Consider the following 63,908-nt stretch of genomic DNA (forward strand, 5'->3'; position numbering starts at 1 on the left):
AGCAGGCTCTATGTTGACCTATATTTATGTGGTAACAAAAAAAGATTGGGAATGAGGTTACCTACACTTGCCATTGTGAGACGATGAGAAGACACTGAACTCTAGGAAAAACAACACTTATGGTAACGAGAAAGGATAATGAAGCCAAAGTTGTAAAGGTAGACTCAGCGGTATGACATAGATGCAGAAAGTAAACAGCATAGTGGGTCAATTCCCACAACAACTAAGCGTGAAAATCAAATCTGCTGTTTTGGTCCAGTACCTACTACGCTCTAATGGCATGACGCAAAGCTGTGTGCATGTGCATATACTGTGTGAGCTCATCTCCCCCCTCTCAATATCTGCTGCTCATGGCAACGTCATTTCGCTGAGTCTACCTTTAAGTCTGTTTAAAGATGAAGGGGGCACTGGCATACCCCTGCAAAGCCGGGGGGGTCCCACACGCCTGTTATCAAGGTCTACTTTTTATTTGAATCATTTTGACAGTAGCCCTCCAAAGAGAACTCCGACCTTGCGGGGTTTCAGAGAAACTGTGTTACGCCAGTGGGTAAGTGAATGAGACATTTCAATTGCTTGATCTTTTCTTTGCCCCTGTAGCCGTGGAGATCCCTTTGTCATTTAGTGCTGGTAGTCAGTTCTGTGTATTGTCATGCGCTCACTTGTTTTTATTTAACTAGGCAAGTCAGTTAAGAAAAATTCTTAATTACAATGGAAGGCCTACCCCGGACCAATTTGTGCCACCCTATGGGACTCCCAAGTACGGCCGGATGTGATACAGCCTGGATTCAAACCAGGGACTGTAGTGACGCCTCTTGCACAGATGCTGTGCCACTCGGGAGCCCGGCCATTGTTAATGTTCTCCTCTAGACTAGAACATCCTCATGTATCCTATATGTGCATACTTGATAGGTTTGTCATTGAACTGATTTAGAACTTACACACTTTAAGAAAATGTACTTTGTGTCAATTTGTCTGTCTGCCAAATGCAATTGTCTTTAATAATGTTGCATGAGCATAAACGGGCGAATCTCTTTGGAAATGTATAACTTGATCACTCAGATGACCTATTTAAGAATATATTGGACATAGTGTAACAATTAGAGTTAAACTGACAGACTAGGCCCCGGCTTTCTGTGGTACTGTAGATTGAGTGCAACATTGCTGCAATTAAACACTTGATATATGAAAACAGAATGGATGCACAATGCTACGGAAGAATACTGTTCTTATCACAAAGATGATGGCTAGAAGGTCACAAGCAATGGTAAATTGGGGTAACTCATTTCAATGTATTGAAGAGGGGGGGGCATCAACATAGGAATAGTAGTGAACTTTCTGGCTCTGTCGCAAATGACACCCCATTTAGTGCATGTCTATTGCCCAGGATCCGTACGGTTCTGGTCAAATGTAGTGCACTACATATGGTATAGGATGCCTTCTCTGTGTAGTGGAATCCCAGCCCACTGTGGATTTGACATTCTGATGAAGGCAAAGCAAGAGGGATACTTGAGATGCGGGACGTTGTCGCTACCTCGCTCGCCAACCAAAGTGCACGAATAGAGGAGTAAACTGAAGGCAGAATATTCAGGCACTCTCAGAAATAATAAATAATAAACTCGTTCTGAAATCTACTTCCATTGTCCTCCAAGAGCGGCTGGACCCCTTGTTTCACAGTAAGGGAAGAATTCCTTCATATGTTATAGGATCTTGTACCTATTGACGAACACATACCAGGCAGTCGTTACCTAAGGATGTCATTGTTCTACCCTGAACCTAGACTGCGTAGTTACAAACAAGCTTTTATTTAAAGGTATATAAAAAAATACAGCAGAAAAAGTCCAGGCAAACTAAGGTGGTTACAGAAATGGAAGATTTCCTGTTATCTTTCCTACTTTAATTGAGGCCAGTCAGTGTGATGCCCTCATGGAGGTTGCATGTCACAATTATATACATTAAAAAACAAGCACAAAAGTACATTTCTCAGGACGGTGGACGCACTGTCAAGAGTAAGTAAGAATAATGGGTCGAGACTCGATTCTCCACCCTTCTTCCGAAGTGTGCACTTCCAAACTTGCTCGCATGGATTTTTACAACGGTGGAAACTCCCTTCGGCCAAAGCGTACACACCGCTCCTATGCTTTTAAAACATGATGTGGAGTGTGCAAGTGCACACTTTGGGTAGTATCCTTAACCATCACACCTCAACAGACATCACTCCCTCTGCTCCATCTTGACTTTAGGAGGCTTCAAGAATGACCGGGGTTTCTTCTCTTTTTTAGCTTTGCCTTTGCCTGCCTGGAAACTCCTCCAACTATCCACTCGGCCATCCCTTGTTTCCTTGTGACAAAAAATGTAAGGTATAGTCAGCGATACATGAAGGAAACACTGACTATCTGCAGTTTACCCTGCTACTGGTGGTGGTAACGCCATATCCCTGAATCTCAGTTAAACAACTGAAGAGCCAGCAGCAACTTTTTAAAAACCTTTTTAACTAGGCAAGTCAGTTAAGAACAAATTCTTATTTTACAATGACGACCTACCCCAGCCAAACCCTCCCCTAACCCGGACGACGCTGGGCCAATTGTGCGCCGCCCTATGGGACTCCCGATCACGGCCGGTTGTGATACAGCTCAGGATCAAACCAGGGTCCGAGGCAGTGCCTTAGACCGCTGCGCCACAGGTACTCCGTCCCTCCTCATCCCAGCTTATTTTGGGCGATGTTGATCGTTTACTGCTTAAAATGTAATTCTCACTCAAATGTAATTACAACCTTTTTTCAACATACCTCAAAGTTCTTCTGCCATTCCCTCTCTCGCTTAGCTTTCTCTGCCGTCTCAATCTCTTCCTCTCGTGCCCTTTTCCTGAGGAGAAAAATAACACGAAACACTGAATGGTATTCCCTCCTTATGGCCACCAAAAGAAGACCAAAGACATTCTGAGGGCCATGTATTCCTATAATTCAAGTATTAAACAATACACACCTTTCATGCAATTACACTGAGCGTTCTGCACTGATGTGTTCTGTATTTCACCAACAATATATACCTCCAAAATGATTCATGTACAATATTCAGCTGACTGAAATGGCCCTGTTACCGTTCATGCATGTCCTTGGCTTCCCTCTCCTTCCTCTTGATTTCAAGCTCTGCAAACAACTTCATAGTCTGCTTGTACACCGCCTGTCTGAACTGAGGGTCAGATCAAGAGAAGAGTGGTGTCCTTAGTAAAATAACAACAAGCCCAATATCAAAACAGCCTTACATCTGTTACAAGTTAAAACCACTTGTCAATACCATTTCCGGGTCATCCTCCTCCACGAATTGAGGCTTCCCATCCTTCTTCAGCTGTTTCTTCTTCTCTTTCATCTGTTGCAATAAAAGATGCCACAGCACAACATTTTGACTGCAATACATGAACTTAAACTGTAATAGTAGCATCACTACTATTAATACAGTTGTACAGTAAACATATGTCCCAAATGCACCCGATTCCCTTTATAGTGCACTACTTTTGACCACTGCCAGTGGTCAAAAGTCGTGCACTATAAAGGGAATAGGGTGCCATTTGGGAAGCTCACTATGAGACGTATGAACAGAGGGAACAGCGGTCAGTTACTTACATTATGCTCAACATATTCCTTTCCTGCTTGGATTACATCAACTGCCCTCTTCTTCTGTTCTGGTTCCAGCAGGTTTTTGTATGCCTTGTCCACAGCTACAGTGGGATTGGGGGTTGATAAGAACTCTTTGAATGTATTCGGCTAACTGACGTAGTAGACATATTGTGCCTGCAATCATATTTCTACCTTCAAAGGCTAGTTGTGCTCTGCCTGGATCATCCTGGTTCTTGTCTGGATGGACCAAGATGGACAACTGAAATGGAAAGCGAGTACATATTACTTGTTTGATATTACTGCACTGTCGGAGCTAGAAACACGAGCATTTCGCTACACCCGCAATAACATCTGCTAAGCACGTGTATGTGACCAATATCATTTAATTTACTTTGAGACAAAAGGTTAATTAATTCAGCCCTTCCTGTTAATTAGTGTGCTTGTGGTGTTTCAGGACAAACACTTTTGGATTCTTATCCACCTCTAAAAAACTATAAATCGGCAGCTATATCGATAATCTGTGACTTTTGCCTCCCTAAAATCAATATCGGACACAAAACTCCCATATCGGTCAGTCTTTACTTCGGACATCATTGCACGCACGAGGGGGGAAAAAACAATGATTTTGCATTCACTTCTTTGTTGTTGCAATATCTATCGCAAACGGACGTGGCTGTTTCACCACTAAGGTTTTCAGTTTTAAGATATGATGGGAAATCTAAACTATAAAATAGACAGTATGTACTATGTAAATCATTTTACAGTTATTTAAAGTAGATACATTGACCAGTACAAATAAATAAAAGCAGCAGTGATGGTAGTGAGTGAAATTGTGTGTGTCAGAGTGCATGTATGGAATGTGTGTAAAGAGTCAGTGCAAATAGTCTCTTAATAGGGTGCAGGTGGACACCTAAGGTTAGCTGTTCGACAGTGGTATGGCCTGGAAGCTGTCAAGGAATCTGTTGGTCCAAGATTGGATACTCCGGTACCTTCTGTCAGAGATGTAGTATACCTTACCGCTCGGAATCTCTTCTTCAACTCCTCATCTGTTGCCTCTGGATCGATTTGTAACACCTGCAATTGAAATATAGGCATTTCGCTAGAAGTTGACACTGCATAGCCTAAGCAACACAGATGAGGCTGTCAGTAAAATACCAATTTACATCAAACGATCCAAACCTCTTGACAAAGTCGCTGGTGTTGTAGAAAGAATGTTACACCATGCCTTTTCCTTTGAGAAACACACTCTTGCACTTTACCATCTTGCCCAGACAATGGTCACACAACGTTAACGCCATTTAACTTTGACACCATTGCAGCACATTCAGCAAGTATATCAAACGGGTTGAAACCGGCAACGATGCGTCGGTCAGCACAACACCTAAGCCATTATGCCAAGAGGCCTGAACCTCGTGATGAGGTCGCTGGTGTTGTACTAAGGACCCTTCAATGCAGTTCTACATATCAATCTTGTCACAATAATAATAGATCAACTACAGTTGCATGTGACAGGAACTAGCCACTTACCTCAAAGGGGTTTAAATTGAAGTAGGACGACCCAGGTCTGAGCAGCCTGTCTATTTGCTGCTTCGAGGTTAGCACAGAGTCTCTTTTCTCTATCTGCTTTACCTGTTGGACAAAGTAATGTCATATTAGGTAAGGTCACAGAAGTTCACGCACGATCATTTACATAATCTTGATCCCTCTCACTGGCCAGCTGGCGTTGCATTATCTGTCAGGCCTCATGAGTCCACTTGGGGAAGGTTGGATAGATGGAACTGAGCATGTTTATATTCATTCCAGAGCACTAGCCAGCAGATCCGACCTGCTTTCTTACAGCTGCACTAGGGTCTGACAGGCTTCCTGTGTAGAATAATGCTGTGTTTACATGGTATGAGGTATACGGCACACCGGATGTCATTGTTTTCAATGAGAGCACAAAGGTAAATGCCATCAGCCACTACGGTAGATGGGACTTGCCACTAGAGTTAAAATATTTTGCCGTCCTCCATAATGTTGCTTTTCTTCCAGATGTGGATTTGCACTTTTTGTTTAGCAACGCATACCTTCACGCTGGCTTGCTTTGGCCCTCAGTCTTTCTTACTGTCTTGTCCCACTATGCCGACTGGTATGACAGCTTTTGCAAACCTTGTCTAAACCCAGCATAAAACACCACGGATCGAGATTAACACCTCAATCCCACCGACAGCGTCATTGCGTTTTGGTACACCAGAAGAACATTCATTTCTAATGTAATGCTGCATTTGCCTTGCAACATTGCGTTGCAGAGGCAGTACGTTCTACGTTTTCCAAGCCATATTTGGCCCTGGCTCTGCAGTGCCTTAATCTACACAGGAATCCTGTAAAACCCAAGTACAGCTGTAAACAAGCGGGTCGGATCTGCTGAATAGCTAGAACGCGTATTGTAATAAAGCCTTCTGACGAATACGCTGGGGGTGTATCCATAAGTGAAATACCGAAACTAATACTTGAAAGACTACAGATCAAATACAACCATTCACCACTTTAATAAAGGAAACAATTTCTCTACACTTACAAAACAAAATAGCGGTTTACCAAACGATATGCTTATTAGGATCACTGAGAATTGTTCTGGCGAATCAACACCACAGCTGTTAGTGTTAGCAATTGCTAGCTAGCACATATACACACACCGTGTTATGCGAGGAAACGTTAGCTAGCTAGCGTCAGCTACTGAGCTAGCTAACGTTAGCCTCTCGAGCTTTTTAGCCAGCAGGTGCTCAAAGGCCTCATACATACAAATCCAGAGCATTAATGGTCGGAATTTGTTAACACCTTAAATAGCATATATTTCCTAAATGTATCCTACCTCTGTGTAGAAATGATTGAACAAATCATCCGGACCACTCTGGGCAGGGGGCTCTCCTCCAGCAGCCGCCATCTCGGCTTCATTCATCTGACGTCACAATATCCACGATCACGTGACTAAATGCAGTTTTTTGCGCGCATATGCACATACCTACTCATTCAAGGGTTTTTCTTTATTTGTTTACTATTTTCTACATTGTCTTCACTATTATTCTACGTCAATGACCCACCACACCTCCAGGCTGTGGAAGGGCTATTTGACCAAGGAGTGATGGGAGTGCTGCATCAGATGACCTGGCCTCCACCCGACCTCAACCCAATTGAGATGGTTTGGGATAAATTGGACCGCAGAGTGAAGGAAAAGCAGTGCTCAGCATATGTGGGAACCCCTTCAAGACTGGTAGAAAAGCATTCCAGGTGAAGCTGGTTGAAAGAATGCCAAGAGTGTGCAAAACTGTCAAGGTAAAGGGTGGCTACTTTGAAGAATCTCAAATATAACATATATTTAGATTTGTGTAACACTTTTTGGGTTCCTACATGATTCCATGTGTTATTTCATAGTTGCGATGTCTTCACTATTATTCTACAATGTAGAAAATAGTAAAAATAAAGAAAAACCCTTGAATGAGTAGGTGTGTCCAAACTTTTAACTGGTACTGTATATAAACATAGGGACCTTAAATAAACATTGCGGGCCGTTTCCCAGACATATTAAACCTAGTCCTGGACTAAAAAAAGGTTTTAATAGGGAATCGCCATTGTGAAAGCTTTTTAGTTCTGGATTTACCTTAATCTGTGCACGGGAAACCAGCCCTACATGTCAATAAAATATATAATACATAAAAATTTGTGATCGCTAATAGTACAGGTCAGGTTTCATGTTCCAAACCATTCAATAAACTGCATAAAACATAGCTAGTTGATGTAAAAGCTTCACTGTAAAACGGAAAATACTTCGAATTTAAAAAAAAGTCGAGGAATATATATTTTGGTGCTGAAAACAATTTGGGTGTTCAAAAATATACCACCACATTCCCCACGATTACCATTCACTACCGATGCACAGAAAAAGCAGTTTCCTATCGGATATATCTAAGTATCTGCCCGTTCATGGGAAGGGAGCGCTCGTCAGATTCGGAGCCCGTGAATCTTCCTCCACGCTACACTCCATGGACAACATCGTCTAGGTTGGTGAATCCTGTACAGGGCAGTCAACAGCTGCATGATCACCTACTGAATGAAGCCTTGTTGAAAAGGCCTTGTCCACAGGTTGACATAAAAATTACTATCTCAATCATTGTTGCAAGTTCTTTTCATTTTTCTTCAATATTAATTATGCTGATGTGTATTGTCTACTACTGATACTGTATGGAGAAATATCTTATTTACTCTACCAGTCAAATTATGAAACCTATTTGTCAGTCACCTGGTTTTGATTCATCTTGATGAAGGCTGATGAAGAGGATAAGCAAGACCACAACCAGAGCAAAGGTGACACTGGGCCACTCATGAAGTGTCCAGAACATGGCATCACAGCAAGCTCCATGGACAGATGGGTCCCGAAACTACATTCCAACTTCGGATCACACCATATCCGATAGTGTCCTCTTCAATTGATGAGGTAGGTGTATGCTCATGAGAAACCAGTTTGTAAATGCAGACTTAAGATGAAATGACACAACCTCAACCCCTATTGTAATGTAATGCTAGATAAGTGATTCACAATTGAGTCATTGAGCAGTCATTGAGCATTAAGTTGCTCTTATACAGAGCAACTTACAGCAGCGAGTGCATACATTTTGTACTGGTCCCCCATGGGAATCGAACTTACAACCCTGGCGTCGCAAGCACCATGCTCTACCAACACAGCCACACAATAACACAGGGTCCTGTGTTATTAAGGAATACATGTTCAATCGAAACGGGCACTGTCACTTTTTGCCAAGTCATATCCCACCTTTCACATACATCAACACCAGTCTTGAAATCCCAAAGTTTAACAAGAGTCAAGTTACTTCAACAAAAATAAAATATGTCTGCCTATATGGTCAAAGCAAAACATGGTCCAACTTTCCTCATATTTAATTGTCTCTGCTGGGGCTCCGGCTGGTGTCCAGCAGGCTGTCTTCAGGGTGTCCAGCAGGCTGTCTTCAGGGTGTCCAGCAGGCTGTCTTCAGGGTGTCCAGCAGGCTGTCTTCAGGGTGTCCAGCAGGCTGTCTTCAGGGTGTCCAGCAGGCTGTCTTCAGGGTGTCCAGCAGGCTGTCTTCAAGGTGTCCAGCAGGCTGTCTTCAGGGTGTCCAGCAGGCTGTCCAGCAGGCTGTCCAGCAGGCTGTCCAGCAGGCTGTCTTCAGGGTGTCCAGCAGGCTGTCTTCAGGGTGTCCAGCAGGCTGTCTTCAGGGTGTCCAGCAGGCTGTCTTCAGGGTGTCCAGCAGGCTGTCTTCAGGGTGTCCAGCAGGCTGTCTTCAGGGTGTCCAGCAGGCTGTCTTCAGGGTGTCCAGCAGGCTGTCTTCAGGGTGTCCAGCAGGCTGTCTTCAGGGTGTCCAGCAGGCTGTCTTCAGGGTGTCCAGCAGGCTGTCTTCAGGGTGTCCAGCAGGCTGTCTTCAGGGTGTCCAGCAGGCTGTCTTCAGGGTGTCCAGCAGGCTGTCTTCAGGGTGTCCAGCAGGCTGTCAGGTGGAGGAGCCACAGCGACAGTGGGTGGTGACAGTGCCAGCCTCGGGTGGCTCTCTTGGCCTACTCCAGGGTCTCCAGGCGCTGGATGGCCTCCCTCACCCGTGCAGCCAGGCTCTCCTTAAGGTCCCGGCCTTGATGTAGCTGCTTAGACAGGGAGTCTGCCTCCAACCACTCCTGCATAGGGATGTGGACACATCAAAATCACCAGAACAAATCGACAGAATAATCAGTGCAACTGTCCATAAAAATAAATATTCTATATTGAAGAAATTAAATATTATTTTCACCTTCCATTCTATGACACAGACCAGCATCAGAGACAAGAGGTATGGGGACAGGAAGATCAACGTAGTAGAGTAGCCCTGGAGTCTTTTCATCAGCCTGGGCTCGCAAATATACCAAGAGTTCATCAGGGGAGGTGTCTATGCCCACTGTGGCTCAGGCTGAAAGTTTGTGGAAAATAACAGAGGTCTTCTAAGGGGGAGAGCTGTAAAAGGGCCATCTCAACCAATATCAGACATTCCTGTGAAACAAAGCACAAGTTTGGCAACACCTCAATGGAATCTTTAAAAATATATATATGAAATGCTAGGTTATCAATGGAATCCTACTGGAATATTATAGGCAAACATCAGTGAATGATTGACATCACATCTCAGAGCATCTTCAATGGATTTACTTATAAAATAATGTAATAAATTAAGGGCTCCGATTTCAAATGTTATAGATGAACAATACACAATAGAATTGGAACAAATGACACCTTACCCATAAGTCTACTCCATTTGTATAAGCCCAACCTAACTGGTCCACAGGTAGGACAGGGTGAGGGCTAGCTTGAAGGCAGCTCCCTTACAGTCTGGTGACAGAAGCAACATAGAAAACACACAACTCTTATTAAATAGCATCATTTTAATATACCTTTGATTGAGACCCACAAAAATGATCAATTTAAAATGTAGAACCTACATCATTCACAGTAGTATATTATTAGCAACAATAACAACAAGCGTGCCATGACTTTAGCTGGAAAATGCCCCCCTTTGATTTTAGCCGAGGTTTTAGGTGAGGAGAAACAGTACTCTAAACTTGCTCACCAGGGCCTTTTGTAAGGAACACAGTTCAGGGTGAATACGTTCCTCACTCAAGCGATGCAGCTCTCGCTTCACCACCTGGGCAAGTTTGAATAAAAGGACAAAACAAAAGACAAATAAAAATAATCATGGGACCAAAGGCATTTGCTATTAGCATTTTGCTAAGACAGCAGGGCTTGAAAGGTCATCGCTACAGCAGCAGCACTGAGATTACTTCTGATATATTGCAGTTTTTTTTTTTTTTACTGTGTAATTGTGCCTCATGGTGTTTGAGAGGTGAGTTGCAACTGATCCAATGCCTTCAGGGAAGGGGAATGCATTTAAATGATTAGTTGTGCTGGTCTTGATGTTGAGTCCAATGTAAAAGATTGCAGATTTTTTTTACCTCATCGGTATACAAATGTACAACTATTATGTTAATTTCACTTGTATATCTTTTAACTTTCATCAGATCATAAGAGGGTGGGATATCCTGGAAAAGAAAGTGTTAATCTTTTTTTTTTTTCAGTCATTCAAACATTTGTGCTCTGCCATTCATTCTTTTGGTATGACAATTTCATTGTCTCTTGATTTATTCTTGGAGCAAAAAGCAGACAAAATCTGTGAAATTTGAGGTAGGATTAGAAGTAGACTCATATACTGAATGACACCATTGAATTTGAAGTTATCTGACAATTGAATGATGCTCAACTGAGTTTTATTGAAATGGAACAAAGGTAAAAGTTATAAATACAAACATCAGAGAACAAACTGCTATGACTTTTAAGGTAAGCCAAACCAAATTCTAACGGGCAAGTTTAAAGAAAACATAGGAAGTTATATAATAATATCAGTTTTAAAAAACACAATTGATCTACCTCTAGAAATGCTAGACATACACTTTCAACGTTACAAAACTTTTAAATTCTCTCCTTCCTGTTGTTTTTCTCCATCACGGCATTTTTTTAATTTTTATATGAAGCTCTGGCCACAAGCAACTATTTACAAGCAAGTCCCTATGCTACTGTTAGAAAACAGAAATAAGGGAAACACAGGTAGGGGAGAGAGGGGCTTGGACACAAACCTTCCTGCAAGGCAATATCATGATTTTAACAGCCTCTCAGACTTTTGAAAAATAATGTCCACATTTAAAATGCTCATTGTTGGCTTTAAAAGAAACAAACACAATGTTGGAAGGTAAAAGTGATGTGCGTTTTAAGACATACGTCCCATGTAACCGTAAGAAATGATTCAGCAAAATGGTTACATTCACATCTTCAGGCCAAAATGCTATTCCAGCCAATCATGTTGTGCCAATTCTGGGGGTCTGTCCATTTCTTCTCTGAGTGAAATATTTTTTCCCGTGAGGGATAAAAAAAAAGAAGAAAAAATGTGTTGCCAAACTTCTTACGTTTTTTTTCTGTCTTTTTATTTTATTTTGCCAAATAGTGATTTTGACGCATCTACTTCCACTGCTGCCCATAAGAATCCTGTGAAAACTCCAGGGTGTCATTACTGTAACCATAGTTACCGGAATAGTCGGCCCCTTGCTGCAGGGGCTGCTGGGCGATGGGCTGAGACCCCCAGTTCTGCTGGTTGGTCTGCCGGCGTTTGGAGTCAGGCTGGTTGAAGACGTCCGCCTTCCTCTTCCCTCCCACATTGCCCCCGCGGTTCCCCCTGGCTCCTCGGGTACCACGGCCCCTCTGTGGCTGGAAGGGTCCCCCCCGGCCCCCTCTGCCACCCCTGGGCCCTCCGACCGGTGGGCCCCTCTGGGCATAGCCCCCTCGGCTTCGTGTGGGTGGTGCTCCGCGGGCCCTGGGTGGGGGCGGACCTCCCCTGCTTGGCCGGCTGCCACGGCCCCTCATGCTGTACACGTCGTCGTAACCGTAGTAGGGGTCCTCGTAACCCCCACGGTAGTCGTGATAGTCATAGTAGTCATCGTAGTAGTCCTCGTAGCTGTAGTAGTCTGGGGGATAGGCGGCATAGCCCCCGCGGCCACCACGGCCCCTGCCCCTACCTGGTGGAGGCATGCGTGGCGGTGGGTAGTAGTAATAGTCATCATACCTGCAGAATACAGGTACAACATATCAGCTTCAATGTAATCCCACGATGGGAGATCTACTCACTTCGATAACAGAAATTAGTCAAGCACAGTCTCTCTCCGTGGCCTCACCCTGGGCTTCTGGTGGTCTGGCGATGAGCCTGCCGCTCTTTCCTCTTCTTGTCTGGGGGCTTGGCCAGGACTATCTCAATCTCCTCTCCCCCAAGCTCCTTCCCATTCATTTCTGCCATTGCCTGAGAAAAGCAGCAAAAATGTTAACACATACGAAGCAAGGTTAAAAAAAACACACAAAAACAGGAGTATATTTTTCCCGAGAGTAACCCACCTTCACAGCTGCGTCCCTGTCCTCAAAGTGGACAAAGGCATAGTCTTTGAGCTTCTTCACCCGCTCCAACTTTCCAAACGCAGAGAAGGTCTTCTCCAGTAGCTCTTCTGTGACCGGGGTGGCCAGCTTCCTGACAAACAGGACTTTCACCTGATGACACACAAACATTACAATTCGACTCCATATTGATCTCAGTTTATGCAGAAATAGGTTATTGTAAGATAAGAAAAATGAAAGTGCGTGATTGTGAGAGAGAGCGAGCAAGCCAGGACTCACCTTAGCCATGACATCCGGATCGGGCTCAGCGACTGGATCGGCCCACTCAACAGTGACCGGGTTCCCCCACACCTTCACCTTGCCACTCATGAGGCGGCGGCGGGCCTGGGCTGCTGACTTGTGGTCCTCGTACTCCAGGAAACAGAAGCCACGATTCTTCTTCTTGTCGTCAGGCTGGTGGTAGAGAATCACTTCCTGAAGCCCCTCTGGAAGAAGAGCGAGAGACCTGCGTCACATGACTGATATCTGACTAATGATAAACCACAGAACTTAAAACAACGTAAACCTAAATTGGGGTGTCTACACTTTCACTGACCTGTGACTTTGCCGAAGTCCTCCAATATGCTCTCTCTGGTCTTGTTCTTTGGGATTGATCCAACAAACAGGCGGTTGTTTGCTACAGATATGCACACTCCAAGGTACTTCCCAGACCGGATTTCATAGTTATCACACTGAAAACAAGAGGAAAGATTGCTTTGCAGGGTTGATATGGAAGCTGGAGAAGGTCCCATGACTGGTCCAAAATGAAATGTATCACATCTTGCGCTGGTTTCCCCAGACACAGATTAAGCCTAGCCCTAGACCACACAAAAAAAAAAAAAACACATTCAATGGAGATTCTCTATTGAAAGTGATTTTTAGTCCAGGTCTAGGCTTCATCTGTGTCCGGGAAACCAGCCACTTGGTTCTTTGAAGATGAAGACTGGACTGAATGCAGGGACTTACAAGTTTCACAGCCTCAGCTGCTGCATCCTTGCCGCAGAAGGTGATGAAGGCGTAGCCCCGGTTCTGACCCGACAGGGGGTCCATCATTAGCCTCAGGTCCCAGATAGGGCCCGCCTTTTCAAACAGTGGCACCAGCTCGTCTTCATACAGATCTCTAGGGATCTTTCCCACAAACACCTGAATTCAGAAAACAGAGCCTAGATCAGTCAGGGTTCCACAATGTGATCGGATGAGCTCCTTTGATACATTAGCAGGGGAAGACTGCTGTAGTGTTGCTGTAAACTTCTCTGTTGACATCCTTGGGGCCACAGTCTTTCAAACGCCTCTCTTCTCTACATCCGTCAAAGGCTTTGCCACGATGACCCTTTCAAATAATGTTACATCTCCGGCAGCTTTACCTCAGTTCCAATCCCAGGCTGTGCTCCTTGGAACACTTCCTCTGGTGGAGGCCCGCCGTATTTCCTCTGTCCCGTAGTTACGTCCAGGGTGTATCCTGTCCGCTCCAGCAGAGCCTGGGGAACACGTAGACTTCAGCATAACCACTACACCACATGAGCGGGAACACACACACACACACACACACACACTAAAGCCCCCAAAAATCCCATGACGGAAACTTCCCACTGGGCACAAACTGGTTAAAGCAACGTTGTTTCAAAGTAATTTGTCAACAGTGACGTGGAAAAATACACGTTTGAGGGCGACATTTTAAAACCACAGGATTGTCACCATGGTTAACAATTTTCAACATAGAGAGCCTATGTATGAAGTGTTGAATCTGCATCTTTCAAACATGTCAGATCTTCAACGTTATATCCACTATAAGAAAAAAACAATATGCTGGGAAGCACCTCATATGGGAAAGTTGGTCTCTCTACAGGTATCCCATTGGGTCTCCCATGAAGGGTGTTAACCAAGCCCATCCATTTTTAGCTTTGATATTTGTCACCGACTATCAATGTGCTATCGTGAGACTGATTGACCGATCCCGCAAAACGGTGCAATATGCAGTTCGCCTAATTTCAGCTTGTGACAAAACCAGCAAATGTGGAGAATCATCTAAACCGCTATGAAATATATATTCAATAACCAAAACGATTGTATTATCAGCTGGTGTACAAAACCGAAAGTAAGACACGCAAAAACGAAATAGAGCAGATCTACTGCCTCATTTCAATGAGAATGACAGATCTTTAACTCACATGGGTCGGGTCTCCCAAAATGTTCCATATATTCATTACTGCTATCAAAGTCATTTCCAAAAGGGTAGGTTTAACAGAGCAAATGAAATGGAACCATGCTTTATAAGTCATATCATCAAATGATACTATTTAGGGGTATATAGCATTTGCGAAGTCAAAAGTTCAATTCAATCCAGAGTTCGAAAAAAAAAAAAAACACTACGTTCAAAAGTTTGGGGTCACTTAGAAATGTCCTTGTTTTCCATGAAAACATTCATGAAATTAGTTGCAAAATGAATAAGAAATATAGTCAAGACATTGACAAGGTTATAAATAATATTTTTTTTATTGAAATAATTGTGTACTTCAAACTTTGCTTTCATCAAAGAATCCTCCATTTGCAGCAATTACAGACTTGCAGGCCTTTGGCATTCTAGTTGTCAATTTGAGGTAATCTGAAGAGATTTCACCCCATCCCATGCTGAAGCACCTCCCACAAGTTGGATTGGCTTGATGGGCACTGCTTAGGTACCATACGGTCAAGGTGCTCCCACCATTCAATAGGGTTGAGATCGGGTGACTGTGCTGGCCACTCCGTTATAGACAGAATACCAGCTGACTGCTTTATCCCTAAATAGTTCATGCATAGTTTGGAGCTGCGCTTTGGATCGTTGTCCTGTTGTAGGAGGAAATTGGCTCCAATTAAGCGCCGTCCACAGGGTATGGCATGGTTTTGCAAAATGGAGTGATTTCCTTTTTCTATGATCCCTTGTACCCTGTACAAATCTCCCACTTTTCCACCGCAAAAGCACCCCCAAACCACCACATTGCCTCCACCATGACTGACAGATGGCGTCAAGCACTCATCCAGCATCTTCATTTTTTTCTGCGTCTCACGAATGTTCTTCTTTGTGATCCGAACACCTCAAACTGAGATGTCAGTCCATAAGCGTCCCAGCTCGCCAACAGCCAGTGAAATTGCATGGCGCCAAATTCAAACAGCAGAAATCTCATAATAAAAATTCCTCAAACATACAAGTATTGTACACCATTTTAAAGATAAACTTCTTGTTAATCCAGCCACAGTGTCTGATTTCAAAAAGGCTTTACGGCTAAAGCACACCTTGCGATTATGTTAGGTCAGCGCCTAGCCACAGAAAACCATACAGCCATTTTCCAAAGACGACAGAAATAGCGTTAAAATGAATCACTAATTGATGATCTTCATTGGATCGCACTCCCAGGACTCCATGTTAGACAATAAATGTGTGTTTTGTTCGATAAAGTTCATCTTTATGTCCAAATACCTCCTTTTTGTTCGCGCGTTTAGTCCAGTAATCCAAATGCACAAAGCGCGCTCAAAGTCCAGACGAAAAGTCAAAAAAGTTCCATTATAGTTCGTAGAAACATGTCAAACGATGTATATAATCAATCTTTAGGATGTTTTTATCATAAATCTTCAATAATATTCCAACCGGACAATTCCTTTGTCATTAGAAAGGAAAGGGACTCGCGCTCACGACCGCACGCGATAAACAACAAGGCTTTCAGCCTGACCACTGGTTGAAACAGCTCTTATTCCCTCCCCTTTCACAGTAGAAGCCTGAAACAACTTTCTAAAGACTGTTGACATCTAGTGGATGCCTTAGGAAGTGCAATCTTACCCCATAGACATAGTATATTGGATAAGCAATCACTTAAATACAAACCTCAGATTTCCCACTTCCTGGTTGGATTTTTCTCAGGTTTTTGCCTGCCATATGAGTTCTGTTATACTCACAGACATTATTTTAACAGTTTTGGAAACTTTAGAGTGTTTTCTAATTATTTGCATATTCTAGCTTCTGGGCCTGAGTAGCAGGCAGTTTACTCTGGGCACCTTATTCATCCAAGCTACTCAATACTGCCCCCCGTTCCCAAAGAAGTTAATGAAGCTAACAGTTGAGGACTTGTGAAGGGTCTGTTTCTCAAACTAGACACTCTAATGTACTTGTCCTCTTACTCAGTTGTGCACTGGGGCCTCCCACTCTTTCTATTCTGGTTAGAGACAGTTTGCGCTGTTCTGTGAAGGGAGTAGTACACAGTTTTGTATGAGCTCTTCAGTTTCTTGGCAATTTATCACATGGAATAGCCTTCATTTCTCAGAACAAGAATAGACTGACGAGTTTCAGAACAAAGTTGTGTGTTTCTGGCCATTTTGAGCCTGTAAGAAAACCCACAAATGCTGATGCTCCAGATATTCACCTAGCCTAAAGGAGGACAGTTTTATTGCTTCTTTAAAATCAGGACAACAGTTTTCAGCTGTGCTAACATAATTGCAAAAGGATTGTCTAATGATCAATTAGCCTTTTAAAATGATAAACTTGGATCTGTACGTCTATGTAGATATTCCATTAAAAAATTCAATTTTCAGCTACAACAGTCAATTACAACATTAACAATGTTTACACTGTATTTCTGATCAATTTGATGTTATTTTAAAAATGGACAAAAAAAGTGCTTCTCTTTCAAAAACAAGAACATTTCTAAGTGACCCCAAACATTTGAACGGTAGTGTATAGGCCTATGGTTCCAATCTTTGGTTGATTTCAAATGTAATCTTTCAGTTAATAACTAATATATTGTATTCACCTCTCTATCACAACAAAAACACCTAAGTTAAAGAAAAGGAATAAATCTAACTTTAAAATGCACTCTAAAGTCACATTTTATTTAGTCCCATTCTTTAATTTAGATTTTTTTTATTTTTATGAAGGAGACATGAATCCAACACAACAATTGTAAATTTTTATGACAAATGAATTAAAGCCAGACAGTCAGCGGCACAAAAGATATATCTTCTTCAAATGTTGATATTTGGTTGAGTCGACAACCAAACACTAACTTTTGCAATACAGTAAATAGCCTATTAACTCAAGAAGTTAAATTACATGTTGGATTCACGTCATTTGATTAGCAGTCTTATGGCTTAGGGGTAGAAGCTGTTAAGAAGCCTTTTGAACCTAGACTTGGCGCTACAGTACCGCTTTCCGTGTGGTGGCAGTAGGGTTGCAAAGGGTCGGAAACTTTCCGAAAATTTGCCGTGGGAAGTTAACTTCTTGCGACTACAGGGGGTGCTGTTTTCTCATTAGCATAATTGCATTACAGACTAAACGGCTTCCTACTAAATTCTTGCTCGTACAATATGCATATTATTACTATTATTGGATAGAAAACACTCTATAGTTTCTATAGGCGTTGGAATTTTGTCTCTGAGTGGAACAGAACTCATTCTACAGCAATTTCCCTGACATGGAGTCAGATTTCACACATTTTGGCCCCTGATCTGGAGTCAGTTTAAAGGCGACTGTGAACGCTATCAGGATACGGACACTGCTTACGTCTTCCCCTGGATGCCTTTACGTAATGACGATTTGAATGGTATCGATTGCGCAATCACAGCCATTATAAATGAAAAAATCCTGTAGGTAGGAACTCTTTTCCAGCTGCACCGGATGCGCGTTGGACACCGCGCTGCTCTGTTTCCAAACATTAGTGTAGGCAGTAATATTTCTCCTGTCATGGTTTTACCCGTTATAGGTGTTAACAGCATCATAAGGTAGTTAATTTGAACCGTTGTATAGCAATTTATATCCTTTTAGTGCGATTTTGAGGCATTGCTTTGTTGTGCACTTTGACGCACTGGGCACATTTCGGGGTCCCGGTCGTACGTTAGTGGGCATTTCGACGGACAAGCGGACATCTTTCGACCAAAAGAAGATTAGACCCAAGAAAGGATTCTTTGCACAAGATTCTGATGGAAGAACAGCTCAAAGTAGGAACAATTTATTATGACAAATCGTGTTTCTGTCGAAAAATGTTAATGGCTTATGACGCCATCTTTTTAGACGTAGCTTCGCTTGGCGCAAACTGTATTGAAAAGTAAGGATAATTAAAAAAAATGTAAATCAGCGATTGTATTAAGAATTAAATTGTCTATCAATCGCTGTCCACCCTATATTTTTTAGTCACGTTTATGAGTATTTATGTATACGACTAGATCACTGTCTAATATGGCGCACGACATTGTCTGACCAGCTGGGCAACTTTTGTCATTGTCTAACCATGATTTTGGTGGCTAAATATGCACATTTTCGAACAAACTGTATATGGATTGTATAATATGATGTTACAGGAGTGTCATCGGAAGAATTCTGAGAAGGTTAGTGAAAAAATTAATATCTTTTGGCGATGATATGATATCGCTCTCTTTGGCTAGAATCAGTGCTCGGGTAACGTTTGCGTATGTGGTATGCTAATATAACGATTTATTGTGTTTTCGCCGTAAAACACTTAGAAAATCTGAAATGTTGTCTGAATTCACAAGATCTGTGTCTGTCCATTGCTATGTGCTGTGTATTTTTAAGAAATGTTTTATGATGAGTAAATTGGTAATACAAGTTGCTGTCTAGTAATTCTAGGAGCTTTGGTGAGATTTGTGATGCTGGCTGCAATGGCAAACTATGATTTATACCTGAAATATGCACATTTTTCTAACAAAACCTATCCTATACCATAAATATGTTATCAGACTGTCATCTGATGAGTTTTTTTCTTGGTTAGTGGCTATCAATATCTTAGTTTAGCCGAATTGGTGATAGCTACTGATGTTGAGAGAAAATGGTGGACAAGAAAAATTGTGATTTTTGCTAACGCGTTTAGCTAATAGATTTACATAGTGTCTTCCCTGTAAAACATTTTAAAAATCTGAAATGGTGGCTTTATTCACAGGATCTGTATCTTTCATTAGGTGTCTTGGACTTGTGATTTAATGATATTTAGATGCTACTATTTAAATTGTGACGCTATGCTAGCGATGCTAATCAGTGTGGGGGGGGTGGGGGGTGACCCCGGATCCGGGGTAGATACTCGTGAAAGGTTAAGCCCGGGAATTTTGCTTAAATTCATTAAAATAAAAAGTTTGCTTAGAACAGTGAACGTTTTTTTTTGTGGGATACACAAAGCAATTCCAGGTCTTGTGGCATATTTTCGTCAATTCAACGGAATTGCAACCCTCTGCATTCACAGTGCATTCTTCCATCACATGTGCAGCTGATTCTCAAGATTCTTGCACACTAATGAGATGCTATTGAGCCCGCACTACTATACTGAGCCAAGGACTAAATGCTTTCTGGTAAGTTTTGATTACATTACTGGGTGGTTTGAGTATATTTTATATGATATGATTTTTCGTAAACTAGCAAATAGTAGCCTAAAGCAAAGTGTGTTTAAATCATTTCAAACTTGTTAACAATTTCTGCTAGTTGGTTTTTGCTACCATGTGGGTTTAGCTTGCTTGAGCCTGCTAACTGAGGAGTGTTAATTCACCTGTTTCCATACATTTTTCATTTAAAAAGATTTATTGTGCAAAGGAGTTGTTTAATCTAACTGCTTAACTATTTATCTGTACATGGAATTGTAGTTATTTTTTTCTTCTCATTCTTTTCAGGAAAATTCCACAGGCAATATCTGATGTGTGGAGACATTTCTCTGCAGCTAATGTAGAAGGAAAAGCTGTGTACATTTGCAAATACTGTGCCAAATCATATGTGAAGAATGTAACAAAGATGCAGAATCATCTGGCCAAATGCATAAAGTTCCCTCAGCGCTCACAACAAGAAACTTCGGACAAAAGTCCCTCTACTTCTATTCGAGGTGAAAATGATTAATCAGACACCTTATCGATAGCAACAGCTCATGTACCTCCTGGAATCAGAAGTTTTTTTTTACTCAAATGGAGGAACGTAGTCAGAGAAATGCTGATGAATGTCTTGCTCGAGCTGTGTATGCAACTGGTTCACCTCTGACGCTCACAAGCAATGTGTATTGGAGGAGATTTCTGAATGTTCTTCGCCCAGCATACACCCCTCCAACCAGACATGCCTTTTCTACTCATTTGCTGGATGACGAGTTCAGAGTTCAAGTGAAGGTCAAGCAAATCATAGAGAAAGCAGACTATCTCTGATGGATGGTTGAATGTTCGTGGGCAAGGAATAATTAACTACATCTCCACCACTCAACCAGTATTCTACAAGAGCACAGACAAGGGACAACAGACACACCGGTCTCTCCATTGCAGATGGGCTGAAGGCAGTCATCCATGACCTTGGACCACAGCTGCCCAGCAACACCTGTTGGGGTGGTGTTGTCATCATGTTTGACAGTCTCCTGCAGGGGAAGGAGTCTCTCCAAGAAATGGCCATATCACAGTCTGCCGATATGGACAGCCCCATCAAGACGATCCTCCTGGATGATGTATTTTGGGAGAGAGTGGTAAGCTGCCCGAAACCTATAGCAGTAGCCATCCTGTCTGATATTCAGACTCTGCTTGCAGATATAAGAGAAGAAATCCATACTGCCTTGCCCACTTTACTGTTGTTCCAAGCAGAGGAAACTGCAGTTCTGATATACATCAAAAAGCGTGAAGACTTCTGCATCGCGAAGACACGCCGCAGCGTACATGTTGGACCAAGTATTCTGGCAAGAGCATCTTGTCTGGTGCAGAGAACAACAAGGCCTATGGTGTCATCACTACCATGTCTCGCCACCTTGGCCTGGATGAGGGCAAGGTTCCTGGCAGTCTGGCGAAGTACACTTCCAAACAAGGGCTTTGGGATGGAGATGCAATATGGCAGTCGTGCCAACATCTCATCAGCCACCCGGTGGAAAGGACTTTGTCGATCTGAGGCTCTTTTCCCTGTTGCCTCCATCATCCTCCAAATCCCACCAACATCAGCCACCACAGAGAGCAATTGGTCCTTGTTTGGGAACACACACCAAAGCACGCAACAGGCTGACCAATACAAAGATTTTAAAAAATTGGTGGCTATCCTGGCAAATTTTTGGCTTTTTGAGCCTAACAACAGTGAAGATGTGACAGTGAAGATGAGGCCTCAGTCTGATGTTCAAGAGGTGGACATTGAGGATGTCCAGGGTGAAGACATGGAAGCCTGAGAGGAAGGCAACCAAAGCTTTAGTTTCTAGAAACTATACATTTTTGGGAGATGCGATGGATCATTGGGGATCATTTAATATTCCCTTTTGTTGTTCAGTGAAATCATCCCATGTGAAGAGGCAACTCATTTAATTAAAGTTCAATTCATAACATTTTATTTTTATTTCTAGTGGAAGGATTTAATAATTTGCAATTATGTCTACTTATGATAAGGTAAAAGGTTTATGTTTGTCTCCATATGATACGGTAAATATATCTACATTTATATGGCATTCATTCCCATATATTCCAGTGAATTACCATATATTCCCACAGAAAGTTTCCACCTCTGAACATTTCCCAAAATGTGCAACCCTATGCAGCAGAGAACAGCCTATGACTAGGGTGGCTGGAGTCTGACAGTTAGGGCCTTCCTCTGACACCGCCTGGTATAGAGGTCCTTATGGCAGTAATACTGGGCCGTACACACTACCCTCTATAGCGCCTTGCGGTCGAAGGCCAAGCAGTTGCCATACCAGGTGGTAATGGAACCAGTCAGGATGCTCTCGATGGTGCAGCTGTAGAACCTTGAGGATCTGAGGACCCATGCCAAATCTTTTCAGTCTCCCGAGGGGGAATAGGCGTTGTTATGCCCTCTTCACGATTGTCTTGGTGGGTTTGGACCATGATAGTTTGTTGGTGATATGAACACCAAGAAACTTGAAGATATCAACCTGCTCCACTTACAGCCCTGTTGATGAGAATGGGTGCGTTCTCGGCCTTCCTTTTCCTGTAGTCCACGATGTTACCTACCCTTACCACCTGGGGGCGGCCCGTCAGGAAGTCCAGGATCCAGTTGCAGAGGGAGGTGTTTAGTCTCAGGGTCCTTAGTGTAGTGATGCGCTTTGAGAGTACTATGGTGTTGAATGCTGAGCTATAGTCAATGAACAGCATTCTCACATTGGTGTTCCGTTTGTCCAGGTGGGAAAGGGCAGTGTTGAGAGCAATCAAGATTGCATCATCAGTGGATCTGTTGAGGCAGTATGCAAATTGGAGTGGGTCTAGGGTTTCTGGGATGATGGTGTTGATGTGGGCCATGACCTGACTTTCAAAGCCCCCGAGGCGCATATTGAAGATGTTAGAATGGTTCACATCTATTTTCTCAGCCAACAAGATGAGTAACGAACAGCAAAAGCACTAGCCTGTCACTCTACTAAACCCGATAGTACAAAAGTTTACCTATTCTATTGGTCAGCTTGTCATTCTGTGCGAGAAATAAATATTCCAAAACAGACAGGGACAGTTGTGAAACGACAGATTTCAAATTAATACAACCACTGTATATCAAAAAACCTTTTAAAAGCAACGATGCTGATGCAACAGATCAGAACATTTAGCCTAAATGTATTGATAAACTACTAGGCTATTTCTTCACAATATGAGCACAGTAATGCACACATAGCAGTAGGCTACAGTGGTTCCTCCTTTAAAAGTTTCGAGCTTACGCAGCAGGACTTAAGAGGTCATTTGTGGTTTAGTATGGTACCCTGCGTCACCACTTCATTGCTCCAGACCACCACATGGGGGAGTTAGAGCACTGATTATGCTTTTGGGTCCTACTGTGTCTCTGACAATGAATGGGCGACATAAACCTAAATAGAAACTGATAATTGTGCACGACTTCAGTATTACTTACTAAAACTGTTATTACACTTAGGTTCTTATTACTTTATTAGGATTATTTTGCTCTTACTGTAGTACTGTAGCCCACTCCCGATCGGTCATGTTGTACAGTGCCTGAGTGGCGCAATGGTCTAAGGCAGTGTATGCTGTGTTGCTACAGATGCTGGTTCAATATCCCTGCCGCCTTCGACTGGGAGACCCATGAGATGACTGTAGGTTTTTGGTTTTTCTCCCTCTAAAAACAGAAAAAAAATCTAAATAACAAACGGGCTTTATTTACAAATTAGTAACAAATGTCTCACCCCATGTTCAAGAATGGCCTTTTTCCTCACTCATTTTACATTTGAAAACAAAATCTCCTAAATATAATTTTTTAAACATTATTATTATAAATTTAGAATTATATAAAAGCCTGTTGGATATTCTCACATGTATATTATTTACCCTGTTATTAGCAGGACAATATAAAACGTCCTCTCACTGTCAACTGCGTTTATTTTCAGCAAACTTAACATAAGTAAATATTTGTATGACCATAACAAGATTCAACAACTGAGACAAACTGAACAAGTTCCACAGACATGTGACTAACAGAAATGGAATAATGTGTCCATGAACAAGGGGGGGGGGGGGGGGGGTTCAAAATCAAAAGTAACAGCCAGTATCTGGTGTGGCCACCAGCTGCATTAAGTACTGCAGTGCATCTCCTCATGGACTGCACCAGATTTGCCAGTTCTTGCTGTGAGATGTTACCCCACTCTTCCACCAAGGCACCTGCAAGTTCCCAGACATTTCTGGGGGGAATGGCCCTAACCCTCACCCTCCGATCAAACAGGTTCCAGACGTGCTCAATGGGATTGAGATACGGGCTCGTCGCTGACCATGGCAGAACACTGACATTCCTGTCTTGCAGGAAATCACACACAGAACGAGCAGTATGGCTGTTGGCATTGTCATGCTGGTGGGTCATGTCAGGATGAGCCTGCAGGAAGGGTACCACATGAGGGAGGAGGTCTTCCCTGTAACACACAGCATTGAGATTGCTTGCAATGACAACAAGCTCAGTCCGATGATGCTTTGTCACACCGCCCCAGACCACGACAGACCCTCCACTTCCAAATCGATCCCGCTCCAGAGTACAGGCCACGGTGTAACGCTTATTCCTTCAACGATAAACGTGAATCCGACCCTCGCCCCTGGTGAGACAAAAAAAAGACTCGTCAGCGAAGAGCACTTTTTGCCAGTCCTGTCTGGTCCAGCGACGGTGGGTTTGTGCCCACGGGTGACGTTGTTGCCGGTGATGTCTGGTGAGGACCTGCCTTAAAACAGGCGTACAAGCCCTCAGTCCAGCCTCGCTCAGCCTATTGCGGACAGTCTGAGCACTGATGGAGGGATTGTGCGTTCCTGGTGTAACTCGGGCAGTTATTGTTGCCATCCTGTACCTGTCCCGCAAGTGTGATGTTTGGATGTACCGATCCAGTGCAGGTGTTGTTACACGTGGTCTGCCACTGCGAGGACGATCAGCTGTCCTTCCTGTTTCCCTGTAGCGCTGTCTTGGGCGTCTCACAGTACGGACATTGCAATTTATTGCCCTGGACACATCTGCAGTCCTCATGCCTCCTTGCAGCATGCCTAAGGCACATTCATACAAATGAGCAGGGAACCTGGGCATCTTTCTTTTGGTGTTTTCCAGAGTCAGTAGAAAGGCCTCTTTAGTGTCCTACGTCTTCATAACTGTGACCTTAACCTGTTGAGGATGGGGGCGCTGTTGTGACTACTTATGCTAATCGTGTAATTTTTGAAACGGCTTCCCACAAAGTTCTTGATCGTACAATATGCATATTATTATTATTATTGGATAGAAAACAGTCTATAGTTTCTATAGGAGTTGAAATTGTCTCTAAGTGGAACAGAGCCCATTCTACAGCAATTTCCCTGACATGGAGTCAGATTTCAGAAATTTTGGCCACTGTTCTGGAGTCAGTTAAAAGGGCACTGTTATTGCTATGACTATACGGACACTGCTTACGTCTTCCCCTGGATGCCTTTACGTGATGACGATTTGAATGGGGTCGATTGCGCGTTCACAGGCACTATAAATTAAAAAACCCTGTAGCTAGCAAGTCTTTTCTTGGTGCGTAACGCGCGTGGAGGACACCGACCCGCTCCTGTTCCAAGCATTAGTGTTGGGAGTAATCTTTCTCCGGTCATGTTAAGACTCGTTATAGGAGTTAAAAACATCATAAGGTAGTTAATTTAAAGCGTTTTATAGCAATTTATATCCGTTTAGTGCGATTTTGGGACATTTATTTCTGAAACGCTCTGAATTGCTGGGCACGCTTCCAGTTCATCCCGAACGCAGTTGGCATTTCCACATGGCAAGAGGACAGCTTTCCACCAAAAGACGATTGGACCCAAGAAAGGATCCTTTGCCCAAGATACTGATGGAAGAACAGCTCAAAGTAGGACATTTTTATTATGATAAATCGTGTTTCTGTCGAAAAATATTAGTGGCTTAGGACGCCATGTTTTTTGACGTAGCTTCGCTTGGCGCAAACTGTATTGAAAAGTAAGGATAATTTAAAAAATGTAATTCCGCGATTGTATTAAGAATTAAATTGTCTATCAATCCCTGTCCACCCTATATTTTTTTAGTCACGTTTATGAGTATTTATGTATAAGAGTAGATCACTGTCTAAGTGGCGCACGGACATTTTCTCACCAGCTGGTCTACATTTCACATTGTCTAACCATGATTTTGGTGGCTAAATAAACATTTTCGATCAAACTCTATATGGATTGTGTAATATGATGTTACAGGAGTGTCATCTGAAGAATTCTGAGAAGGTTAGTGAAAAAATTAATATCTTTTGGCGATGTTGACTTTATCGCTCACTTTGGCTAGAATCAATGCTGGGCTGCTATGTGCTATGTGCTATGCTAATATAACGATTTATTGTGTTTTCGCTGTAAGACAATTAGAAAATCTGAAATATTGTCTGTATTCACAGGATCTGTGTCTTTCGATTCGTGTATGCTGTGTATTTTTACGAAATGTTTGATGATTAGTAAGTAGGTAAACACGTTGCTCAATGTAGTTCTTCTAGTCCATTTGTGACGGTGGGTGCAATTGTAACCTATGCCATCTACCTGAAATATGCACTTTTTTCTAACAAAACCTATCCCATACCATAAATATGTTATCAGACTGTCATCTAATGAGTTTTTTTGTTGGTTAGGGGCTATAAATATCTTAGTTTAGCCGAATTGGTGATAGCTACTGGTGTTGGTGGACAAATAAAAGATGGTGGATTATGCTAATGTGTTTTTAGGTAATAGATGTACATCTTTACATATTGTGTCTTCCCTGTAAAACATTTTAAAAATCGGACATGTTGACTGGATTCACAAGATCTGTGTCTTTCATTAGCTGTATTGGACTTTAATGTGTGAAAGTTAAATATTTTAAAAAAATATTTTTTTATAATTTCGCGGCACTGGTTTTTCAGTGGGGGTGGGGGGGGGAGTGCCGCTAGCGGCACTCTCATCCTAGACAGGTTAATTGTCTACCGTCTGTAAGTGTCTTAACAACCGTTCCACAGGTGCATGTTCATTCATTGTTTATGGTTCATTGAACAAGCATGGGAAACAGTGTTTAAACCCTTTACAATGAAGATCTGTGAAGTTATTTGGATTTTTACAAATTATCTTTGAACGACAGGGTCCTGAAAAAGGAACGTTGCTTTTTTTGCTGAGATTATATTATCAGATGTGCCATTAGCAATAAACATTATCAACTGTAGCCCAACTGATGTGGCATAGTGGCTATAAATAGATAGGCTGAAGCATGGGGTTTGTCAATCTGCATTTACCCCATTGGACCACATCCCAGGGATTTTTCTGTATAGAAAATGTTTCTGTGTAAACTTAAACGACTAAAACCAGATAAAGTACGTAGAAAATATGAAGGACTTATATACACACACTTTTTTATAAATGGTGTGGACACCCCTTCAAATGAGTGGATTCGGTTATTTCAGCCACACATGTTGCTGACAGATGTATAAAAATTGAGCACAGCTATGCAATCTCAATCGACCAACTATTTGGCAGTAGAATGGCCTTACTGAAGAGCTCCATGCCTTTCAACATGGCACAGTCATAGCATGCCACCTTTCCAACAAGTGTTTTAGTTTCTGCCCTGCTAGAGCTTCCCCAGTCAACTTTAAGTGTCGTTATTGTGAAGTGGAAACATAGGAGCAACAACAACTCACTACCGAGTTCCAAACTGACTCTGGAAGCAACATCGGCACAAGAACGTTCATCTGGAGCTTCACGAATGGGTTTCTATGGCCGAGCAGCCGCACACAAGCCTAAGATCACCATGCACAATCCCAAGCGTCGGCTGGAGTGATTTAAAGCTCGCCGCCATTGGAGCAGTGGAAATGCGTTCGCTGGAGTGATTAATCCCGCTTCACCATCTGGCAATCTGACGGACGAATCTGGGTTTGGCGGATGCCAGGAAAACTACCTGCCCGAATGCATAGTGCCAACTGTAAAGTTAGGTGGAGGAGGAATAATGGTCTGGGGCTGTTTTTCATGGTTCGGGCTAGGCCCCTTAGTTTCAGTGAAGGGAAATCTTAACGCTACAGCATAAATTAACATTTTAGACGATTCTATGCTTCCAACTTTGAGGTAACAGTTTGGGAAAGGCCCTTTCCTGTTTCAGCATGACAATGCCCCCATGCACAAAGTGAGGTCCATACAGAAATGGTTTGTCGAGATCAGTGTGGAAGAACTTGACTGGCCTGCACAGAGCCCTGACCTCAACCCCATCAAACACCTTTTGGATGAGATGGAATGCCGACTGCGTGCCTGGCCTAATCGCCCAACATCAGTGCCCGACCTCACTAATGCTTGTGGCTGAATGGAAGCAAGTCCCCACAGCAATGCTCCAACATAGTGGAAAGCCTTCCCAGAAGAGTGGAGGCTGTTTTAGCAGCAAAGGGGGGACCAACACCGTATTAATGCTCATGATTTTGGAATAAGACGTTTGACGAGTAGGCGTCCATATACTTTTGGCCATGTTCTGTATTAAGATTATGTTTGAGAAGTAATAAATCACCCAAATAAAAGCTACAGTCAGGGACAATGAAAGATTTAAAAAAATATATGGCATTCAGGAGTATTTGTCATGGCATGGGTCCCCATTTATTTTGTTGTTTGAGTCACTCAGATAGGGAAAGGGGATATATATATTCAGTTGCACAACTGAGTGCCTTCAACCGAAATGTTTCTTCCACATCTTACCCAAGCCCTCTAAATCAGAGAGGTGCGGAGGGCTGCCTTAATCAACGTCATCAGTTTCCATATGTAGAATTGCAGGAAATTATCTTTAAAATGTCAACTTTTTCCACTTAACCCCATGGCAAAATGTGTTAATTAAATTGTGAAAAATTAGCTCTAGAACAGCTCAATTGTATCACTGTGGTCAACAGGAGGGCCTCAAATTATAATTATTTACAATTGTTATTCACAAAGAGAAATATTTTGGGGTTTCTATTACAAAGTATGTCATTGCCCTTTTAAGACACCATTGCCGCCTTTAGGCGCAGCAGATCTCTTAAACTATGTTTTAAACTCCGGTTGTAACTGCATTTTTCTTCACGACGGCACGCGCAATTGTACGAGTAAAGAAATAAACGTGGTTGCAATGGAAAGCTGGGATCCCCTCTTTCTTAACAAAGGCCAAAGTGGCTTTCAAAAGTGCTCTCCCCCTCCCAATTGCTGTAAAAAAAAAAAAAAGTGCATCGTCTGCTTGTAGGAATACATGTTTAACCCTCCCTATGGGCCTCACTTCAATATGCCTCAAGAGAAATATTTCTCCCGCATTGAACACACAACAAGCAGACTAGGTAAACAGGTCAACTATTCTACTACGGGGTTCTCAGATTTTGCTTTAATAATGGCAAAAATAGTAGAGCAGAGCTGGGTTTCACAAACGCATTGTAGCACTAAGGTCATCTTTCGTCCATCCGTTTTGGGAAACCCAGCACTGAAAAGTTACATCATGAGTGATAAAGTATAGGCTTTGAATTGCTTTGCCAGCAGCTACAGTAGACTACACACCGCTGTTTGAGTTGAGCGCCACGGTGGTGCGCATTATAAAACTATTTAATTCCCTTTATTTGAGCATCAGCAAACAATCATGCATGTCAGTTCAACACACAGTGTAACAGAGAAAATAAAATATTTGAAAATACATTTTGGATTTTTCTCTCTCTGTAGAACAGACATGCTTCTTTTGGCCTATTAGGTTAATTACCCATTACCAAACTAGCCCACCTAGAGATTTTTATTGTGGGTCTACACCGATGTCAAAAATGACCTCTCCAGAATCCATATGATGGAAATCCATCGCAGTGACAGAGAACTTTAACCCCTGCACACACAGAACAGGTTTTATCTAAGCAACTGAATCAACGTTCAAAAATAATCATTTTACCTTGATCTTGGACTCATCAGGCCCCTTGGTGGATTCTTGTACTTTATTTCCTTGCTTTTCCCTCTGTCTGTAAGTCTTCATGACTCCACAAAGGAAAGCACTTTTGTTCTGGAAAGCAAACCACGGCACAGTGGATTCATGTACTGGAGTTATGAGCAGAGGAAAATGTATAGACCCCTCCATGTCAACTTCTTAAGACTAATGATTCATCATCCAAACTGACTTGCATATATTCTATTTCATTCCACTTCCTCTGTAACTCACCTGCACATGGGACAGGTCACTTTCTTTGAACTGCAACAGTACAGACAGCGCTCCCTCTTCATTGAACTCCCGCAGAGCATCGATGGCCCTCTCGTCCAGGTCAGCATACGCCACCAACCCTGGTGGTACAAGACAGATTCCTACCATTACAACCTGGCCTATCTCCACTTCATGGAACCTCGAGCAACATCACGCTTCTATGGAAAATGGATTAGACTCAGCTATTGTTTGACAGATTCCCCACCGGTTGAGAATACGTTGTCGAGACTCTCTGCCACTTTCTGCGGCAGTCCGGCATCGATTAGTGTCTGGTAGTTCTCTGTGTGCTCGGATTCGGCAGTGACTTCCATAGGCTCCTCTTCCTCCCTCACCTGGGCAGAACTACCATTCACCTCGGCGGCAGCCATTCTTTTGAGAGAAAATAGACAAGACAAAAACTGGATTTCAGTTAGAATGTTCCACATTAGAACATATATTTGTTTCAGCTGCTTTTACAGATCAAGACATTAACAACTTGTATGGAACATAAACTTGAACTTTTCTAACATACATGGTTTACATTTGGTCCTGCTGCAATAGTAACTTCTAGTATTCTAAATAGTTCAGCTAGCTCACATTGGCAAAGATATTATAAATCCATTAGAAAAGTAAAACTATTCATTTTAATGCAGGCAACCATGAGGTCTGAAAGATCAAATACCCGGGGACAAGTGAACAGTAAGTTTATATCGCAGGCAAGCTAGCTAGTGAACGCCAACAGCCAGTCAACAAAAACAGTGATTAAACTAGCTAGGTGGTTTAACAAGCAGTTTTTTGTTGTTGTTGAAGCTAGCTTGGCTGGTGGTGTATTTTTTTGGCTAGTACCGTCCCGCCCCCTTCCAATAGCTAGCTAGCTAGTTATTCGCTACATAGCTAGACAAATGCGACTGAATTCACAATTTTGAATATTTACAAACACAAAAATAAACGTTTAGCGTTAGAAATACCAACATAAAGAAACATAAAACCCTGTATCAAAGTTCATAAACTTAGCCGAGCAAATAGCTAACGTTAGCTAGCAGGGTTGGCTAAAGGCCTTGTTAGCTTGCTGGACACCTTTCAGAATTCAAACAAATCCCGCCAAGAGGTGAAACACGAATAATTCGCAAACGCTTACCTATCTTCTCCAGGAAAATAACAGTATCGAAAAAATATATTTTGCAACAATCAACCAAAATAGTTATCCAATATGAATAGTATGGTTGAATCTACCCACGAGACAGTTTGAGACTGTCCAGTCGCTCGCAAAACACCAGCACCACTCTGCGACGAAGTGGTACGCATCAACCTAACTATAGCCCCTTACAATCGTAACCAATCGAAGTGGTTAGTCAGGTATTGACAAGACTTTCAACCAATAAAAAGCCTCAAATTCTTAATGACAACATATTCGGATTTCGACCTGCACAATGTTGTGATTGAATTACAGCATAAACGTACTGAACGGAATGAGTGAAAACAAATTTAGTTACGAAAGCTTGGCAATGGACATCAGATTTTATATGGACGAGATGTGATCATTGTAATCAGTGTTAGAACTGGTGTTGATTTGATTGGACTGCATGTCACAGCTGAATGTGTGGAGTTCAAAACTCAGACTTTCAAAAATATGGCACAACTGAAATGAAATACTCAGCTGTCATAATAAATGTGCCTGACTTCAAGATAAACATTCTACAGTGGTATTGAAAGTAATAACAAAAAAACTCTCCCAGTTGGAGAACAACTTGAGTGTTTTATTATTGTTTTGAATGTAACTTATACAATTGCCTACAAACACCAAATCAGGCAAATAGGTGATATTTGGCATAATGTAAGCAGTGCGACTGAAGACTGAGCTCAGTCATCATGTTTCAGTTTCTTGATTTTGCCCTTGTGACGGTCAATCTCACGCTGCAAACGCTCAATCTCTTTCTTGCTGTGGTCAATCTCCTCTTCATGGTGCTTCCGTAGGGCAGACAACTGCTCCTTCTCCTTCTGACTGGGGAGCAAGAGGGAGAGACAAGTTTGGTTGATTTCTCTAATGAAGCAAAAATGAAACCAGAGGTGTATTCATTATGCCCATTATGTTGCAAAATGTTTTGCGACAAACAATTTACTCAAAACGGAAACAGTTTTGCAACGAGAACAATAGTTTATATTGGACAAATTCTGGTAGGCCCCTCCCAGTTTCGTTCCGTTTGACGGTTTCCGTTGCAAGACGACATGAATACACCCCTGGGTTGCGTTCATGTGGGCTTAACATGAGGCATATGCGAGAAAGGGATTCTTCTTTACTAGACTAGACATTGTCCACTGGAGTTAAAAGGCAAGAGCTATGCATACCTTAATCTAAAATGGATAGCCTGGTTCATAAGCGTAGTAGTAATAAGTCTGGTCATTCAGGTTACAAAAATAATCCACTTACCGAAAATAACGCTCCTCCTCTGCAGCCTGCCTCTTTCCAAAGGCACCACCTGCCTCCCTCACCGAGCCTCCTCCACCGCCTCCCTTTCCTGCTCCTTTGCCCAGCTCACCCAGCTAGAGAGAGGGAGAGATATATATCATAAATCACAGGCGGAATCTGAACTTGGGTCTCCCACGGAAAGAAAAAAAACATGTCACTATCTGACGTAAGGTCTATACCTGACCACATCTCATACCTGAATATATATTATGGAAAGAGAGCATTGGGTAACAACATAGCATTTATTAGACATCATCCATGGTTGGACTACGCCTTCATGGTGGTCCTACCGTCCTAGACATTCCAAATCCCCTGTATTATTTCCTGACAAAACATATACAACACTGCCACCTACTGAGTTACTTATTACAGTTCAAGATAGCTGTCTTGGCTGGTCTACAAGTTAACCAAAACAATGAAACATGATCAAACGTTTGTAATATAAAATGGATCAATAGAAGACAAACAGTACAAGGATTCTTTCGAGGAAAATCGCTATCAGTCTCGTTAGGCTACTTACTAGCTATGGGAGCTGCAACTAAATTAACCAGCAAGCTATACAAAACAACGCCACTGTCAGTGCGTCATCACATTTACCTGGTCGGATGTCATCCTGAATTGGGTGGCAAAGAAGCCCCGAAAATTGGATTTTAATAGTAGCCTCGCCATTACAATTTCTCAACTACGCAGATGAACAGCCCTACTGCAGCAGAAAGTACTTTCACATGCGGAAATGTGCAATTTCACTGTGTGGGAGTGGCTGGGAAAACGATTTGCTTCCATCTAGCGACAGTGTGGGGAATATTTGTTTAAATCTTTTAGTGATAATTTTTTTATTAAACAGTAACATGCAGAACAGCCAAAGGGATTCCACTAATAAACAAGAGAACAAAAAAACAAATCCACATTATATCAATTCAAATAAAGACGCGTAGCGAACATTTGTTTTTGACATTTTCAAATCAAAACAACGTTTATTTGTCACGTGCGCCGAAATGCTTACTTACAGGCTCTAACCAATAGTGCAAAAAAGGTAGTAGGTGAACAATGAGTAAGTAAAGAAATAAAAACAACAGTAAAAAGACAGTGAAAAATAACAGTAGCGAGGCTATAAAAGTAGCGAGGCTACATACCGACACCGGTTAGTCAGGCTGATTGAGGTAGTATGTACATGTAGATATGGTTAAAGTGACTATGCATATATGATGAACAGAGAGTAGCAGTAGCGTAAAAGAGGTGGTTGGCACACAATGCAGATAGCCCGGTTAGCAAATGTGCGGGAGCACTGGTTGTTCGGACAAATTGAGGTAGCATGTACATGAATGTATAGTTAAAGTTGTGTTGTTGTGCGTTAATAACATTTAGACTACGTTACCCAGCAGGCTATGCGGTTGGGCAGGTGGTTGAAGAATGCCTTGCATGGCTAAACAAGGAGTTTTCTTGCTGGAGTATATGTTCATTAAAAGTAGTTAAACTTACGCCCCGGTTTGTCATTATACAAGGAACAAACATAACAAAAGTGACTGTGTATATATGATAAACGGAGTGTAGCAGCAGCGTAAAGAGGGGTTGTGGGGTAGCCATTTGATTACCTGTTCAGGAGTCTTGGCTTGGGGGTAAAAAATGTTGAGAAGCCAGCCAGACATTTTGTTTTGCATACGTTTTAATGACTAAATAGTTTGCCAAATAGATAAATTAAGGGGCTTTTTCTTCAAATTTTGATTTGTGTATGAACATTTTCCTCATGAGCAAACGTCAGCATAAAAGAGTAACACAGTGTGAGTCTTAATACCTGTAGCGACCCTGGGTTTATAAGCGCGGAAATCGACTCTGCCACACGAGCATGCTTTTGCGGGACAGTCGATAGCGCGCCGCACCTCGGGCCAGAAGGTCAAGGATTCGAGACATGCTCCCTGCTGTTTCATTACATACCCATAAAACCTAACGGTCAAACAGGGAAATGGTTGAAATCGTTTTTCACATAGGGGATTTTAGAAACCCATAAAATAAGGGCTCTGTTTCCTGTAGGCTTACCCTGGCGTGATGTTTTGATAACTGTAAATCTCTAGTGACTTTTATCAATATATTTGCCTGTATTTACCCCCCCCCCAACAAAAAAAATGGAATGCTAATTAGTTGCTATCATAAAGAACTACAAAATGCCATGATCTGGATGAGGGTGCCAAATCGAGGCAAATGTAGCTAAATGTAGTAATTAATAAATTGGCAAAATGTCTTTAAATGGACAATTCTGTGAACTGTCTTGTGAATTTTTTCAGTTGTCGCAGGTAGCCTAGTGGTAAGAGCGTTGGACTAATAACCGAAAGGTTGCAAGATCGAATCCCCAAGCTGACAAGGTAAAAATCTGTCGTTCTGCCTCTGAACAAGGCAGTTATTAACCCACTGTTCCTAGGCCACCATTGAAAATGAGAATTTGTTCTTAACTGACTTGACTGGAGCCATTCCCTGTTTGACTGCTGGGTATTATGACACCTCTACTGTAGAGCCCTCTATATGCCACTTCTTATGCTCTGATTCTGAGAATAATTAAGACTTCCATTCTATCGGTCACAGTGTTTTCAGCACTGCAATGTAGTCAATGTCCGTCTTGCATTAATCATATTATTGCCCCTGTAACAGTGAACATTAGGCTGTGTGTAGGGTTGCTAAAACTTTCAAGCATGAGTCTTTGTGTCTGACTGTATACAAATAAGGTTTGAGACTATTGTTTACATGTGCTTTCTTATTGTCCCCAGGGTTCATGCCAGGATTTTTTCGAGACGTGATATTGAGGAACATTCAACATGAGGCCTATGTTTTTCATCTGCACTGGCTTGGGAGAAAAAAAACAGACATTTCAGTGTGAGTCCTATTTGATTGATTTTCTCTCTACTAAGTGCGAAGTAATTACATGTATTTTAAATATGTATTTTGTATGTTTTATTACACTGGGCTGAACTACACTATAATCTATTTTGTAACCAGATACTTTCAAAAGCTGTAATATGTATTTTCAAAATACAAAATATTTTTGGGTACATTTGAAGAGGATTTGAAACTTAACAAAGCCCTAAAAAGGCATAGCACCTCAAAGTACAAAAAGTACTTTGCTTTGTGTTTTTTGTGTGTTTTGTGTGTTTTCTGTTAAATGTCTGCTCAGTCCACATGCTCCATATATGTAATGTATACAATAACTATGTATTCATACTATGACTCTCCCATCCCATGGAACGCCCACCGCCCTCATATGTTTTATCTGGTTCGTCAATGTAGACAGAGCAGACAAGGTTGACTTTGTAGTAAGGACCAACAAAATCAAATGTACAGTCGTGGCCAAAAGTTTTGACAATGACACAAATATAAATGTTCACAAAGTTTGCTGCTTCAGTATCTTTAGATATTTTTGTCAGATGTTACTATGGAATACTGAATATAATTACAGGCATTTCATAAGTGTCAAAGGCTTTTATTGACAATGACATGAAGTTGATGCAGAGTCAATATTTGCAGTGTTGACCCTTCTTTTTCAAGACCTCTGCAATCCGCCCTGGCATGCATGCTGTCAATTAACTTCTGGACCACATCCTGACTGATTGCAGCCCATTGTTGCATAATCAATGCTGGATTTTGTCATAATTTGTGGGGTTTTGTTTGTCCACCCGCCTCTTGAAGATTGACCACAAGTTCTCAATGGGATTAAGGTCTGGGGAGTTTCCTGCCCATGGACCCAAAATATCAATGTAATGTTCCCTGAGCCACTTAGTTATCACTTTTGCCTTATGGCAAGGTGCTCCATCATGCTGGAAAAGGCATTGTTTGTCACCAAACTGTTCCTGGATGGTTGGGAGAAGTTCCTCTCGGAGGATGTGTTGGTAACATTCTTTATTCATGGTTGTGTTCTTAGGCAGAATTGTGAGTGAGCCCACTCCCTTGGCTGAGAAGCAACCCCACACATGGTCTCAGGATGCTTTACTGTTGGCATGACGCAGGACTGATGGTAGCGCTCACCTTGTCTTCTCCGGACACGCTTTTTTCCGGATGCACCAAACAATCGGAAAGGAGATTCATCAGAGAAAATGACTTTACCCCAGTCCTCCTACCTTTTGCAGAATATCAGTCTGTCCCTGATGTTTTTCCTGGAGAGAAGTGGCTTCTTGGCTGCCCTTCTTGACACCAGACCATCCTCCAAAAGTATTCGCCTCGCTGTGCGTGCAGATGCACTCACACCTGCCTTTCCTGAGCAAGCTCTGTACTGGTGGTGCCCCGATCCCGCAGCTGAATCAACTTTAGGAGACGGTCCTGGCGCTTGCTGGACTTTCTTGGGCGCTGTGAAGCCTTCTTCACAACAATTGAACCGCTCTCCTTGAAGTTCTTGATGATCTGATAAATGGTTGATTTAGGTGCAATCTTACTGGCAGCAATATCCTTGCCTGTGAAGCCCTTTTTGTGCAAAGCAAAGATGACGGCATGTGTTTCCTTGCAGGTAACCATGGATGACAGAGGAAGAACAATGATTCCAAGCACCACCCTCCTTTTGAAGCTTCCAGTCTGTTATTCAAACTCAATCAGCATGACAGAGTGATCTCCAGCCTTGTCCTCGTCAACACTCACACCTGTGTTAACGAGAGAATCACTGACATGATGTCAGCTGGTCCTTTTGTGGCAGGGCTGAAATGCAGTGGAAATGTTTTTCTGGGATTCAGTTCCTTTGCATGGCAAAGAGGAACTTTGCAGTTCATTGCAATTCATCTGATCACTCTTCATAACATTCTGGAGTTTATGCAAATTGCCATCATACAAACTGAGGCAGCAGACTTTGTGAAAATGTATATTTGTGTCATTCTCAACTTTTGGCCACGACGGTATTACATGGAATGTGCACAGGCTCCATGATGGAAAAAAGCATATGGTTCTTGAACACTTAAAGAGATTGTCAGCAGATGTGGTTTTCCTGCAAGAGTTACTTTTCAAAAAAGGAGAAATGTATTATTTAAAGAGGAGCTGGGTTGTAGAGGCCTATGCTGCCACCAACTGTAGTAACAGCAGAGGTGTAGGCATCCTAATAAATAAGAATACACCCTTTTCCAGCACACGGACCAAGAAGGCCGTTTTCTAATGTTGAATTGTTGAATACATGGCAAAAAAATACACATTGATTTCATGGTATGTCCCACCAGGGGAAAATCTGATGATTTTTCCATAGAATTCAAGCAATATTAGATCAAATCCAGACAGGAACTATTATTTTTAGCATGCGACCTAAATCATACTGTCACATTCTGACCATAGTTCTTTTGTGTTTTCTTTGTTTTAGTGTTGGTCAGGACGTGAGCTGAGTGGGCATTCTATGTTGTGTGTCTAATTTTCACGTTTCTATGTTTGGCCTGATATGGTTCTCAATCAGAGGCAGGTGTTAGTCATTGTCTCTGATTGGGAACAATATTTAGGTAGCCTGTTTTGTGTTGGGTTTTGGTGGTTGGTGTTCTTCTGTCTTTGTGTTTATTGCACCAGATAGGACTGTTTCGGTTTGTTATTTTGTATTTGTGTAGTGTTCACGTTTTGTGTCTTTTATTAAACATGTTGAACACGAACTACGCTGCGTCTTGGTCCGATCCCTGCTACACCTCCTCTTCAGACGAAGAGGAGGAAGGCTGCCGTTACAGTCTTTGAGATACATTTTCAGTCATATCCAAAACCAGGAGTATCAAATTCCATTCCTTGAATCCTGCTGTGTCTGCATGTATGTATTACAATTATACACTTCAACAGTGTTTACCAATCTTGGTCCTGGGACATCAATGGTTACCCATTGTAACTGATAGACTAGAAACAGGATTTAACTAGTTAAAGGCTGATTTGTAATTCATATATACAGAAATAGAATTTCAAAAACAGTACACTTGTCACGTTTCTGACCTTATTTCCCTTGTTTTGTCTTTATTTAGTATGGTCAGGGCGTGAGTTGGGGTGGGCAGTCTATGTTATTTGTTTGTATGTTTAGGTTTGTTCGTTTGGCCAAATATGGTTCTCAATCAGAGGCAGGTGTTTGTCATTGTCTCTGATTGGGAACCATATTAAGGTAGGCTGTTTTCACAGTTTGTTTGTGGGTGATTGTTGCTGTGTCTGTGTTTGTTCGCCACACGGTACTGTTTCGTTCGTTTGTTCCTGTTCGTGCGTTCATGTTTTATATGTTCTCAAGTTCAGGTCTGTTCACGTCGTTTATTGTTTTGTAGTTTGTTCTAGTGTTTTTTCGTCTTCGTTTAATAAACGATAGTATGTATTCAAACCACGCTGCGCTTTGGTCCGATCCTTGCTCCTCCTCAGACGAGGAGGAAGACGAACGTTACAACACTACACTTCCTATACATCATGTAAATATTCTAAAACCGGTTCATCTCAATATCTAATGCCCTTCATCTGCATTGATCTGATAAACAGGATATGTGTAGTATTTCATCAAATGAGAGACTTAATTTCAACCAGAAGAGAACGTGAAACGCTTTATTGAAAGAAGTTCATTATACAAGTGTTATAAATATTATAATTGTAATATTATAAATACAAGTTCAATCTGTACTACAATGCACATCTTTTGTGCATTATAAAAACAGAGGTGGTGAGAGGGGTGGAAAATACAGAAAGTGGAAAAAGTAAGAACATAGGAGCAGGGAAGGCAGCATATGCCCAATGATCCATAGTGCAACCCAAATATTCTCTCTGTTCATCACAATTACATAATAGTGTGTCTAGTCGGCCCGAAGGTTATCTTAAAAGCGGGTGAGGTGGCGATAATGGGACTGGGGGTTGGCATCCTCTCACATCAAAACATATCTGCAGATGAGAGACAGATGGAGAGAGAGAGCATGTTTAAGCCTTCTGTTTTTATTCTAACTTTGTCAGTCATCATAATAATCAGGAGGTGAAATGCAAAACTGACCTTGGATTATTAACTCTGGGACTACTGCATCTCTATCTGTATTTCAATGTAAAGCATCTCTTTAATAATACTTCCTGTTGAACTGACCAAGTGCCCTCTATGTAGCCAGTTCAGATGCGGGAAGGGTTCACCGACACAGCTGATATAACCTAGTCCTAGAGGATTTAGGGAGAAGAGGAGAAAGGGATGAAGTGAAGGAGAGAGACTGTTATTGAGAAAATAAGGTAGTTAAAGTGACAGTGTTCTACAGGAATCTGTGTGTGCGGCCTCACCTGGTGTCTACACCACACTAACGGTGAATGTACACTAGATAGCGGTAAATTGCCGCGTGGTGCTTAGGCCGCCCATTGTGACTTGCTTGTGGGCGTGCTGGCAGCATATGGCAGAATGTTCGATCGTGCGTCAAGAATTCAGTATAGCAAGTTTTTATGAAGGTCTGGTTATTAAATGGGTACATAGTTCAATAGTAATATCCTCTAAAACTCTCTGGTGACAAACAAGCTTTGCTGCCCTGTTTCCAATTGTCCACATGGCTCGGTGAAACTATTCAAGTAAGTAAATACATTTCGAAAATGTAAAAAGAACGGTGTTTTATTAGCTAATTAGCTACAGTGCAGGCTAACTCAAATGAGCTGCTAAATGAGCTAGCTAGTTGGCTAACTTCACATACTGTATAGATAGCTAGCTAAGTGAATGAAATATCACCATCTACCTAACTTAATGTTAGCTAGGTATCTTGATGTATTTGTCACTGTAAAAAACAGACTCCAAATGCATTTGTAGGTAGCTAGCTAACAGCCATGGAGGAGGGTGAAAGGATAGCATCCCCAACTTTCAGTGAGAGTAGGCTATTCTGGATAGGGCAGGTACTTTTGTGTAGTTCCTGTCCCTAGAAGTGAGGATGGAGATAATAGAAACATAATATTCAGTGCGGTGTAATTTGACTATAATGAAGTCTGTTTCTTGTGAGATTTTCTGTCCTCAGATAAAGAAAGCTATGAAAGCCAGTCTACATATGAAGAGGTCCCAATGAAGAGCAATGGTTCTCAGTCCTGGTCCTGGGGACTCAAAGAGGTGCACATATTTGTTTTTGCCTTAGAACTGCACAGCTGATTCAAATGCTCAACTCATCAAGTTTCAAGTGGTATTTATGTATTTATTTGTGATGCTATCCTTGATATGATCCTGTTATTGTCATGCTACACATGCACATATGTGTGTCCATGCATCTTTCAATCCAATGTTATCATGATTTATTATCAGGGATATTATACTTTAGTAATCCACAATGACCTGGTGATGTAAAAGTCAAATAATTACATTATCTTCCATATTCCTACAGATACCTTGTAACTGAAGATTCCTTCAAAACGATTGCCTACAGTTACCGTGTAGGGCACTGCAAGGTTGGGTGACCAGGGTCATCTGGGACTGCCTCCTGGAGGAATTCAGGTGTGTGAAGGCTACCTGTGTCCTGCATAACTTCATGGGGATGGACACGAGGACCAGGAGGGGATCTGCAGCTCGCCACCATGTCCCAGAGGAGAAGTCTGCTGCTCTGCAGGATGTTTCAAGGATGGGGTCCAACAACACAGACAGAGAGGCAATCCGTGTGCAGGAGATCTTCACCTCCTACTTCTTCAAAGAGGGTGCTGTTCCCTGGCAACACCATAGACTACACTATGCACAACCAAAGGCTCTTTTAAGAGCCATTCACATTGCAATAAGAGTATTCTTCCATTTACTTAGATATGTCAACTGCAGTTATTCAATTCCCAGTTTCTCCCCCTTTGATTTCTACTTCTCAGGTGAGGGTGCTGTTTAGGGAAGGGTGTGATGTCTGTACAATAACAAAACAGGCTATTTTAAATCACCAATATTAAAACATTTTTGAACAATTAGACACCCTATAACCCACACCTACACACATGTATCAATGTGATTGATGGATTGTGTTGTGCAGTAAGCAGGCTCAGGTGTATAACTGTGGCTCCTTCCACCTTCAAAGAATAGGCAAGAGGGCCAACCATGGAGAATAATAAGACATTTAATTATTTCTATAACTACGCTATATTGTTTGTCCTCGTGTGTCCGTTCATGTTTTTCAGCATAAAGTACCACTTGTTATTCCCACTCGCCATCACTCACCGCTGTCATGAAATGGACTCATGATAGCACACAAGTTCTGACTGAGCTCAATTGTCATGAAATGCATATGCATATTCTCTCTCTTTCATACAAACTCAGAACGAGGAGCGCTCACAATGTGTTTTGTGCGGGGAAGTGCTTAGTAATGAGTCTCTCATAATGAACAAATTAATAAAATGACACGTCCGGACCAAACATCCACAGCATGATGGTAAACCCAGGGAGTTCTTTCAGAACAGGTCAGAATGCTTCAGGAAACAGTACTTCGACAGTGGAAAAGTAAGTCAAGGCATTGTTGTCATTTTATAATAGGTGATGGTAAGCAGAAATAAGGGAGTACTAACTTACTCTCATAGTAGTAGATGTGAGTTTCTCTTTCAAACAATCCCCTGGTCTTGTACACAGCTAATGGCTAACATTCGCCAAAGCAAGCTAGCCACTGATAGTGCAACCCAGTAACAGTACAGATGAAGATGAAAAATGATCAGAACTACTGTACATCTTACTGTAGAAATTATTGTTGAAAACTAGCCTAGGTTGGAACTGTTGCTGTTAAAATACAATAATAAGAATAAAAATTAACTGGATTAAACTGATTGAAGCAATATGCTTTTTGAAGCAAACAGACTCACACAGTTCTGGGTTGTTCATCTACAGCAGGAAGTGGTCTCGTGCCTGACTGAGAAAGCAGTAGATGTTCTAGTCCAGTTTGGCATCACGTACCTATGTGTGTCAGGGTTCTCAACTCTGACATATTTAAAAAACAAGTACAGAAACAGTTTCAAGGCTGAGCACGACCTGTGTTGCTCTGTCAAAAACAGAGCCCAGAATAGACATGCTCTCATTAGGACTGTGTGTGTTTTCTGGTCTACATCTGTGTGATGTGATCAATCAGTTTATTTGTTTTAGGCATAAGGGCAAGGAAATGTACTGATATTTATGTATAGTTGCATATTTTCTTGAGCTTGGGTCCCAGGAAAACACAGAGTTTCTCATTTGGGTCCCAGGCTGAAAAAGTTTAAGAACACCTGCCTTACAGAATCAGCCCATTGTATTAATCCCCAACATGATACCATTCTAAATAGCTTTAAAACTCTACTACACTATACAAAAAAATAAATACATATTAAACACAGGGTAGATGACTCTTCTTCAAAGACACATTGTGCTGAGACCACATTTTTTAAGTCGATACCGGCAAATGTATTTTTTTATTGTAAAGAAGGATAAATTAGAGTATATGAGTAATTGCAATATTTTAATGATACACTTAAATTATTCATACAAATGAAATGTATTAAAACATTACGCATTTTTGTGGAACATTTAGAATAATAATGTATTATTATTTTCATAATTTTCATCATCATACTTGATTATAATAATATGATGTAGCCTATATGTAATTGTATAGCCTATGAATAAAGTAAAATTAACTTAATCTAGGCCTATCAGCTCAACATTTTCAATACTACACTCTAATGGACATTTTGTAGAATGAAAACAGAAAGACCTTAGCCTCAATGTAACAGTCCTGACCTGTTTTATGTTGTTTTTTATGTGTTTATGGTCAGGGCATGTGTTTTGGGTGGGCAGTCTATGTTATCTGTTTCTATGTTGGTTTCGGTGTGCCTGGTATGGCTCTTGATTAGAGGCAGGTGGTTTGCATTTTCCTCTAATCAAGAGTCATATTTAGGTAGGGCATTATCACTGTGTGTTTGTGGGTGATTGTCTCCTGTGATGTCTTCGTGTCGTTATCGATGTTTTTTCACATATGGAGCTGTTTGGCTGTTCGTTTTGTTTCGATGTCGTCTGTTGCCTGTTCGTGAGTTTACGTTCCAGTTATGTAAGTTTATGTTCAGGTTTTCGTTCTACGTCGTTTTGTTATTTTGTAGTTTGAAAGTGTTTTGTTTAGTTTTCGTGTTGCCATCTGCATCATTGTAATTTATAATAAAGATGGCATATTTCCCAGACTCCGCATTTTGGTCAGAAGATCCTTCTCTCCTCACCTCATCTGAGGATGAGGAGAGCGACAGCTCTTACACTCAACAATTTCAATGACTGTTTTATTGCCACCAGAATAAAATACAGCAAAATATACTTGTGTAGTCATCATATACCTGTATGGTTAAGAATATAGCTAGATAGGATGTTTAATGTTGGTGAGGTAATATACACTGCTCAAAAAAATAAAGGGAACACTAAAATAACACATCCTAGATCTGAATGAATGAAATATTCTTATTAAATACTTTTTTCTTTACATAGTTGAATGTGCTGACAACAAAATCACACAAAAATGATCAATGTAAATCAAATCTATCAACCCATGGAGGTCTGGATTTGGAGTCACACTCAAAATTAAAGTGGAAAACCACACTACAGGCTGATCCAACTTTGATGTAATGTCCTTAAAACAAGTCAAAATGAGGCTCAGTAGTGTGTGGCCTCCACGTGCCTGTATGACCTCCCTACAACGCCTGGGCATGCTCCTGATGAGGTGGCGGATGGTCTCCTGAGGGATCTCCTCCCAGACCTGGACTAAAGCATCCGCCAACTCCTGGACAGTCTGTGTTGCAACGTGGCGTCGGTGGATGGAGCGAGACATGATGTCCCACATGTGCTCATTTGGATTCAGGTCTGGGGAACAGGCGGGCCAGTCCATTGCATCAATGCCTTCCTTTAGCAGGAACTGCTGACACACTCCAGCCACATGAGGTCTAGCATTGTCTTGCATTAGGAGGAACCCAGGGCCAACCGCACCAGCATATGGTCTCACAAGGGGTCTGAGGATCTCATCTCGGTACCTAATGGCAGTCAGGCTACCTCTGGCAAGCACATGGAGGGCTGTGCGGCCCCCCAAAGAAATGCCACCCCACACCATGACTGACCCACCGCCAAACCGGTCATGCTGGAGGATGTTGCAGGCAGCAGAACGTTCTCCACGGCGTCTCCAGACTCTGTCACGTCTGTCACATGTGCTCATGTGCTCAGTGTGAACCTGCTTTCATCTGTGAAGAGCACAGTGGCGAATTTGCCAATCTTGGTGTTCTCTGGCAATTGCCAAACGTCCTGCACGGTTTTGGGATGTAAGCACAACCCCCACCTGTGGACGTCGGGCCCTCATACCACCCTCACGGAGTCTGTTTCTGACCGTTTGAGCAGACACATGCACATTTGTGGCCTCCTGGAGGTCATTCTGCAAAATGACCTCCAGCAGGCCACAAATGTGCATATTGTGTTGTTTAAGTGTTCCCTTTATTTTTTTGAGCAGTGTACTTAAGTATTCAGACCCTTTGCTATGAGATTCGAAATTTAACTCAGGTGTATCCTGTTTCCATTGATCATCCTTGAGATGTTTCTACAACTTGATTGGAAAAAGGATGCACCTGAGTTACATTTCGAGTCTCATAGCAAAGGGGTCTGAGTACTTATGTAAATAATACTTATGTATTTAATCCATTTTAGAATGAGGCTGTAGCGTAACAAAATGTGGGGAAAAGTCAAGGGGTCTGAATACTTTCTATGAGACTCGAAATGTAGCTGTTTCCATTGATCATCCTTGATGTTTCTACAACTTGATTGGAGACACAATTGTGTCGAGCTCTATGGACAATTCCTTCGACCTCATGGCTTGGTTTTTGCTCACAGGTGTGTGCCTTTCCAAATCAACTGAATTTACCACAGGTTGACTCCAATAAAGTTGTAGAAACATCTCAAGGATGATCAATAGAAACAGGATGCAGCTGAGCTCAATTTTGAGTCTTTTTATTCATTTTATTTTATTTCACCTTTATTTAACCAGGTAGGTAAGTTGAGAACAAGTTCTCATTTACAACTGCGACCTGACCAAGATAAAGCAAAGCAGTGCGACAAAAACAACAACACAGAGTTACACATAAACAAACGTACTGTCAATAACACAATAGAAACATCTATGTACAGTGTGTGCAAATGTAGAAGTGTAGGCAGGAAAGGCAATAAATAGGCCTTAGAGGCGAAATAACTACAATTTAGCATTAACACTGGAGTGATAGATGTGCAGATGATGATGTGAAGTCGCTCTGGATAAGAGCGTCTGCTAAATGACTTAAATGTAAATGTAAATGTGCAAGTAGAGATACTGGGGTACAAAAGAGCAAGAGGATAAGTAACAATATGGGGATGAGGTGTGCTATTTATAGATTGGCTGTGTACAGGTACAGTGATCGGTAAACTGCTCTGACAGCTGATGCTTAAAACTAGAGAGGGAGATAAGTCTCCAACTTCAGTGATTTTTGCAATTCGTTCCAGTCATTGGCAGCAGAGAACTGGAAGGAACGGCGGCCAAAGGAAGTGTTGGCTTTGGGGATGACCAGTGAAATATACCTGCTGGAGCGTGTGCTACGGGTGGGTGTTGCTATGGTGATCAGTGAGCTGAGATAAGGCGGGGCTTTACCTAGCAAAGACTTATAGATAGGTTTGGCGACGAATATGCAGCGAGGGCCAGCCAACGAGAGCATACAGGTCTGAGTGGTGGGTAGTATTTGGGGCTTTGGTGACAAAACGGATGGCACTGTGATAAACTAAATCCAGTTTGCTGAGTAGAGTGTTGGAGGCTATTTTGTAAATGACATCGCCGAAGTCAAGGATCGGTAGCATAGTCAGTTTTACGAGGGTATGTTTGGCAGCATGAGGGAAGGAGGCTTTGTTTGCGAAATAGGAAGCTGATTCTAGATTTAATTTTGGATTGGAGATGCTTAATGTGAGTCTGGAAGGAGAGTTTACAGTCTACCCAGACACCTAGGTATTTGTAGTTGTCCACATATTCTAAGTCAGAACTGTCCAGAGTAGTGATGCTAGTTGGGCGGGAGGGTGCGGGCAGCAATCGGTTAAAGAGCATGCGCTTAATTTTACTAGCATTTAAAAGCAGTTGGAGGCCACGGAAGGAGTGTTGTATGGCATTGAAGCTCGTTTGGAGGTTTGTTAGCACAGTGTCCAAAGAAGGGCCAGATGTATACACAATGGTGTCGTCTGCGTAGAGGTGGATCAGAGAATCACCAGTAGCATCATTGATATTTTCAACAGGCCCTCCGATTTGACACACGGAACTCTATCTGAGAAGTAGTTGGTGAACCAGGCGAGACAGTCATTTGAGAAGCCAAGGCTATTGAGTCTGCCGATAAGAATGCGGTGATTGACAGAGTCGAAAGCCTTGGCCAGGTCGATGAAGACGGCTGCACAGTACTGTCTTTTATAGATGGCGGTTATGATATTGTTTTGGACCTTGAGCGTGGCTCAGGTGCACCCATGACCAGCTCGGTAACCAGACTGCATAGTGGAGAAGGTATGGTGGGATTCGAAATGGTCGGTGATCTGTTTGTTAACTTGGCTTTTGAAGATTTTAGAAAGGCAGGGCAGGATGGATATAGGTCTATAACAGTTTGGGTCAAGGGTGTCTCCCCCTTTAAAGAGGGGGATGACCGTGGCAGCTTTCCAATCTTTGGGGATCTCAGATGATACAAAAGAGAGGTTGAATAGGCTAGTAATAGGGGTTGCAAAAATTACGGCAGATAATTTTTGAAAGAGAGGGTCCAGATTGTCTAGCTCAGCTGATTTGTAGGAATCCAGATTTTGCAGCTCTTTCAGAACATCAGCTGTCTGGATTTGGGTGAAGGAGAAGGGGGGGAGGCTTGGGCAAGTTGCTGCAGGTGGTGCTGAATTGTTGGATTAGTTACTGATTAGATTAGGTGCCTCTTCCAAAAGTTTTGTCTCTTTGCGAAAATTAGCAAAGAAAAATAGTAACGCAATAGAAAAATACATGGCTCTGGATAAGAACATCTGCTAAATCAGGGTTTCCACCTGGTTAGCCAGGTGGAAAGCATGGCCAGCCGTAGAAAAATTCTTATTGAAATTAGCGATTATCGTAGATTTATTGGTGGTGACAGTTTTTCCTAGCCTTGGTGCAGTGGGCAGCTGGGAAGAGATGCTCTTATTCTCCATGTGTCACGTTCCTGACCTATTTCTGTTAGTTTGTTATATGTGTTAGTTGGTCAGGACGTGAGGTTGGGTGGGCATTCTATGTTTTCTGTTTCTATGTTGGTTTATGGGTTGCCTGGTATGGCTCTTAATTAGAGGCAGGTGTTTGGCGTTCCTCTAATTAAGAGTCATATTTAGGTAGGTGTTTTCACAGTGTTCGTTGTGGGTGATTGTCTCCTGTGTTTGTGTATGTCGTTGCGCCACACGGGACTGTTTTCGGTTTTGTTTGTTCATCGTTCATTTGTGTCGCCTATTTTCTCTATTCGTGCGTTCTTCATGTTTTATGTAAGTTCGTCGTCTAGGTCTGTCTACACCGTTTATTTGTTTTTGTTAGTGTATTAGTCGAGTTCGTGTTTTTTCTTTAATAAATCATGTCGACAAACTCCGCTGCGCCTTGGTTCAATCCATGTTCCTCCTCTTCTGATGAAGAGGAAGAGGAAAACCGTTACACCATGGTGTTTACAGTGTCTCAAAACCTTTTGGAATTAGTGCTACTTTTTCTGTTTGAAAAAGCTAGCCTTAGCTTTCCTAACTGACTGAGTATGTATATATAGATCTCATAGCAAAGGGTCTGTCACGATCGTGTGGCGGATTAACGGACCAAAATGCAGCAGTTGGAAAATAAGCCATCTTCTTTTATTATAACCCGAAGATGAACACGACACAAAAACACTTTAACAAAACAACAAAACAACAAAACGACCGTGAAGCTACAAACGTTGTGCACAAACATACAGGCTACTAACGTTCTTCAAGGGGGGGGTTATGTCACGCCCTGGCCTTATTATTCTTTGTTTTCTTTATTATTTTAGTTAGGTCAGGGTGTGACATGGGGAATGTTTATGTTTTGTTGGTTTTGGGTGTTTATTTGGTAAAGGGGTTATGGGGTGTAGTAGATGGTTTTGTGTTGAGTGTATATGTCTAGCGTTGTCTATGTTGGTTAGTTATCTAGGAGAGTCTATGGTTACCTGAATGAGTTCCCAATTAGAGACAGCTGATTTCGGTTGTCTCTGATTGGGAGCCTTATTTAGGGTAGCCATAGGCTCTCATTGGTTGTGGGTAATTGTCTATGTAAGAACGTTTGTAGCCAGTGTGTGTAAGTGCACAACGTTTGTAGCTTCACGGTCGTTTTGTTGTTTTGTTAAAGTGTTTTTGTGTCGTGTTCATCTTCGTGTTATAATAAAAGAAGATGGCTTATTTTCCAACTGCTGCATTTTGGTCCGTTAATCCGCCACACGATCGTGACAGGGTCAGAATACTTATATAAATAAGGTATCTCAGTTTTAATTTAATTTTCATTTGCAGATGTAGATTGTGTAGATTGATGAAGAAAAAAACGATTGCGCCTTGACAATTTGACAATAAGGCTGTAACATAACAAAATGTGGAAAAAAGTCAAGGGATCTGAATACTTTCTGAGAGCACTGTATGTCATCACACAGGCAGACTGCCACAGCGAAGGAGGTTTACATGGTGCATCAAGTATAATATTATGAGTGTAGCTTAATTCTCTGTGCTCTGGAGAGATCTCAGGTAGTTGGTCAGAAGGTTCTGGAGGTCCTTGGAAAGTTTTGTCTCTGTAGCACCTGGAGAGCGATGGAAAGAGAGAGAGCTCTCACCCCTGACATCCCTCTGGCCCAGGGCTTCCTGTCTAGTATCATGCAATGTAAGGAAACACCCCCCTGAAATGGACAAAAATGAATGGGATGTTATTGGCACCGTACAAAACATATACACGGTGTACAATACCATTCAATTGGACGTCGTTTCATTCAAAACTGATTGCAAATGCCATATGGCAAATGCCAAGTGTAACACTGCAAAAATCCAATAGATGGCGAGTGCGCACCACCGTAAATTTTCATATTGCAAATGTAACACAAGTCAAGACCCAAGAGTAAAATGTTGAAAATGTGAACATTTTTCAAAAACTTATCACCCCCTTAAAAAAGTGCCTTCTGGGACGTTTTTCCAAATTCTTTCGTTTTTTTTTTGTCAATTACACATGTATAAGAACTGTATGAACATACTTTTGTCAAATTTTATTATCATAATAAAATAAAATAAATGTATTACTTGTCCATAAGGCATATATTTTGTCCATTTGCAATATGATTTCATAGGAAGTCAAAAGTCGAAAATGTGAAGAAAAAAAATCAAAAAAGTGCATTCTGGACCGTTTTTTGAAATTCTTTAGATTTTTTTGTCAATTACACATGTATTAGAACTGTATGAACATACTTTTGTCATATTTGATTATCATAATTTTTTTTTTTTTTTTTTTTACTTGCCCCTAAGGCATATGTTTTGTCCATTTGCAATATGATTTCAAAGTCAAAAGTAAAAAATGCCCAAAATAAAAATTGGATGGGTACCTGTGGGGGATGCCCCCTACCCAACCGTAGACCCCTTGCTCCCCCCTAAAGGCATTAAAAAATGTTTTTAAAATGTGCTTCTGGTAACACATTCCAATCACCAGGTGCACGGCTGTCCATTTGCAGGTGCACGGCTGTCCATAAGTCTTTACGTTAAGAACTGACTGATTTACACAAGGTTGAATGCACTATTTCTCTCAAACTGCAGGTTGGGTATGGCAAAATGCCATCGAAGACAGGTTCATAAGACATTCATAACCCACATAGGCTTCAGGTTGAATTTAGGGGAGCAGGCAATGTATTCCTATGGGGAGAGAAGTCATTGAAAACTGTTTGATGTGGCCTCCCGGGTGGCGCAGTGGTCTAGGGCACTGCATCGCAGTGCTAGCTGCGCCACCAGAGTCTCTGGGTTCGCGCCCAGGCTCTGTCATGACCGGGAGGTCCGTGGGGCGACGCACAATTGGCATCATAGCGTCGTCCGGGTTAGGGAGGGCCTGGCCGGTAGGGATATCCTTGTCTCATCGCGCTCCAGCGACTCCTGTGGCGGGCCGGCACAGTGCGCGCTAACCGAGGGGGCCAGGTGCATGGTGTTTCCTCCGACACATTGGTGCGGCTGGCTTCCGGGTTGGAGGCGCGCTGTGTTAAGAAGCAGTGCGGCTTGGTTGGGTTGTGCTTCGGGGGACGCATGGCTTTCGACCTTCGTCTCTCCCGAGCCCGTACGGGAGTTGTAGCGATGAGACAAGATAGTAATTACGGGATTGGATACCACGAAAATTGGGGAGAAAAGGGGATAAAAAAAAAATTAAAAAGAAAAGAAAACTGTTTGATGTAAACACCTTCTTTTCACTGTTAAGGGTTAATGCCACATGGTCATGGTTAGGCTTGCACAGATCGGGAGGACCTCAGGAATGTTCCTGAGGTCGAATTGTGCTTCTAACCCTAACGGTTCTCTCGCTGTCACCCAAAACCAATTGAAATGTAGGGCCAGGCTTCATTTTGGGCCTACTTTTTTCACGGTCGCTGAGCTTAGACCGAGCGAGTTACGGTCAAGCGGGGCATCTCGTTGAACTCGGCACGGCCTGAGATTATGGTAATGCCATTGCAGGCTCTGTGTGTCTTTAAGCCCTGCACTGTCACTCCATCCTTTATGTGTGTGTGTGTGTGCGTGTGAGAGGTTTTTCTTTGACATCTGTTGAGAAAAATGACTGATTTACAGTTCATGAGGGGTACCTAGTCACACATATGAAGTTTTGGAAAGATGTGACTTTTTTAACCCTTCGAAACAGCCCCTAACACCCCAATTTAAGGCTCTTCCGGTTGGCACAGGAAGCTGAATGTGAACACATATCCTCACTGGGGTAGGCTTTTACAGAATCCTGAGTTTAAAGTCTATACGTTAAGAATTGACTGATCTACATAGGGTTGAATGCAGTGATTTAGGGTGAATTTAACCACTTCCGGTTGGTCCAGGAATCTTAGAATCAACACAGTTAGACCTCATAGTGGCCGGATGAGCTGTCATCAAATACAGGTTCATAAGGCATTAATAACCTACATAGGCTTCAGGTTGAATTTAGGGGTGCAGGCAATGTATTCCTACGGGGAGAGAAGTCAATGCAAACTGTTTGATGTAAACTGGTGACACGTCATGCCAAGAGCTATTATTCGAGCCCAGATCAACTTACACACTCAATTTCTTCTCTCACTGCTTGTCGACATCTAGTGGAAGACGTATGAAGTGCATCTAAACTAATAAATATCAAGGACTTTAATAGGCAGCCCCTAGAACAGTGCATCGATTTCAGATCTTCCACTTCCTGTCAGGAAGTTTGCTGCAAAAGGAGTTCTGTTTTACTCACAGATATAATTCAAACGGTTTTAGAAACTAGAGAGTGTTTTCTATCCAATAGTAATAATAATATGCATATTGTACGAGCAAGAATTGAGTACGAGGCCGTTTAAATTGGGCACGATTTTCCCCCAAAGTGAAAACAGCGCCTTCTGTCCTCAACAGGTTAATACAGGTAATGAGTTGAGAACAGGAGGGCTTCTTAAAGAAAAACTAACAGGTCTGTGAGAGTCGGAATTCTTACTGGTTGGTAGGTGATCAAATACTTATGTCATGCAATAAATTGCAAATGAATTACTTAAAAATCATACAATGTGATTTTCTGGATTTTTGTTTTAGATTCCGTCTCTCACAGTTGAAGTGTACCTATGATAAAAATTACAGACCTCTACATGCTTTGTAAGTAGGAAATCCTGCAAAATCGGCAGTGTTTCAAATACTTGTTCTCCCCACTGTATACTGCTTTACTCATCTCATATGTATATACTGTATTCTATTCTACTGTATTCTAGTCAACGCCACTCCGACATTGCTTGTCCCAATATTTATATATTTCTTAATTCCATTTTTTTACTTTTAGATTTGTGTGTATTGTTGTGAATTGTTCGATACTACTGCACTGTTGGAGCTAAGAACACAAGCATTTTGCTACACCCACAATAACAGCTGCTAAATATGTGTATGTGACCAATACAATTTGATTTGATTAGTCTCTGCCTACTCAAAGGAATCCCCTCTTCCCATCTTCCTCTACCACCACCCTGTACCCATATTCCTCTACCACTATCTTCACTGCTTTAGCATATGACACTTTCTGTACTACTCTGACCCTAGCAACCTCAACCTGCTTTTCTCTCACCGGACACCTCCGATCTCCAGCTCCATGGGTACTCCCACAACTAACTTTCTCCACCGAAACGACACATTCCTTCGTCTCATGTCCTCCTGCACACTTCTCACATCTAGGACTCTCCCTCCTACATACTGCTGCAACATTCCCATAAACTTGACACCTAATACACCAAAGCATTTTATTAACATTTGGGGGTGCTAATGTGAAACACGGCCTTTAAACGTTGAACGTGTTCTGTCATACTGAACTCAGACAAGTCAAATGCATTCCACCAACGCCCCATGGCATTGATCAACCAATGGTGTGTTAGATACCACCCACATAGGTTTGCTTGACAACCCCTCATTATCATATAGGATGCTTAATACGTGACAACAAACAGCAAATATATTAAGATAACTTTATCTCATAACTATATGAAAGCAGATCTAATTAAATGGAACAATCTTCCCATGTACTGTATCTTACAAGTAGAATAAACCTCTTCAGAATGGCATGGCTCCCAAAGTTTTTATATTTATTCTTGGTAATACCACTTACCGCACCGAAGACATTCTTTAATAACAGACTTTATATGGGCTAATAAAACTCATAGAATACAAAGGAAAGTTTTACATCTTCATAAGTCTGAGGGTAGTTTGAACCTTCCAGAATTGGAATCGTATCAGCTCGCCACCTAGGGCTCTTACTTGCGACATAAGTTAAATGCACTAAAGAGGAACAATGGGTACATATTGAAGATGTGCATGCTCATCCCCAGAATTTTTTCACGTGTCTATTTTCAAAGGATTAAGCTAAGAACATGAACAACTTCATAGCATTTGAGGCTCCTCAGAGTAGGAAGGGGAGGACCATCCTACTCAGTGAATTTAATACAATTCTAAATAGTGAGACATTAAAAAAGTTATCCTTTTAAGATAAAACTATACCAAATATATTGATGTCACCAAATAATTTATTAAAACACACTGTTTTACAATGAAGGTCTACAGTAGCCTAAGCAGCACTCTGTAGGTTAGCACCAGGGTGTAACCGGAGGACAGCTAGCTTCCATCCTCCTCTGGGTACATTGACTTCAATACCAAACCTAGGAGGCTCATGGTTCTCACCCCCTTCCATAGACTTACACAGTAATTATGACAAGGAGGACGTCCTCCAACCTAGCAGAGCTCTTGCAACATGAACTGACATGTTGTCCACTCAATCAAAAGATCAGAGAATTAATGTAGTACTGAAAGCATAAGCTACAGCTAGCTATCACTGCGGTGCACAAAATGTGGTGAGTAGTTGACTCAAAGAGAGAGAATGACAATAGTTGAGCAGTTTTGAACAAATTAATTTATTCATAATTAGAGAGAGAGTATTTGGTTGAATTTTTTTACTTTCACTTCACTTCAAATCAAACCAAACTTTATTTGTCACATGCGGCGAATACAGAAAGTGTAGACTTTACCGTGAAATGCTTACTTACAAGCCCTTAACCAAAAGTGCAGTTCAAGAAGTTAAAATATTTACCAAGTAGAATAAAATAAAAACTAATAATAAAAAGTAACACAATGAGAATAACAATAACGAGGCTATATACAGAGGGTACCGGTACCGAGTCAGCGTGTGGGGGTACAGGTTAGTTGAGGTAATTTGTACATGTCGGTGGGGGTGAAGTGACTATGCATAGATAATCACTTAGCTAGTGAACGCAGCTAGATAGTTTAGCGTACTCAAACACCCAGCTCAAACAGATAGGGATGCTATGCTAGCTAGCTTACTATGGCTATGCAACACTGGAATCTTCCAAGTCAAGGTAAGCTTTTGGTTTTATTAATTTATTGCCACTGGGGCCCACCGGTGTAACTGCTAAACTGCTTTCTGACTGTACACTGTACTGCATGATTGTAGCTAGCGGGTTTACTAACGCGTTAGTTCTAGTAGCTATGCTGACTATGATATGACAACGATGTATGCTGTGTGTAGCGGTCATGTATTGAAAGTTTGACTTGGAAAGGTTTTTTCGCCTGGTCACAGACAATTGATGTGTTATGCACTGAAGTCCACAATCGAAGGGAAAAGGTGAGAGGAGGAGAGCGCGTAGATAGCTGCGAGAAGGATTTATATATATACAACGAGCAAAGTGATCATGCTGTTTTATGTGGCTGCTATGAAAGTGAACTGTGTTTGCGTGTGATCAGGGGTGTATTCATTCCGCCAATTCTGTTGAGAAACGTTTCTTAAATAGAATTAAATGGAACGAAACGGAACAAAACGGGGGTAAAAATACCTACATCTGTCCAATAGAAATTCATATTTCCAACTGTTGGACTAATGATTACTCCCTAAATCAGCTAGATGCTAGCAAGAGTGTGCAAGGCGGTACTGAAAGTGTCACTGTCTGTCACCTTGATTACTCAAAATTCTGTACGTTATAAACTTTAATTCATAGGCTAGGTTTTAGCAACCTCATGATGGGTACAGGGAAAAGTAGCCTAAACCTACCAATGTTATATTGAGCTCAGTGAATGGAATATCGTGACAGTCATCATGTGTTTTCGCTGTAAGACACTTAGAAAATCTGAAATATTGTCTGGATTCACAGGATCTGTGTCTTTCAATTACTGTACGCTGTGTATTTTTAAGAAATGTTTTATGATTAGTAATTAGGTAATACACGTTGCTCTCTGTATTTATTCTAGTCGAGTTGTGATGGTGGGTGCAATTGTAAACTATGATATCTACCTGAAATATGCACATTTTTCTAACAAAACCTATCCTATACAATAAATATGTTATCAGACTGTCATCTGATTAGGTTTTTTCTTGGTTAGTGGCTATCAATATCTTTATTTGGCCGAATTGGTGATAGCTACTGGTGGAGAGAAAAAATGGTGGACAAAGAAAAATGGTGTCTTTTGCTAACGTGGTTAGCTAATAGATTTACATATTGTGTCTTCCCTGTAAAACATTTTACAAATCAGAAATGATTGCTGGATTCACAAGAAGTGGATCTTTCATCTGGTATCTTGGACTTGTGATTGAATGATATTTAGATGCTACTATTTACTTGTGACGCTATGCTAGCTATGCTATTCAGCTTTTTTACTGGTGGGGGAGGTGGGGGTGCTCCCGGATCCGGGTTTCTGAGTCGGTAGAAGTTAACAAGATATTCGTGGAGTGGTTGAAAAACTGGTTTTAAATGACTCCAACCTAAGTGTATGTAAACTTCCGACTTTAACTGTATACAGTGCCTTGCAAGAATATTTAGAACTGTTGGATTTCTTCACATTTTATTGTCTTACAAAGTGGGATTAAAATGGATTTAATTGTACTTTTTTGCCAACAACCTACACAAAATACTCTGTAAAAAATACATAACTGAAATATTGCATAAGTATTCAGCCGTGTCACGATCGTGTGGAGGATTGATGGACCAAAACGCAGCTTTAGGAAAATAAGCCATCTCCTTTTTATTGATGAAGAAGGCAAACGAAACAAACACACTTACGAAATAAACAAAACAAGAAAACGATCGTGAAGCTAAATAACGATGTGCACACACTGGCTACAAACGTATCACATAGACAACTACTCACAACCAATGAAAGCCTATGGCTACCCTAAATAAGGCTCCCAATCAGAGACAACAAAAATCAGCTGTCTCTAATTGGGAACTCATTCAGGTAACCATAGACTTTCCTAGACAACTAAACATACATAGACAACGCTAGACACATGTACTCAACACAAACCCATGTACTACACCCAACAACCCCTTTACCATAGAATCACCCAAAACCAACAAAACACAAACATTCCCCATGTCACACCCTGACCTAACTAAAATAATAAAGAAAACAAAGAATACTAAGGCCAGGGCGTGACATAACCCCCCCCTTAAGGTGCGAACTCCGGGCGCACCATTACACAGTCTAGGGGAGGGTCTGGGTGGGCTTCCATCCACGGTGGCGGCTCCGGCTCTAGTCGTGGTCCCCACGTCACCACAGTCCCTAACCGCCTCCTTAGCTTCCTCCAAATGACCCCCCTCCACATTAACCCCACTGCATTAAGGGGCAGTTCCGGACTAAGGGGCAGCTCCGGACTAAGGGGCAGTACCAGGGTAAGGGGCAGTACCAGGGTCAGGGGCAGCTCCGAACTAAGGGGCAGTACCAGGGTAAGGGGCAGCACCAGGATAAGGGGCAGCACCAGGATAAGGGGCAGCACCAGGATAAGGGGCAGCTCCGGACTGAGGGACTGCAGCTCCGGACTGAGGGACTGCAGCTCCGGACTGAGGGACGGCCCATGGCTGGCTGACGGATCTGGCTGCTCATGGCTAGCTGACGGATCTGGCTGCTCATGGCTAGCTGACGGATCTGGCTGCTCATGGCTAGCTGACGGATCTGGCTGCTCATGGCTAGCTGACGGATCTGGCTGCTCATGGCTAGCTGACGGATCTGGCTGCTCATGGCTAGCTGACGGATCTGGCTGCTCATGGCTGGCTGACGGATCTGGCTGCTCATGGCTGGCTGGCTGCTCTGGCAGATCCTGTCTGATTGGCGGCTCTGGCAGATCCTGTCTGATTGGCGGCTCTGGCAGATCCTGTCTGACGGGCGGCTCTAGCGGCTCCTGTCTGGCGGGCGGCTCTAGCGGCTCCTGTCTGGCGGGCGGCTCTAGCGGCTCCTGGCAGACGGGCGGCTCAGTAGGCTCATGGCAGACGGGCGGCTTTGCCGGCTCATGGCAGACGGGCGGCTTTGCAGGCTCATTGCAGACGGATGGCTCAGATGGCGCTGGGGAGGCGGATGGCTCAGATGGCGCTGGGGAGACGGATGGCTCAGATGGCGCTGGGGAGACGGGCAGTTCAGGCATCGCTGTGCAGACGGCAGACTCCTGCCGGCTGAGGCGCACTGTAGACCTGGTGCGTGGTGCCGGGACTGGTGGTACCGGGCTGGGGACACGCATCTCAGGGCTAGTGCGGGGAGCAGCAACAAGACGCACAGGACTCTGGGGACACACAGGAGGCTTGGTGCGTGGTTTAGGCACTGGTGGTAAAGGGCTGGAGACACACACCATATGGCTAGTGCGTGGAGGAGGCACTGGTGGTACTGGGTTGGGGCGGGGAAGTGGCGCCGGAAATACCAGACCGTGCAGGCGTACTGGCTCCCTTGAGCGCCGAGCCTGCCCAACCTTACCTGGTTGTATGCTCCCCGTCGCCTGACCAGTGCGGGGAGGTGGAATAACCCGCACCGGCCTATGTAGGCGAACCGGGGACACCATGCGTAAGGCTGGTGCCATGTACGCCGGCCCGAGGAGACGCACTGGTGACCAGATGCGTTGGGCCGGCTTCATGACATACGGCTCAACGCTCAGTCTAGCCCGGCCGATACGTGGAGCTGAAATGTACCGAACCGGGCTATGCACGCGTACAGGAGACACCGTGCGCTCTACTGCGTAACACGGAGCCTGTCCGTACTCTCGCTCTCCACGGTAAGTACAGGGAGTAGGCGCAGGTTTCCTACCTGACTTCGCCACACTCCCTTTAAGGCCCCCCCCAAGAAATTTTTGGGTTGTACTCACGGGCTTCCAGCCTTGTCTCCGTGCTGCCTCCTCATATCGCCTCCTCTCGGCTTTAGCTGCCTCCAGCTCTTCATGAGGAAGGCGATATTCTCCAGGTTGTGCCCACGGCCCCTTACCATCCAGTATCTCCTCCCATGTCCACGAATCCTGTGTAGGTGGGTCCTGTTGCCGCTTTCCATGCCGCTTGGTCCTGTATTGGTGAGTAGTTCTGTCACGATCGTGTGGAGGATTGACGGACCAAAACGCAGCTTTAGGAAAATAAGCCATCTCCTTTTTATTGAAGAAGAAGGCAAACGAAACAAAAACACTTAAACATTAAACAAAACAAGAAAACGATCGTGAAGCTAAACAACGATGTGCACACACTGGCTACAAACGTATCACATAGACAACTACTCACAACCAATGAAAGCCTATGGCTACCCTAAATAAGGCTCCCAATCAGAGACAACCGAAATCAGCTGTCTCTAATTGGGAACTCATTCAGGTAACCATAGACTCTCCTAGACAACTAAACATACATAGACAACGCTAGACACATGTACTCAACACAAACCCATATACTACACCCAACAACCCCTTTACCATAGAATCACCCAAAACCAACAAAACACAAACATTCCCCATGTCACACCCTGACCTAACTAAAATAATAAAGAAAACAAAGAATACTAAGGCCAGGGCGTGACAAGCCGCTTTGTTTAGGCAACCCTAAATCAGTTCAGGAATAGAATTTGGCTTAACAAATCACATAATAAGTTACATGGACTCACTCTATGTGAAATCATACGGGTTGACATGATTTTTGAATGACTAACCCTTCCTCTGTCCCCCATACATACAATATCTGTCAGGTCCCTCAGTCAAGAACTGAATATCACGCACAGATTTAACTACAAAGACCAGGGAGCATTTCGAAAGCCTCGAAGAACGGCAGTGATTGGTAGATGGGTAAAAATATCAAATCAGACATTGAATATTTCCTTAACTTCTTGCGACTACAGGGGGTGCTGTTTTCTCATTAGCATAATTGCATTACAGATTAAACGGCTTCCTACTAAATTCTTGCTCGTACAATATGCATATTATTACTATTATTTGATAGAAAACACTCTCTAGTTTCTATAGGCGTTGGAATTTTGTCTCTGAGTGGAACAGAACTCATTCTACAGCAATTTCCCTGACATGGAGTCAGATTTCACACATTTTGGCCCCTGATCTGGAGTCAGTTTAAAGGCCACTGTGAACGCTATCAGGATACGGACACTGCTTACGTCTTCCCCTGGATGCCTTTACGTGATGACGATTTGAATGGTATCGATTGCGCAATCACAGCCCCTATAAAACAAAAACACGTGTAGGTAGGAACTCTTTTCCAGATGCGTCGGGCGCGCGGTGGACCTCGACCTGCTCTTTTTCCAAGCATTAGTGTAGCCAGTTATATTTCTCCGGTCCGGAATTGAATCAGAAGCCACTGCCAGATTTCTGGATAGGACTGCACTCAGAGTTTCTTGCCTTCGCAAATTACACTGTTAAGACACTGATGCCCTTTGCAACCATGTACCTATGTGAGAGTGGATTCTTGGCCCTCACTAGCATGAAAACTAAATACAGTCACAGACTGTGTGTGGAAAATGATATAAGACTGAGACTCTCTCTAATACAACCCAACATTGCAGAGTTAAGTGCATCCTTTCAAGCACACCCTTTTCGTTAACCTGCGGTGAGTTATTCACAATTGTTGATGAACAAATACGTTTTATATGTAAGATGGCTAAATAAATAATTATTAATTATTATTATTTGTGCACTGGTCCTATAAGAGCTCTTTGGCACTTCACCCGAGCCGGGTTGTGACAAAAACTCACACAAATTGTTATGTTTAATAAATGTATCTTATAGTGCTTGTGTGTGGCGGGCTTACAATGATGGCAAAAAACAACATTTGACAGTGCACTGACCCTGGTGCTAGAGGAGGTACGCAGCTGGAGGTTGTATGTTTGAAGGGGTACGGGACTATAAAAAGTTTGGGAACCACTGACCTAGACTAACCTGTACCCCTGGACATTGACTCGGTACCAATAACCTTTGTATATAGCCTTTATTGGGTTACTATTTTTCCTTTAGTTTATTCACGTTTTTAAAAACTTTGCGTTGTTGATTGAGGGCTCGTAAGTCAGCATTTCACGGTAAAGTCTACACCTGTTCTATTCGGCGCATGTGACAAATAACAATTTGATTTTGAATATTGAATGCACCTTATATGGTTTTCTATTCCCATCAGGCCTCTTAGTACCCCATTAGTGCCATAGCCAGTCATTAGCCACCTGCCCCCAATCAAGGGCCCCCATGAGGTTGACTAAGACCAGGCCTGGAGGCGAGGAGAGTGACCATACCCCTCCAGGGAACTACGCTCAAAAGACTGTTGGCATTTAGATATGACGCACAAACACAGCTGTAATCCACTTCAGTTGACATTTTGTCATTCATGGGTAGTAGGTAGGTATCTCGTGGGAGGCGATTTTTCAATTGAGCAATTATGGTATGTTTTTTACAATGAGAAAGGGAGAAAAAGATCATTACCGAGGCGGTATAGGATGTGTAAGTGCTCCTTTCAGAGCGATGAACAGGCAATGCCCCCCCTCCACGCCCCTGAATCCTCCCCAGCCCCTTCCCCGACAACCTGATTCAATAAGCGGTGTGATTGCTTTCACATGCACATTGATATTCAGCAGTAATGCCACCATTGGCAACAGCACATTAGAGTCTGGCCCCTTTGGATGTGTCACACTGTCTGTGTGACAGATAAGAGAATCATCGCTGCACCAGAAAGCCTTGTTTGTTTTCCAGCGACGGAAATGATGGCCCACACAACCAAGCCAATTAAATGATGAACATTGCTGTTGAATGTCAGAGGTTTTCCCTGGCTGATTAACTTGTTTGTTGCTGTGACTACTACTGTATTAACATGGCCTGTAGCCAAAGTAGCAGCACATCCTTCTCACTGGGCGGAATGTAGAACTAAACTGTGATTGTATGTAGTCTTTATAATCTTGATTTATGGGGAAAGCACTCATGCACATATTCATTTAGGGCTCACTGGACATGATGATGATGACATGATGATGGACATGATGAAAGAGAAAATGGATGACTCTATGCTCCATGATTTGTTCCTTTCTCTACTCTGTTACAATAAGCATAGCCTACAGGACACCACTTCTTTGCTGTTGAATTGAACAATCAAGCAATTGTGATTTGGATAGACCACATGTATCTACAATCGGAACAAAATCAAATCAGTATTTCAGTATTTCAGTATTTCAAATCAGTATTTCTGCAACCTACTTATACTTATGTAAATGTGATATTTCTCTATTTTTATTTGTATACATTAGCAAAAATGTGTAAAAACCTGTTTTATTATGGGGTATTGTGTGAAGATTGATGAGGGGACGGGGACGGGGGGGGGGGGACGATTTCATCCATTTTAGAATAAGGCTGTAACGTAACAAATTGTGGAAAAAGTCAACGGGTCTGAAAACTTTCCGAAAGCACTGTAGGCCTCCAACGTGCACCGAGAAATGCTCTAATTCAGGGTGACACGAGGTTAATAAATGTTGCTTTCCATTTTTGAATTCTTCTCTCAAGTCTACAGAGTCCATCAATACTGTAGCACCCCTGTCAGCTTCATGACATCTTTATCCGCTGTTCATAATGTTTATGACTGGCTATGTCAGATATCTTATGTAACTGTTACAAAGGTCTTATGAATGCATACATAGGGGGCCTACAGTAAAGTGCTACCCCTTGATGCTTCTCTTCTCTTTTCATTCTCCTCTCCATTCTCCTCGACAGTCTACAGAGTGCCTGTCCAGGTAGAAGTGATTATGGGAGACAATATACAGCACCAGAAGGAGCCATACGCAATACAGACTAGAGCCATCTTCAGAGGACATTGCTGTTTCACACTTGACAATCTCATGACATTATTAGTGCTGACAATCATTAGGCAGGAACATGATTGCCTGCAGCAAGAACCAGCGGTGTCTCCTCTCCTCCACTCTCCGCTCCGCTAAAAGCCTCCGGGAGCCATCACCATAGCAGTCTCTGTATCACAAATGGTACCCTCTTCCCTATATAGTGCGCTACTTTTGACATGGGCCCCGGTCAAAAGTAGTGTACTATAAAGGAAGCAGGGTGCCATTTTGGACACCACCTGCAGTTTCCATGGTAACGGCATTCAATTAAGTGACAGCCCTCCGGATCCCGTTGTTATTGCCAGTGAGGTGCTAATTGATACTGGATTGCACAAGAATAGAGGGAAGGAAGGAACAGCGGAGTGGCATCCGAGGGCTTTAGGATGTTATTAGCAGTGGGGCATTGATGGTGACGCCAAGCATGATGTCGCATCTGGATCTCATCGTTGATGTTGCTGTTGTGGTCTCAGGGACAGGAGACAACACCTGGTCCTGTGTGACTCAATTGGTACAGTAGGAGCATGGTGCTAGGAATGCCTGAGTCGTTGGTTCAGTTCCTGATTGCTGTCCTTATACCAAAACCGATTGCTCATATGCATGGCTGAATACCTATTACTTTAAGAGGGTCGCAAAATATCAGAAGAACCTGTTTGAAATGGCAAATAGCCTCAGTGATGCATCATGTGTTGGAGCCGGACATTCCTTGACAAGTAGTTGATCACCAACCTTCTCATTATCTCCGGACTGATTATTTGTCATGTCTTTAATTTGGCCAATGGAACAGGGCTCTAAAGCAGAGCGCTAGCAACCAAACCAGCTCAGCTTGCTCTCCAGATGACCTCGTAAAAATGAGCGCTGCTCAACAGACGGATAATGCAAATCTATTCGTTCTTATGCCTTAGAGCAGAATTAGATGTGTTCAATTAAAATTCATGAACTCAGAATTCTGGAATGTAGAAATCAAAGAGGAGGCAACAGAAAGTGGCAGTACTGTAGATAGATAAAGCTGGAAAGTACATTTGGGTTGTATTTAGGAAAAAGGTCAATATGCTATTTTGGCTTCTCCCACATAATTACTGTAGATTTCTATCTGTGTTGATTTTCATATTTGTGGAATGGGTCACATCAACTTGGCACAAAGCTTACATCTCTTATGGAAATAGAGCTGTGGAGCGGCGCACTTTTATCATCTTGCAGATTGCTTTTTTACATGGGCCTTAGTTCTATATTTAGAGACCCAATTGATGCCAGTGGATGTGGTTTGACAGGATTATAAAAGCTATGCGACAAAATAAATCAGCATCCATTTTATTTAGTTCCCTCTCTTACTTAATGCACTATTGTCCTATTTCTATGATATTACTTGATCTGGTGCTTGGAATAGTTACAATGAAGCTCTACTTCAGCTTGAAACACCATCACAGAACATGGTGGATGATGGTCTGTGATATAAGTAGTAGATGACCAAACGGTGTGTTGTGGTTAACAAAAAGAAAACTT

At 42.4% G+C, this 63,908-nt stretch overlaps 3 protein-coding genes across 5 annotated transcripts; all 3 read right to left on the minus strand.

Annotated features, from left to right (window-relative positions):
• Positions 1-1,783: 1,783 nt before the first annotated feature.
• LOC129819540 (dnaJ homolog subfamily C member 8-like) lies at positions 1,784-6,571 on the minus strand. The gene is made up of 9 exons (XM_055875883.1): positions 6,465-6,571; positions 5,141-5,242; positions 4,631-4,687; positions 3,806-3,872; positions 3,620-3,714; positions 3,294-3,365; positions 3,097-3,188; positions 2,786-2,861; positions 1,784-2,337 (listed from the first exon to the last, which is right to left on the minus strand). The coding sequence occupies exons 1-9, from the start codon at positions 6,549-6,551 to the stop codon at positions 2,212-2,214; spliced, it is 774 nt and encodes a 257-aa protein (XP_055731858.1). The 5' UTR covers positions 6,552-6,571; the 3' UTR covers positions 1,784-2,211.
• A 4,336-nt stretch (positions 6,572-10,907) lies between these two features.
• On the minus strand, positions 10,908-31,542 carry LOC129819537 (heterogeneous nuclear ribonucleoprotein R-like). 2 transcript variants are annotated; one of them, XM_055875879.1, is made up of 11 exons: positions 31,358-31,542; positions 30,446-30,638; positions 30,202-30,320; positions 29,938-30,045; positions 13,994-14,107; positions 13,596-13,772; positions 13,186-13,321; positions 12,870-13,075; positions 12,594-12,743; positions 12,380-12,501; positions 10,908-12,270 (listed from the first exon to the last, which is right to left on the minus strand). In XM_055875879.1, the coding sequence occupies exons 2-11, from the start codon at positions 30,606-30,608 to the stop codon at positions 11,670-11,672; spliced, it is 1,896 nt and encodes a 631-aa protein (XP_055731854.1). In that variant the 5' UTR covers positions 30,609-30,638; positions 31,358-31,542; the 3' UTR covers positions 10,908-11,669. The 2 variants fall into 2 exon arrangements, with proteins under 2 accessions (XP_055731854.1, XP_055731853.1); XM_055875878.1 differs by having other exon boundaries at positions 30,446-30,609; positions 31,358-31,540.
• Positions 31,543-31,955: 413 nt separating this feature from the next.
• Positions 31,956-33,455, minus strand: atp5if1a (ATP synthase inhibitory factor subunit 1a). 2 transcript variants are annotated; one of them, XM_055875884.1, is made up of 3 exons: positions 33,284-33,455; positions 32,648-32,760; positions 31,956-32,221 (listed from the first exon to the last, which is right to left on the minus strand). In XM_055875884.1, the coding sequence occupies exons 1-3, from the start codon at positions 33,353-33,355 to the stop codon at positions 32,080-32,082; spliced, it is 327 nt and encodes a 108-aa protein (XP_055731859.1). In that variant the 5' UTR covers positions 33,356-33,455; the 3' UTR covers positions 31,956-32,079. The 2 variants fall into 2 exon arrangements, with proteins under 2 accessions (XP_055731859.1, XP_055731860.1); XM_055875885.1 differs by lacking the exon at positions 33,284-33,455 and adding an exon at positions 32,883-32,986.
• Positions 33,456-63,908: the final 30,453 nt, after the last annotated feature.

This window comes from Salvelinus fontinalis, chromosome 22, assembly GCF_029448725.1.
Source record: "Salvelinus fontinalis isolate EN_2023a chromosome 22, ASM2944872v1, whole genome shotgun sequence".
Lineage (NCBI taxonomy): Eukaryota > Metazoa > Chordata > Actinopteri > Salmoniformes > Salmonidae > Salvelinus > Salvelinus fontinalis.

What these genes read in the sequence shown, in the direction of transcription:
- LOC129819540 (XM_055875883.1), bottom strand. Translation starts at nt 6,551, where the DNA reads ATGAATGAAGCCGAGATGGCGGCTGCTGGAGGAGAGCCCCCTGCCCAG. An exon ending in TCAATTTAAACCCCTTTGAG is followed by an intron (nt 4,688 to 5,140) that starts GTAAGTGGCTAG and finishes TTTCAATTGCAG; the next exon opens with GTGTTACAAATCGATCCAGA. An exon ending in AGGAGGATGACCCGGAAATG is followed by an intron (nt 3,189 to 3,293) that starts GTATTGACAAGT and finishes TCTGACCCTCAG; the next exon opens with TTCAGACAGGCGGTGTACAA.
- LOC129819537 (XM_055875879.1), bottom strand. Translation starts at nt 30,608, where the DNA reads ATGGCTGCCGCCGAGGTGAATGGTAGTTCTGCCCAGGTGAGGGAGGAA. An exon ending in GTGACCTGTCCCATGTGCAG is followed by an intron (nt 30,046 to 30,201) that starts GTGAGTTACAGA and finishes TTTGCTTTCCAG; the next exon opens with AACAAAAGTGCTTTCCTTTG. An exon ending in CTGATGAGTCCAAGATCAAG is followed by an intron (nt 14,108 to 29,937) that starts GTAAAATGATTA and finishes CGTGTTCCCCAG; the next exon opens with GCTCTGCTGGAGCGGACAGG.
- atp5if1a (XM_055875884.1), bottom strand. Translation starts at nt 33,355, where the DNA reads ATGGCGAGGCTACTATTAAAATCCAATTTTCGGGGCTTCTTTGCCACC. An exon ending in TCAGGATGACATCCGACCAG is followed by an intron (nt 32,761 to 33,283) that starts GTAAATGTGATG and finishes CCCTCTCTCTAG; the next exon opens with CTGGGTGAGCTGGGCAAAGG. An exon ending in GAGGAGGAGCGTTATTTTCG is followed by an intron (nt 32,222 to 32,647) that starts GTAAGTGGATTA and finishes CTTGCTCCCCAG; the next exon opens with TCAGAAGGAGAAGGAGCAGT.